Genomic DNA, 72,089 nt, shown 5'->3' on the forward strand with positions numbered 1-72,089 from the left:
ATGCTTTCTGTTTTCCCCTTCCCCACCTAGAACTCAGGTGCCAAAAGGGAGTCAGTTATCTGTACTGTTCAGTCATCTGTAAGGTAGACTCTGCCTTTTATTTTCCTCTTTATCCCCACCATCACTCCCATCTTGCTGCTAGCGAGCTGCTGTATGTCCTAGGAAATAGACACAACCCAGAGAGACAGGGCTGTGAGGTGGTTTTCTGGAAGAACCTGTTATTGGGTAGATCCCATTCCTTTCACTAACTAAAGTGGGATTGAGCTCCACAACATCTGAACCCAAGTTACATTCCCACCAGATGTGCGCAAGGACACCTGTTTTCTTCTGCCCCTCCCGAATTTCACTATTTAAACTTCCACGTTTGTCTCATTTGGTTCAGATTCTTGATGTTTGGGTGTCTTATCCCACATACTGGTTACCCCTCCAAGCGTCCGTCCCCTTTCAACCGTCTGTGTAGTGGATTCACTCATTTTTCATTGAGTATCCTCTTTTTCTCCATGAAACATTTCTCAACTGTAATGTCATAAATTTATTGTCCTTTAGTATCTTCTAGTATTCTTTAATTTTAGCTGCTAAATTTAGGACTTTAATTCATCTGGAAATTAGTTTTGTTTATATGTTCTGAGAATTTATTTTTCTCCATATAAGGAAATCCCATAAAGTTATCTACTAAATATGATTTTGTTGTTAATGATAACAGTAGAGATTGAGTCCATAAAACTTCCTAAACAAACAAGACTCTGGTGTCTATATTGCATTCCTTTCATCTTTTTGTTCCCATGCCAAAACCATACTATTTTATTTTGTTTTATTTTATTGCAATGGCATTATGAAATGTCTTCATACATCTTTGGGTGAGTTTCCCTCTTCCCTCCTCTTATTCATAATCTTTATTGTTTGTGGACTATTTTTTCATCCATATGATTTCTTAACCAGTTGGTTCTACTCTTCAAAAAATTCTTCCAAAATATTTCCAAGAAATACACTGAATTTATAACCTGGTTTGAAAAGAATGATATCTTTACCATGTTAAATTATGCACATCACAAACAGTGTTTATACCTATATTTATGACTTTTTGTCTTTTGATAGAACTTTTAACATGGATTTACTTACTTATTTGCTTATTATATGTAGTAACATACAACTGAGATGTGCACATCTTGTGTGAATAGCTCAGTAGATTATTACTACAAGATCATATCCATGTAATCACCATTTGAATAAAAAATAAGAATACTATCAGAACCCCAGAGGCTTCCCTCTTTCCCCATCCCCCCAAAAACTTCCCTCTCCCCAAAGTAGATGTCAATTTGATTTCTAAGATTCTACCTTAGCTTTGCTGTCTTTTAGACCTTATGACAATGGAATTGTATAAAACATAGTTTTTGTGTGTATTTTATCACTTACCATTTATGTCAATGAGATGCTTTCATACTGTTTTATGTAACAGTAATTAACTGCTTCATGGTATAACAGTTTGGGTGTGTGTATTTAGTCACTCAGTTGTGTCCAACTCTGAGAGCCCATGGACTGTAGCCCACCAGGCTCCTGTCCACAGGATTCTTCAGGTAAGAATACTGAAGTGGGTTACCATTCCCTTCTCCAGTGGATCATCCCAGCCCAGGGATTGAATCATCCCAGCCCAGGGATTGAATCCTGGTCTCCTGTATTGCAAGCAGATTCTTTACCAAATTAGCTACAGGGAAGTTTAAACCTGTGTACTTAGTCATTCAGTCATGTCCAACTCTTCACAAGCCCATGGACTGTAGCCCACCAGGCTCCTCATGGTATAACATAGTATAACTGCTTCATGGTATAACAATTTAATGTTGTTTAAATGTATTTATCAACTTGTTTATTTGGGTTATTTCCAGTTTGGGGCCATTATTAAGATATCTACTATGTACTTATCTTTTGGCAGATATTTACTGAGAAGTGAAACTGCTAGGGTGTCAGTATTCCCATGTTCAACTTTAATTGAGAGCACATTGCAATTTTCCAAAACAGTCATTGTAACCATGTACTTTCATACCAACAGCAAAGAATTCCACCTGCTTTACATCTTCACCAACTCATGGTATGACCCGTTCTTCTTTTTACTGTCCTCCTTTGTGCCTCACAACAAAAGGAACATTGTGTTGTTTCGCCCTTTATTTGGACATGTTAACTCTGGTGAATGATGAGTGCAGTATCTGCCATGATCCATCACTTTAAATTCCGTAGTTTCCCTTCATAACTAACAAGTAATTTGAGGAGATAAGACTGTAAATATCCTGTTTCTTATCCACCTTTTCTGAGTATCTGATGATGATTTTATAGTTACATTTTTTATATATATTATCAATTTTATATGTGTATATATATATATATATATATATATATAGGCAGTATAGAGAAGGCATCAGTCCATTTAGAATATACTCCTAAGAGTTCAGATATTTGAAATGTGCTGCGAGTTGTTTCATGGTCCAGCCTATGCTATATCTTGATGAATACTCATGTGATTTTGAACTTGATACAGTGAATATTTGGGCTTCCTAGGTGGCACTAGTGGTAAAAAACCCACCTGCCAATGCAGGAGATATGAGACACAGGTTCAATCCCTGGGTCAAGAAGATCCTCTGGAGGAGCGCACAGCAACTCACTCCAGTATTCTTGTCTGGAGAATTCCAATAACAGAGGAACTTGGTGGGCTAGAGTTCATAGGGTTGCAAAGAGCTGGATATGAATGAAGTTACTTATCAGGCATGCTTAATGAATATTTACATTTCAACAGTGTATTTATCATAAAGGTTTCATTTATAATGTCTAAATATGAATAAAAAGTAGGTCTACCTTCAAATTTGAAATGTATTTTAGGTTCCTTGAGGGATATAGTTATCAGAAAGGCACTCCATTCTTTTTAATGAATTTAAAATAAAATGAGTCATGAAGACCTAAATGGGTAAAATATTTTTATTTCACTTTCTGCTGCATTCAAAGTTTCTACTAATGATAAACTCATGACACAGGAGCTGCAGGGTCCATTTTGTGATCCAGAAACCTCTACCATTTCAGGGCAGGACACAAAGGCCTGTCTACATTTCTGGGCTTTCTCATTGATTGTACCTTTGACCTGAGGGCGGTAGTCCTTCTTTCCTTTATGAGATTCCCACAGTGTGTTTGTTAAAATTATATATTCTTGGTACCTGTTTTCATATATTCTGATTCTTTGGATTCTGAATAAAGTCCAGGAATTTGCTTTAAAAATAAACAAAAACCAAGAAAAAAGTCTAATGCAGGTGGTTGGGGGACCACATTTGAGAAACATAAGTCCTCACTCACCCTGATTTTTATGCTGATACTGGTGTGTTTATCCTTCTTGGACTCTGGGTCCATTTGAACCAGAGGGTTAAGAAATGGGTGTACGTAGCAAAACCAATACAATATTGTAAAGTAATTAGCCTCCAATTAAAATAAATAAATTTATATTTTTAAAAAAAGAAATGGACTGGTGGACTAGAACTGCAGTGACTGATAGGAGCATTAACAACCACTTGACTGGACCCCAACCCTTAAAGCTTGAATATAAATGCACACAGGCATTTTCCTTGGCTTGGGCTTAATAATACTAAATGGTGGGGCCTCCCTGGTGGTCCAGGGGTTAAAGAGTCCACCTTCCAATGCAGGGTATGCAAGTTTAATCCCTGGTCAGAGAACTAAGATCCCACATGCCTCAGAGCAGCTAAGCCATTCTCCGCAACTACTGAGTGCTTGCTCCGCAACTAGAGAGAAGACCACATGTCTCAATGAACAATTCACAAGCCGTAACAAAAGATCCTGCATGCAGCAACTAAGGCCTGATGCAGCCAAAAATAAATAAATAAACTTTTTAAAAATGCAGAGTGTTAAAAGAAATGCCAAATGGTTAGATTCTCTAACAATCAGAAATTCCAAAGCATTTTGTTGACAAGGCAATAAATTATTTAATTGAAAGGAACATTTATCAGATCGTAAAATAAAGAATATTCTAAATCTAGACACCCTATGACATGGCCAGCTGTATGTATGTGGTATAATAACCAACAGCCCAGGGTGAACTCAGGCCACTCTGTGCTAAGCCGTCTTCCCTGCGGTGGAAAGTTGCTGGGGCCAGTATGAAGGCATCTGCTCCCCTCTGCCAGGGATGTTAATATTCTCCCCATGCCAACTAAAAAGAGCTGAAGTGTCTGTTTTCTAGTTCTTCATAAAACTTCTAATTTTTCACCCCACTCTTTCAGTTGCTGTGAAAATTTGTTTCTGTGATAAACGGCAGAGGCTTCTGAAGCTCAGGCTTTTCCTTTCCAGACCAGCAGAGTATTAATAGCTCTTTTTTAATTGGATAGAACTTTCATTTTCATTTTTTCTTTTGAGAAAACCAATCTGTGCTGGTTGTGGAAACAATTATTCAACATGCAGCTTAAAAAATCTATTAGAGCAATCTCTTGGGAAAGTCAAAAGCCAGGCAGGATTAGTTTCCAAGAGGGGGGACAGTTGTTTACACTCAAGGTTGTGCAATCCAGCAAAGCTGTGAGGTTTATTTTTAGCATAAACTCAGTTATTTCATTTTCCCCTACAACTGAGCGAGAACATTAAAATGATTAAAGTGGCCCTAAATCACTGTGCAACCTCATGTTAGAGAGACAGGAATTAGACTATGTACATAACGGAAGAGAGAAAGGCAGTGAAATTCTAATTTTCACCTCATTTTTCTTAGAGTACTTTTCCAAACACAGTTTTTTTCTCTAATACTTGATGTGATCCAATAGTGGAAAGCAGAGCCAACAGTCTCAGAGGTGATTAAAATCAATGCTGCCTTTGGCAAAATCAATCCGCAGGCCTTATGGTCTCTTTAAATTCTTTATTATAAAATAAAATTATGTCCTCCATCCTCTCCATTTTGGTAACTGTAAGTTTGTTCTCTAAATCTGTGGGTCTATTTCTATTTTGTAAATAAGTTCATTTGTAACATTTCTTTAGATTTCACATACAAGTGATATCATATGATATTTGTCTTTCTCTGTCTGACTTACTTCACTTAGTATGATAGTCCCTAGGTCCATGCATGTTGCTGCAAAAGGCATTATTTTTTTTCATGGCTGAGTAATATACTATACTCAATATTTTATAATAACCTATAAGGGAAAAGAATCTGAAAAAGAATAGATATAACTGAATTACTGTACTGTACGCCTGAATCTAACACAATGTTGTAAAGCAACTGCACTTCAGTTAAAAAATAAATTTTAAAAAATAAGATTAAATTACAAATGAAAATAATAATTTTAGTAATGAACACCTGCTTAAGTTCCGAGATCATCGAAACACAAAGGACAAGGTAATGAAAGAGACTATTCCCTGATGGCTCAGATGGTAAAGAATCTGCCTGCAATGCTGGGTGACCGGAGTTCAATCCCTGGGCCCAGAAGATCCCCTGGAGAAGGAAACAGCAATCCACTCTGGTATTCTTGCCTAGAGAATTCCATGGACAGAGGAGCCTGGCGGGCTACAGTTCATGGGGTCACAAAGAGTCGGACATGACTGAGCAACTAACATTTGAAAAATATTCTGAATATTTCTCCATGGATAACTGACTTGTAGAAGATCAATTAACCCCTGGGGATACAGTATCCTTTACTGCAAAGGTGATTGAATTTAATGTTATAAATTTATTCATTGATTAAAAAAAATAAGCAAATGTAATATCCAAACATATTCTTTAAATAAGAAAACACAATCTATTAGAGTAAGGAAATGGTTGTTCTGTTAATAACATGATTCCTAGGCTTTAAACCTGAATAAGACACTTAACCTGGGTAGGAAGCTCCAACTGTGTTCAGGACACAGGCTTAAATAACTAGAATTCTAAATAAGTCAGTGTGCTTCAATGAGCTTCAGTTTCTTTGTCACAGACAGCTAGTGAGAAGCTGCTGCACAGCACAGGAAGCTCAGTTTGAAGTGCTGTGATGATGTAGAAGGGTGGAAGTGAGGCTCAAGAGAGAGGGGGTATATGTATACACATGTCTGATTCACACTGTTGTACAGCAGAAACTAACACAACATTGTAAAGCAATTATACTCCAATTTTTTAATTTAAAAAAATTTAAATAAAGACTTGGACTAAAGCAAATGTTCTTTACCTATGATTTGTGACCTCAGAGGACACAAGAGCTGTGGACACAGAATGGAGAGTTCTGGAGGCATGTGCATGTGCTGGGAAGAGGGTCCATGTGTTCCTTTTAGAATCCTCAAGGCTGGGAGAACGCCAGACCTTCCCAAAGTCCCTGTCGCTCTGAAAACCTACAGGTTACATGACTTCCAGCTCCACTTGAGAGTTCCAATGAAGGAAGAAACTTCCTTTTTTGTTGAACTTACAGTCCCAGTGATTATATATCAAAAAATCGAAACTGTCTATTGTCCATCAGAACTATTTCCTTATAAACAAACTTATTATCCTTTTATAACAAGGATATTCCATAAATCAATTGTCATGAAGTTCTTGAAACTTCTTTTTTTATGTGTCTAAAATGATGACCCAATTGGATTACAAATTCCATTTGCACAGAAACATAGTGTCCATAAAAAGAAAAAAAAAAACTGTTTTTACATGCAACAGGGTTTGTCTCAAAGAACAGATGGACAATAACCCAAAGCAGGTGGGTTGTGTATGCGTGTGCTATGTACGAAGAGGCAAAAACTCGGGCTTAATGAGAAAGGCATCTTCAGTCAAAGGCGTGGGAGGACATTTTCCATCTAAATGAAGGCTTAATGATGAAATACTAAAGCTGTCAAAATAAAAGTTGCTTTAGTAACTATGTTGAGTTTTGTCTTGGTGTCTAAAGAAGGGAAGAGTGGGAAGATGGAGCGGATACAAACTAAGGGGACCCGGAGCTGGGGACTGAGAGATGGAATAATGTGATGACATCTGGGGGAAGTCTTCTGGCTTCATCAATTTTATTTTTTAAAATTTCTCTTCTCCTTGTGAAATGTCTCATGTGACGAGATGCAGACCTTAGGTGTATCATAAATTCAACCACTGATGTGTAATTCCCAGAGTATAAAGAGTTTCATTGAGACATCCTGCGGCTAATCTTTTGTGAGTTTCTTAGGAAATCACTCCATTTCTTTAGACTCTTGAAGAAAAACATTACTTCTATGGAATTTTTCCTTAGCCTTTCAGTGTTTTTGACCTTGGAACAGTGTGCACGGTAAAGGTGAGGTGGTGTAGGAGAAAAAGAAGGAAAGGGAGGCTATTTCTTCTGGCTGGATCCAGGTGAATTATAATGAAGTAGAGATGTGTTGGTTTAAGTGGATCACATCAAACCAGAAAAAAGAGTCTACTGGCTATTGATATGCGTTCTTATAGCTTGACAAAATGCAAGTGCTTTCCAGAAAAGGAGGCTGAATGACCCCAGAGTGAGGTTGGAAAAAGATGCTGAGGCAGGAAGGGGCAGATGTTGATTGAGAGCTTTGAGAAGTACATTCATTCATTTGCTCCCTGGGCTGCACATTGGAACTCATAGATGATAAAGCAAAATCACTGCCAAGCAGCTTTGCAATGCAGAAAAGAAGGAAGAAGAATGGAAATAAAACACAAGACAGAAGATATTCAGGATGGAAGGACTGAGTTAGAAATATTTTACAAACCGGACTGATTAGAATCTCATTCTTAAAGCAGAGAGAAGACTAACAGCACAGTTGCCAATGCCACACTCTAGAGGGTTCTATCCTCCAACACTATTCAGGTGACCAGAGAAACTTCACTTTGACCTCAAGGGCTGCCCTTGGGTTTCAAGCCCCTCTGAGAGAACTTAGTTCTTCCAGGGACTTAAAGGGACCAAAAAAGAAACCTGAGTCTTGTGCAACAGGGTGAAAGGACTGATTAACTAGCAAGAAAATAAAGTCAAGGAACCAACCATGCAGGAGGAGAAAAGTAAGCCTAGAAAAGATTCTCTGATGCATGTAAACCCTCTAAGCTGAGTGGGTGACCACAGGCTGTGTGCTAGCACTCATGTTTCATGAAAATTGTGTCCCAAGACCCCTCTGCTGCTGCTGCTAAGTCACTTCAGTCATGTCCAACTCTATGCGACCCCTCTGTCTGAGGTTAAAATGGTCCTGTATGTGAGGAATGACACCATCAGGGAAGGAAAGAGACCACCAACATCTGGGCCACAACACCTCAAGAGACAGGTATAAGCTTGACATTTTAGCCTCAATGAATGACTATCACAGTGGTGGAATAAGGGAAGATAGACAGATGTCTGACTTTCAAAGGAAAAATATTAAGAAGCTACATTGGGGGCTTCCCTAATGGCCCAGTAGTTAAGACTCCAAGCTCCCATGCACAGGGAGCAGGTTTGATCCATGTTTGAAGAACTAAGATCCCACACACTGCACAGTGAGACCTAAAAGAAAAAAGAAAGAAGAAAAAAAAAAAAGCTGTGTTATAAGAACTCAGCTAGGAAATTTCTTGAGAAATTTCTTTGGGGACAGGGATCAGAGACAATTGAGGCTCAACGTGGTTTGGCTCCAATCTGCAGGAAATAGAAACATTAAAGTGTAATTGAAAAAAAAAATAGAGTGTAATTGATTTTCTACATGAGAGAGCAGGTGTTGAGGATGTCACAAATCACCTTTAGAAAGATTTAAGGCTTTCTGTTCCTCATTTCTCCCTTCAGTGCTTCTTGGGAGCCTCTTTCCTTTCAGAGGTAGCACCCTTGCTTATTCCTGAATTCTCAGGGGAAAATTAACAGCATCAGCAGATCATGAGGAGGGAGACACGGCCCCTTGATTGCCAAACCATGACACTGTGATCTTGTTGTAACTTCTTTTCTTGCTTATCTAGGCTGATCCCTTACCTCTCAGTTCCATGCCTTCATCCCCTTATGATCTTATCCTCGTTATAAATTTATCCTGTTCATACTTAACCACATAGCCAGATGGTCAGCATGTGACAGGAATTTATACTATGTGATCTAAGATGCAGAATTAGAATCATTCTGTAGAGGTTTCCAGGAAACAGTTAGAGACAAACATAAGGATAAAGTCTCTAGGATGTCTTAGAGTTTCACGAAGCGATAGTTTGGCTGGTGAAACAGAGATTTTCAGGTCCCCAGAATTATGCTCAGAGGAGCTGGATGGCCCTGTAGCAGGAAGTGACAGAGACATTTCTTGTGTTGGGTTGAAAGCTGCTGATGACACCTAAGGCGTTGACCCTTCCAGCTTCCTAGCTGAGGGGCTAGATGCCAGGGCCAGAGTAGGATGAAGGGAAGATGCATGACTCGATGCCGTGGCACAGCCTGGTTACTCACACCAGCCAAGTAAACAAACCCACACAGTGTTTATAAGCAAAGAAGTTCAGAATTCAAGAAAACTGTCCAAATTCTATGAACCAGACACTTCAGCTAAGGAGCTCAATGTACAAAGCCAAGAGAGATTTTAAAATCAAGGCAAGTGCAAATATAGGAAGAAAACAAGCTAGGTTGTCATTTTCAGAATTCTGTGGAAGAAGAGGCCACAAGAACTCCAAAAATTGTTAAAGCAGCTATCTGGCTTACTTCTGAATCATGTGAGAAAGGAAGACCAGCAATGAGAGGCAGGAACCCACAGTGGGCAGAGAAGGCAAGAGTTGGGGTCTGGATGTTGAGAAGAGGCAACCATGCAGAAATCAAAAAATCAAGTATTTCCAAAAGACATGTGAATGTAGAATCCTAAAATTGAGAACAAGCTAAGTCTGTTCCCGCAGCAGAAGAGGTCAGAGTGGCTGGCAGATAGTGAATAAGGGGAAGGATGGAGGGAGACAGGTTGAAGAGAAAAGAGAGACTCTCACATAGGGTTTGTAGAGTTTGCTAAGAAATTTGGGTTTTATTTTGTTTCTAAAGGAAGCTACAGATTTTGGGGCCTAAGCAACTAGCAGTGAGGAGAAGACAGTGCAGATGGTATAAGACACATACTTTTCTCCTCAAATCATCATGAAACAGAGAGAGAGACACAGAAAGTTGAAACAAGATCTTCAGTCATATTTCTAGGAATAAATGCCATTAAGATTTTGAATTAATGATCTGCATTCATCTTGGTGTGGGAACAGGGCTCTGGACTTCATGAAGGCTAGGAACACAGCAGGACTTTTATTCACAGAGAAGTCAAAGAACCTCAGATCCAGAGGCGTGCATGGGAAGTTGTAAGATTTTAGGAATTAAAATAAACTAAATAAACATGTAATCCCACAAGGAACTAAAATAATGTGTAATCCCATGAATAAGTCAACATTTGGGAGCAAAGAAAAAACCATAAACGTAGACAGTTATGATCATTGGTGGTTAACTCTGAAATCCAGGATCCTGGGTCAGATTCACTCTGAAAGACAAAAGATGAAGAGAAGAAGGTTAAAATAACCAATGGAATTTTGAAGCAGTTTCTGCATACAGCTTTCACAGTTTCTGATGCTGACCATTCTTATGTACCTGGGACAGAATGGAGGCCACAAGTAGGAAAGTCTTCGAGGCATGGGGACATGTAATCAGACTTTAAAATAGAGCAGACCAAAAAGCTACACTGTAAAGTACTTTTTAAAGGAAATGAAATGGACTCAACTACGATATTTGTAAATTGTACAACCAAATGAATATTTCTTCAAAAGAATTATCTTAGGAGCCAGACACTAATTCCAAAAATGCTTCCATTTTTCATAGCAACTTCAGAGCTCTTTTAGAAGACACACCCATGCACATACCTACATGAGCTGACCTGTCTGATTTCCTGAGTAAGAAACATTTCTGTCTTTGATAATGACTGAAGGCTAGTTCTAGAGCCAAACCTACTCAAAAGAATAAATATTTTGATACCACTTAAGATTTTTTCAAAGAATTTTCTTTTTGTTCCTCCTTGCAATTAGAAGATTTTATCTTTTTCCAGGTTTTTTTAATTAATTTTTAATTTATTGAAGTCTAATGGATTTACAATGTTGTATTAGTCTTTGCATTAAAGTGAATCAGCTATATATCTATCCATTCTTTTTCTAGATTCTATTTCCATATAGATCATTCAGTATAGAGTATTGAATAGAGTTCCCCGTATCATACAATACGTTCTTATTAGTTATCAGTTTTACGTATAATATTGTGTATGTGTCAATCCTAATCTCCCAATTTATCCTTCACTCTCCTTTCCCCCCTGTTAACCATGTTTACTTTTCATATCTGTGACTCCATTTCTGTTTTGTAAATAGGTTCATTTATGCCATTTTTTTTAGATTCCACATATCATATAATATTTGTTTATCTGCTTTACTTCATTCAGTATGACAGTTTCTAGGTCTATTCATGTTGCTTCAAATGTAATTATTTTATTCTTTTTCTGGCTGAGTAATATTTCATTGTATATATATAACACATCTTCTTTATCCATTCATCTTTCAGGGGGCATTTAGGTTGCTTCCATGTCCTGGCTATTGCAAATAGTGCTGCAATGAACACTGGGAGAATCCATATCTTTTCCAATTATGATTTTTCTCTGGATATATGCCCAAGAGTGGGATTGCTGGGTCATATTGTAGCGCTATTTTTAGTATTTTAAGGAGCCTCCATACCATTCTCCATGGTGGCTGCACCAATTTACTTCCCCATCAACAGTGTAGGAGAGTTCCCTTTTCTTTACATCCTCTCTAGCGTTTATTCTTTGCAGATTTTTTTATGTTGGCCATTCTGACCAGTAAAAGGTGATACTTCATTGTAGTTTAGATTTGCTTTTCTCTAGTGATTAGTGATGCTGAGCATCTTTTCATGTACCTCATGGCCATCTGTATATTTTCTTTGGATACATGTCTATTTAGATCTTCTGCCCATTTTTCTTGAGATAGGAAAATGAAGCTGGGGGAATCAGGCTCACTGACTTCAGACTATACTAAAAGCTTCAGTCATCAAAAGAGTATGTTACTGAAACAAAAACAGAAATATAGATCAATGAAACAGGATAGAAAGTTCAAAGATTAGCCCATACATCTATGGTTACCTAATCTATGACAAAGGAAGCAAGAATACACAAGGGAGAAAAGATGGTCTCTTCAAGAAGTGGTGCTGGGAAAAACTAGACAGCTACCTTTAAAAGAATGAAATTTGAACATTCTCTAACACCATACACAAAAATAAACTCAAAATGAATTAAAGACCTAAACTATAACACTCTTACAGGAAAACATAGGCAGAACACTCTCTCACATAAGATCTTTTTCAATCCACTTCTTAGAATAAAGAACAAAACACAAAAATAAACAAATGGGACCTAATTAAACTTAAATACTTTTGCACAACAAAGGAAACCATAAGCAAGTTGAAAAGACAGCCCTCAGAATGGGAGAAAATATTTGCAGATGAAGCAACTGGCAAGGGCTTAGTGTCCAAAATATTCAAACAGTCCATGCAGCTCAATATCAAAAAAACAAACAACCCAATCAAAAAATGGTCAGGCGATCTAAATAGACAGTTCTCCATAGAAGACACACAGATGGTCAACAAACACACGAAAAAATGCTCAATGCTCAACATCATTAACATTAGAGAAATGCAAATCAAAACTATAATGGAGTATCACCTCACACCACTCAGAATGGCCATCATCAAAAAGTATACAAATAATAAATGCTGGAGAGTGTGTGGGGAAAGGGGAAACTTGTCTACACTGTTGGTGGGAAAGTAAATTGGTGCAGCCACTATGGAGAAGAGTATGGAGGTTCCTTAAAAAAACTAAAAACAGGGACTTCCCAGGTGACACTAGTAGTAAAGAACCTTCTTGCTAATGCAGGAGATGCAAAAAAACTAACAACAGAGCTATCATGTGATCCTGTAATGCCACTCCTGGTCATATATCCTGAGAAAACCATAATTTGAAAAGATGCATGCACCCCATGTTCATTGTAGCACTATTTGCAATATTCAGGACATGGAAACAACCTAAATGTCCACTGAAAGATGAATAGATAAAGAAGATATGGGACATATATTCAATGGAATATTACTCAGCCACAAAAAAAGAATGAAATAATGCCACTTGAAGCAACAGGATGAACCTAGATAGCAATTGTCATATTGAGTGATATCAGACAGAGAAAGACAAATATGTCACTTCTATATGGAATCCATTTTTAAAAAAAGGAGTATAAATGAACTTATCCAGAAAACAGAAGTCGTGTTACAGATGTGAAAAATAAACTTACAGTTACCAGGGAAAGGTGGTCAAGGAGAGAGATAACTTGGAAGATTTAGATTAACATATACATACTACTATATATAAAATAGATAACTAAAACAGGGAACTCTACTCAATACTCTGCAATGGCCTATATGGGAAAAGAATCTAAAAAAGAGTGAAAATATATGTGTGTGTGTAACTGATTCACTTTGCTGTATACCTGCAACTAGCAAAACATTGTAAATCAACTATACTCCAATATTTTGTAAAAGATGGTATATCTCATGTTAATTACTCTTAATCCAATCAAAAATTTTCAAAATTCATACATTAATATTTGTATGAACTTAGATTAATTTCCAATCATTATGTTTTATTTCCAAAGAACCAATTACCTATAGATATGTAAGAACAAATTACCTGTAGATAGTAAGTCCTATAGATATTACCATAGGACTTACTATGCACTGAAGGTACCTTCAGAAGTCACACTTCCAATAGTCTTTTTCCAAATAGGCAGCCATAGTAACAATATGATAACAGAAAAACATCAAGAGAGATATTAAGGCAACCATAAAAGAATAAAATAATCTTCTTTTTAAAGCTAATAAAAATTCAACAAAACAAAATACACACATGTGAAGGTATAGGTACACTTTCTAAACATGAAAAATGCTTTTTGCTAAGAACTATACAAACAATGACCTTGTAAAGGAATTTTTATCTAAAACTTTAGCTGTCTGAAACCTGGCTCTAGATTTCTATTCCTTAGTTTTCCTTGTAATTTGGGTTTTCAGGCTCCTTATACATAATCAAATCTAGCTTAATTTGTATTTTGAGTTGAGTATTGAATTGTGTTTTCAGCTGACTTTTAATGCCAACATGAACTGAAAATGTTGAAGTATATCTGGCAAGTAAATGCAATTAGTGAAACTTGCATAGGAAAATCATTCAATCAAAATTATTTGCATAAAATGCAACAATAATGCATGTTAAGGTGTCATTAGAAAAGAACTGGTATGCTTACTGTCTCAAGAATTTTGCTCTGATCATAAGAAGGGCCCTGAAGAGGAGCAAAAATAAAATTATAACCACAAATTATACCTATCAGCAATAAATTGCATTTCTAATAATCAAAAATCATGATGAAATAAAATAATAGAAGAGAAATATGATTTGAATGATCACCTAAATAATATTCTCTTTAAATTTTTAACTGTGTTCTTGGGCAAGTTCTTGAACTTTTTTATTTCCTTGTCCATAAAGTGGGAAAATATGAGCCTAACTGATGGGACCATCAAAAGGACTAAGTTAAGCCACTAAAAGAACCCAAAGCAAGAAAAGACTCATGGTAAGTGCTTAATAAATGTTGCTGCTGCTGCTGCTGCTAAGTGGCTTCAGTCATGTCCGACTCTGTGCGACCCCATGGACTGCAGCCTACCAGGCTCCTCCATCCATGGGATTTTCCAGGCAAGAGTACTGGAGTGGGTTGCCATTGTTAGCTATTATTATTTTTATTTAAGACAGCTGGTGCTTTTTGATAAATGTGATCATACTGAATTTATATATAATGTATATTTTAATCTTATTTTTCAAAGCACTTTTCCTGACTCTGCAAAAACTGCCTCACAGTAATTCTTTATTCAACTACATCTTGCTAAAAGTAGATTTCTCATAAGAATCCTTCATGACCCCAGATAACCACAATGGTGTGATCACTCATCTAGAGCCAGACATATTGGAATGGGAAATCAAGTGGGCTTTCGGAAGCATCACTAAGAACAAAGTTAGTGGAGGTATGGATTTCCAGTTGAGCTATTTCAAATCCTAAAAGATGATGCCATGAAAGTTCTGCCCTCAATATGCCAGAAAATTTGGAAAACTCAACAGTGGCCATAGGACTGGAAAAGGTCAGTTTTCATTCCAATCCCAAAGAAAGAAAGTGAAGTCGCTCAGCCATATTCAACTCTTTGCAACCCCATGAACCATAACCTACCAGTCTTCCCCATCCATGGGATTTTCCAGGCAAGAGTACTGGAATGGGTTGCCATTTCCTTCTCCAGGGAATCTTCCAGACCCAGAGATAGAACCCAGGTCTCTTGCATTGTAGGCAGACACTTTTACTGTCTGAATCCCAAAGAAAGGCAATGCCAAAGAAGGCTCAAACTACCTCACAATTGCTCTCATCTCACATGCTAATATAGTAATGCTCAAAATTCTCCAAGCCAGGCTTCAGCAATATGTGAACCATGAACTTCCAGATGTTCAAGCTGGATTTAGAAAAGGCAGAGGAACCAGAGATCAAATTGCCAACATCTGCTGGATCATCGAAAAAGCAAGAGAGTTTTAGAAAACATCTATTTCTGCTTTATTGACTGCACCAAAGCATTTGACTGTGTGGACCACAACTATGGAAAATTCTGAAAAAGATGGGGATACCAGACCACCTTACCTGCCTCCTGAGAAATCTGTATGCAGGTCAAGAAGCAACAGTTAAAACTGGACCCGGAACAAGACTGGCTCCAAATCAGGAAAGGAGTACATCAAGGCTGTATATTGTCACCCTGCTTCTTTAACTTATATGCAGAGTACATCATGTGAAATGCTGGACTGTATGAAGCACAAACTGGAATCAAGATTGCCAGGAGAAATATCAATAACCTCAGATATGCAGATGACACCACCCTTATGGCAGAAAGGGAAGAAGAGCTAAAGAGCCTCTTGATGAAAGTGAAAGAGGAGAGTGAAAAAGTTAGCTTAAAACTCAACATTCAGAAAACTAAGATCATGGCATCTGGTCCCATCACTTCATGCCAAATAGATGGAGAGACAGTGGAAACAGGGAGAGACTTTATTTTGGGGGGCTCCAAAATCACTGCAGATGGTGATTGCAGCCATGAAATTAAACGACGCTTACTCCTTGGAAGGAAAGTTATGACCATCCTAGACAGCATATTAAAAAGCAGAGACAGTACTTTGGCAACAAAGGTCTGTCTAGTCAAGGCTATGGTTTTTCCAGTAGTCACGTATGGATGTGAGAGCTGGACTATAAAGAAAGTTGAGCGCCAAAGAATTAATGTTTTTGAACTGTGTTGTTGGAGAAGACTCTTGAGAGTCCCTTGGACTGCAAGGAAAGAAAATCAGTCCTGAATATTCATTGGAAGGACTGATGCTGAATCTGAAGCTCCAATACTTTGGCCACCTGATGTGAAAAACTGACTCATTGGAAAAGACCCTGGTTCTGGGAAAGATTGAAGGCAGGAGGAGAAGGGGACAACAGAGGATGGGATGGTTGGATGGCATAACCAACTTTATGGACATGAGTTTGAGTAAGCTCCAGGAGTTGGTGATAGACAGGGAAGCCTGGCATGGTGCAATCCATGGAGTCACAAAGAGTTGGACATGACTGAGTGACTGAACTGAACTGAACCTCTTCCTAAAAGTAGATTTCTCATAAGAATCCAGCTTTCTTAATGACAACTATCCTTAATATATAAATAAGACCTTTCTGCACTAGGTCATTTTCAACAGGTGTGTGTGTGTGTGTGTGTGTGTGTGTGTGTTTGTGAATGGTGGGCCACAGGACACAAGAGTTCTGGTGAGGAAAGAGCTGAAACAGAATAAAACAAAAGATGCTGATGGGAATCCCCTACTAGCACTGCAAGTTTTATTCACAGAGAGTGTGGAGTAAAAACCTAGGTTAAATGAGGAAAACACACTAATTATTTCTTTATTCTATTAGCCTTTTCTGTGGTAGTTTATCACTCTATTTATTATATGTGTTGTGCTAATACATAAATTTCATCTGCTATGTTGAAGTCAAAGCTCTTCATTTTTTATTAATACAGTAAATATTAAATATTTAATAAGAGCATAATCTATAGACTCAGACAGACTAAATTCAAATCTTTCTTGATCACCTACTAGCTGTTTAACTCTGGGTAAAATATTTAGATTTTGGGGTCTGTTTCATCTTCTATAAAATGATTTTACCTATACCCCAAAGTTGTAGTGAGGATTAAGTGAGTTAATATATGTTGAACACAGAATAGCACTCAGACCTGGTAACGTTCAACAAATGTCAGTCATTACTACTGTCTGTGCCATAGCTTTCTCTGCTTAACAAAATCTATATAAAATAGCATGAGGAGGGAGGTGGGATGGGGGGTTCAGGAGTGGGAACTTATGTACACCCGTGGTGGATTTATGTTGATGTATGGCAAAACCAATACAGTATTGTAAAGTAAAAAAGTAAATAAATAAATTATTATTACAGATTTAAAAAAATAGCACTCTAATTTTGGTGAGTGCTATTTACTTCTATTTCAAACCAAATTTACTTCTATTTCAAACCAAATTTACTTCTATTTCAAACCAAAACTTTGTTGCTATTGTTTTCAGAGCACTTCAATCCAGCCTTAACAAGAGCAACCAGAAACTCAGAAATTTCTTAACAGTAAAGAAGCTACTGTTAGATTCTAGAATGTTATAACTCTGCCCCTGCCAACCTGAGGGGAGATGAAAAGACCTGACCTCCCTCCCCAAGCTCCCTTTCCATTCAGGATCCACAATAAAAGAGAGAATGCAGAAGACAGGCTCTAATGGTAGGCTGTACTAGACAGGAAGCAATTGCACTCGATTTTGATTCTAACTTTATCCCCACAGATAAGTCCTGTTCAGTGTATCTGTTGAATTGTGATCATTATCTTCCTCCAGAGGCAGCAGGCAAGTTCCTTCTATGAGGGCTGCCAGGACACTTACTCTGAGTTTCTCATTTGCACATTTAACTCTCAATCGGTCATCTATAAGTGTCCAACAAACAGTTCACTTTCAATGTGTCTCATCGTCTCATCATCTTCTCTCTGAAAAGATCTCATCTCTGAGAGAACAAGGAGAGGAGTAGGTGGATGTGGAGTACATCTCTCTCCACAGAAACATCAGGAATACACCTTCAGACACAGAAGTGCATGCAGAACACCAGCTGAGAGAAGACAGGACTATCTGACCACTGGAAAAGAATATATAGAACTATGCAAAACTTGGTAGGATGAAGGAACTAGGGGGAAAAACAGGAGTGTTAGTAGGACCAGACCTGTCCTCAGCGGGTGAAGAAACCAAAGCAGGGGTAAAAACCCACAGCGGGCCAATTGTCTGAGTCAGAAAAGAAACATTTAAGGCTGAGAGTGAAATAGCTGATCTGTGGCAGCCTAAATGGAATGAGAATCAGACAGTCCTTGCCACAATCATACATGCCCCAGACAGAAATGCTGGTCTCCTGGAAGGGGCAGCAGCTGGGAGCTGGAGTTTAGGGATTGTAGCACAATCACAGGGCAAGGGCTGCTGCTAACTGCAGAGAGACTGATCGAGGGGATGTGAGGGAGGAGATCCTAGTGGGAAATGCTGGTGGAGGAAAGCCAGGCAGCCATGGAAGCAAGGCGATACTGCTGAGTCACACATAGGGGGTGGAGCCATCACCATAGCCTCTCTCCCTACATGCCAGCATTGGCAGCTGAACAATAGAGAGGCTGGCCCATCAATTGCCTAATACACTGAACTACAGAGAAGGACCCCAGCCAGGGGGGCACTCCTCTATGTGCCTGACACGTGGAACAACAAAGAAGGACCCCAGACAAGGGAGCCCTCTAAGTGCCTGAACAGGCTGAGCTACAGAGAAAGACTGGCCAAAGAGGCCTTCTGATTGCCAGCTACAAGAGTCTGGAAAAAAGACTCTGATAGGGCCATAACTCCTACAGTGGAGGCAGTCCATGTGCCTGCACACTTGACGCCACCAAGATACCTGCAAGCCAAGCAGCTGCACAACTTTCATGCTCAACTCTCCCTGGGGCAGAGCTGCAACAGGCAAAAAGTCTTGCATCTATATGCACAGGGTCACTTCAGTCATGTCCAGCTCTTGGTGACCCTGTAGACTGTGGCTTGCCAGGCTTCTCTGTCAGAGATGGGGTTCTCCAGGCAAGAATACTGGAGCATATTGGCCAATACTGGTTGCCATAACCCTTCCAGAGAACTATATTTTCTGCTGCCCTAGCCGCCAAGCCCCCTGAGTCCGCTGGTGCTGCCAGAACCCCTGTGACCCAAGGAGCTGCACCACCTCCATACCTGGCCCTCTCAGGGCCAAACCCAAGCCCTCCAGGGCAGCCTCAGGAGCTGAACTCCAGTGGACAACTCACATGTAGAGGTGGAAATAAAACCATAATTGAAACCCAGGGGCAGTGTGACTAAAGAAGAAGACCCAAAACCTTCTCACCAGCTGTACAGCTGCAGATTAAATCCACATGATCAACTAAGCCAACTCTGTGTCTATGGAATATATAACAGGCATTTGAGAGCTCCCACAAAAGAAAACACACTAGCTTTGATAGCTGTGGACATTGGAGGCAAGAGCACAGAGGAGTAGGACCAGATTGGAATCTGAGCTGCCCCCACAGCAGGTCCAGAGATCAGCAGAGTGTTGAAGGGCATCCTAGGGAGGTGAGGTGGTCTGTGACTCCCAGCTAGGGAAAGGACTCTGACAGCAGTTACTCAAGAAAAGCATTTATTATTTTTGTTTTCTTACTTATTCTGTAGATTCTTTCAAATTTTTTTCTCCCCCCCCCTTCCTCTATTGCAGTTGTCAATTTTATTGGCACTAAGAAGTCCAATTAAGTTTTTGAACTTTTTTTTTCTCAGTCACACTTTTTATTGTTGTCATAAACCTCTGCCTCTGCACTGGGCTTTTGCAGTTCTGTGGAGTTTTCCTCTTTTGTTTCTTTTGTCTTTTTTTAATTTTAATTTTTTAAACCTATTATTATTTTTTCTACACGTATTCCTTTGTTTGCTTTTTCTACTGTTCTTTTCCCCTTGCAGTTAATCTTTAATGTACATAAATCTTCTTTATCTACCTCTGTTTAACTTGGCATGCCTATTCTTTCTTTTTTTTCTTTCTCCCCTTTCCTCTCAACATATTTGTTAGTTTTATTTTCATTGCTTTATTCTCCAATTGACATCTTACTTTAGTTTTGTCTTCCAGTTTGTGCTTTAATTAGCTTTATTCTGGTAGATATAATTTCTGGTTTCCTTTGTTCACTGGGTCAATCTATTGTACTTTATTTTTGTTTTGGTTTTGAATTTGCCTATGGATGTATATGTATATGTGTATATTCAGTCACACTTTCTATTGTTGTTATAAATCTCTGCCTCTACATTGAGCTTTTGCAGTTCTGTGGAGGTTTCCTTTTTTTTTTTTTTTTTTTTTTTTGCTTTTTTCTTCTTCCATTTTTTCTTTTCTCTTTTTTATAATTTTAATTTTTAATTTTTTAAACCTATTATATTTTTCTACATTTATTCCTTTGTTTGCCTTTCCTACTGTTCTTTTCCCCTTGCAGTTAATCTTTAATGTATATAAATCTTCTTCATCTACTTCTATTTAACTTTGCATATCTATTCTTTCTTTTCTTTCTTTCCTTCCACTTAACATATTTGTTAGTTTTGCTTTCATGGCTTTAGTCCCCACTTGGCATCTTGCTTTAGTTTTGTTTTCCAGTTTGTGCTTAAGTTAGTTTTGTTCTTAACTGGTAAATATAATTCTTGATTTCCTTTGTTCACCTGATCAATCTACTGTACTTTATTTTTGTTCGACTGTTTTCACTTTGCTCATGGGTGTATATGTATAGTGTATATTACATTATTTTAATTATTATTTGCCTGATTTTGTAACTGTCATTTGTCTGGAGTTCCTCTTTGGTTTCTCGTTCTTGGATATTTGTTTTAATCTCACTTAATGCCATAACAAACCACTTGTGGAATCTTGGTTCCTGACCAGAGATCAATCCCTGAGCCTTTAGAGTGGGACCACTGACTCCAAGACCCTAGACTACCAGAGAACTAACCCTAGGGAGTATCAAAGAGTGAGAACTCACACTAAGGAAACCACTTGAATACAGGACCAGGCATCACCCAACCACAAGTAGCATGCTGTGCAGGACACTTCATCTAAACAACAAACAAAACAAAAATACAAACCCAGTCATCAGCACACAGGAGTACCACCTCACTCAGCCTTGCCCATCAGAGGAAAAACAAACAAACAGAGCTCAGCACAAATCTCACCCTATACTGCTGCTGCTGCTGCTAAGTCGCTTCAGTCATGTCTGACTCTGTGCAATCCCACAGACCGCAGCCTATAAGGCTCCTCCATCCCTGGGATTCTCCAGGCAAGAACACTGGAGTGGGTTGCCATTTCCTTCTCCAATGCATGGAAGTGAAAAGTGAAAGTGAAGTAGCTCAGTCGTGTCTGACCCTTAGCGACCCCATAGACTGCAGCCTTCCAGGCTCCTCCATCCACGGGATTTTCCAGGCAAGAGTACTGGAGTAGGGTGCCATTGCCTTCTCCTCACCCTATACTCAGTTCAGTTCAGTTCAGTTCAGTCACTCAGTCGTGTCCGACTCTTTGCGACCCCATGAATCACAGCATGCCAGGCCTCCCTGTCCATCACCAACTCCCGGAGTTCACTCAGACTCACGTCCATCAAGTCAGTGATGCCATCCAGCTATGCTCACACAAACCACTGGACCAAGCTTAGAAGGGCAGAAACAAAAAGCAACAAAGAATTCAACCTTCTTCAAGGAAAGAATTCAACTTTCCTTGAAGCCTGGGAAAAGGAGGCCTCAAACACAATAACTTAAAAAAAAAATAATGAAAAGGCAGAGAAGTACTGCACAAATGAAGGAACACAGAAGAAACACAGAAATCCAAATAAATGAAGAGGAAATAGGCAAATTATCTAAAAAATGATTCAGAATAATGATAGTAAAGATGACCAAAAACCTTGAAAACAAGATGGAGAAAATGCAAGAATCAATTAACAAACACCTAGAAGAATTAAAGAATAAACATACAAACAACACAATTACTGAAATTAAAAACACTCTAGGAGGAATCAATAGCAGAATATCTGAAGCAGAACAAATCAGTGAGCTGGAAGATAAAATGGTGGAAATAACTTCTGAAGAACAGAATAAAGTAAAAACAATGAAAAGAGTTGAGGATAGTCTGAGACCTCTGGGACCATACCAAACACACCAATATTTGAAATATAGGGGTACCAGAAGAAGAATAGAAAAAGAAAAGGTATGAGAAAATTTTTGAAGACATTATAGTTGAAAATTTCCCCAGCATGGAAAAGGAAATAGTCAATCAAGTACAAGAGGCACCCAAGGAGAAACATACCAAGACACATACTAATCAAACTAACAAAGCCTAAACACAATGAAAGAATATTAAAGGCAGCAAAGGAGAAGCAACAAGTAACATACAAGGGAAACCCCATATGCTTAACAGCTACCTTTCAGCAGAAACTCCACAGGCCAGAAGGGAATGGCAAGATATATTTAAAGGACTGAAAGGGAAAAGTCTACAACCAAGATTACTCTACTCAGCAAGGACCTCATTCAAAACTGATGGAGAAACAAAAAGCTTTTCAGACAGGTAAAAGTTAAAAGAAGTCAGTACCATCACACCAGCTTTACAACAACTATTAAAGGGACTTACACAGTCAAGAAATACAAAAGAAGAAGAAAGATCTACAAAATCAGCCCCAAACAATTAGAAAATGGCAATAGGAATATATATATATATGTATGCATACATACATATATATCTCAATAATTACTTTAAATGTAAATGGATTAAATGCTCCAACCAAAAGACACAGACTGACTGAATGGATACAAAAACAAGAACCCACATTTATTTTGTCTACAAGAAACCTACTTCATACCTCAAGACATGTATAGACTGAAAGTGAGAGGATGGAAAAATATATTCCATGCAAATGGGAAGTGAAAGAAAGCTGGAGTAGCAATCCTCATATCAGACAAAATAGACCTTCAAATAAAGATTACAAGAGATAAGAAAGGCCACTACATAATGATCAAGCAATCAATCCAAGAGGAAGCCATAACAATTGTAAATATCTATGCACCCAACAGAGGAGCATCTCAATACATAAAAAAAAACATTAACAGATATAAAAGGAGAAATTGACAGTAACACCATAATAGTAGGACATTTTAACACCCCACTGACACCAATGGATAGATCATCAAAACAGAAAATTAATAAGGAAACACAAGTCTTAAATGATACATTAGAAGAGATGAGTCTCATTGCTATCTTCAGGACATTCCATCCAAATGCAGAAGAATACACCTACTTCTCAAGTGCAGATGGAACATTCTCCAGGATAGACCTCATCTTGGGTCAAAAATCAAACTTCAGCAAATTTAAGAAAATTGAAATCATATCAAGCATCTTCTCCAACCACAATGCTATGAAACTAGATATCAATTACAAGAAAAAAAAGTGTCAGAAACATAAACACATGGAATCTAAAAAACACATTTCTAAATAACGAACAGGTTACTGAAGAAATAAAAAGGGAAATTAAAAAATTTCTAGAAACAAATGACAATGAAGACATGACAACTCAAAACCTATGGGATGCAGCAAAAGCAATTTGAACAGGGAAGTTTATAGCAATACAATCCTACCTCAGGAAACAAGAAAAACATCAGACAACATAACTTTACACCTAAAACAACTGGAAAAAGAAGAACAAAAAAACTCCAAAATTAATAGAAGGAAAGAAATCATAAAGATCCCAGCAGAAATGAAGAAGAAATGAAAAAACAATAGTAAAGAGTAATAAAACTAAAAGCTGGTTTTTTGAGAATATAAACAAAATTGACAAGCCTTTAGCCAGACCCATCAAGAAAAAAAGAGAGAATCAAATCAACAAAATTAGAAGTGAAAAAGGAAGGGTTACAACAGACAATGCAGAAATACAAAGGATTATAAGAGACTATTATGAACAACTATATGGCAATAAAACAGGTAACCTGGAAGAAATGGACAGATTCTTAGAAAAGTTCAATCTTCCAAGACTGAACCAGGAACAAATAGAAATCATGAACACCCCAATTATAAGCACTGAAATTGAAGCTGTGATAAAATATCTCCCCAAAACAAAAGCCCAGAACCAGACAGCTTCACGGGAGAATTCTACCAAACATTTAGAGAAGAGTTAATGTCTATCCTTCTGAAACTCAAAAATTGCAGAGGAAGGAATACTTCCAAATTCATTGTATCAGGCCACCCTGATACTAAAACCTGACAAAGACAACACACAAAACAGAAAACTGCAGGCCAATATCACTGATGAACATAGATGCAAAAATCCTCAATAAAATTTTAGCAAACAGAATTCAGCAACACATCAAAGAATTCATACACCATAATCAAGCTGGGCTTATTCCAGGAATGCAAGGATTCTTCAATATATGGAAATCAATCAATGTGATACACCATATTAACAAACTGAAAGATAAAAACCATATGATAATCTCAATAGGTGCAGAAAAAGCCTTTGACAAAATTCAGCACTCATTTATGATTAAAACGCTTCAAAAAATGGGCATAGAAGGAATCTACCTCAACATAGTAAAGACCATATATGATAAGCCTACAGCAAACATTATTCTCAATGGTAAAAAAACTGATAGCATTCCCCCTAAGATCAGGAACAAGATAAGGGTGTCCACTTTTGCCACTATTATTCAGCATATTTCTGGAAGTCCTAGCTACAGCAATCATAGAAGAAAAAGAAATAAAAGGAATCTAGATTGGAAAAGAAGTAAAGCTCTCACTGTTTGCAAATGACATGATACTATATATAGAAAACCCTAAAGATAGTATCAGAAAATTACTAAAGCTAATCAGAAAATTTAGCAAAGTTGCAGGATACAAAATCAATACACAGAGATCACTTACACTTCTATATACTAGCAATGAAAACTCAGAAAGATAAATTAAGGAATCAATCCCATTCATCATTGCAACAAAAAGAATTAACTATCTAGGAATAAACCTACCTAAGGGAACAAAGTAACTGTATACATAAAATTATAAGACACTAATGAAAGAAATCAAAGATGACAGGAACAGATGTTCCCAGGTAGGAAGAATCAATATTGTAATATGACTATACTACTAAAGGGCTTCCCTGGTGGCTCAGAGGTTAAAGCGTCTGCCTGCAATGTGGGAGACCTGGGTTCAACCCCTGGGTCAGGAAGATCCCCTGGAGAAGGAAATGGCAACCCACTTCAGTATTCTTGCCTGGAGAATCCCATGGACGGAAGAGCCTGGTCCACGGGGTCGCAAAGAGTCGGACACTACTGAGCGACTTTACTTTCACTTTCATACTACTAAAAGCAATCTCTAGATTCAATGTGATCTCTATCAAAGTACCAATGGCATTTTTCACAGAACTAGAACAAAAATTTTCACAATTCATATGGAAACAAAAAAGACCCTGAATAGCCACAGCTTTCTTGAGAAAGAAGAATGGAGCTGGAGGAATCAATCTTCTTGACTTCAGATTATACTACACAGCTATAGTCATCAAGACAGTATGGTACTGGCACAAAAACAGAAATATAGACCAATGGAACAAGATAGAAAGTCCAGAAATAAACCCATGGTACCCATGCACCTATGGGTACCTTATTTTTGACAAAAGAGGCAATAATATACAATGGGGCAAAGACAGCCTCTTCAGTAAATGGTGCTGGGAAAACTGGACAGCTGCATGTTAAAAAAAAATGAAATTAGAAGACTTCCTAATTCCATACACAAAGATAAACTCAAAACTGATTAAAGACCTAAATGTAAAAACAGAAACTATAAAACTCTTAGAGGAAAACATAGGCAGAACACTTGATGACATAAATCAAAGCAACATCCTCCATGACCCATCTCCTAGAGGAATGGAAATAAAAACAAAAGTAAGCAAGTGGGACCTAATTAAACTAAAAAGTTTTTGCACAGCAAAGGAAACTATAAGCAAGGTGAAAAGACACCCCTCAGAATGGGAGAATATAATAGCAAATGAACAACTGACAAAGGATCTATTTCCAAAATATAGAAGTGGCTCATACAACTCAACACCAGAAAAACAACCCAATCAAAACATAAGAAAAAGACCTAAACAGACATTTCTCCGAAGAAAATATACAGATGGCTAACAAACACACGAAAAAATGCTCAACATCGCTCATTATTAGAGAAATGCAAATCAAAACCACAATGAGATATCACCTCACACCAGTCAGAATGGCCCTCATCAAAAAGTCTACAAACAATAAATGCTGGAGAGGGTGTGGAGAAAAGGAAACACTCTTGCACTATTGGTGGGAATGTAATTTGATACAGCCACTATCAGAGACGGTATGGAGATTGCTTAAAAATCTAAGAATAAAACCATCATATGACCCAGCATCCCACTCCTAGGCATATACCCCAAGGAAACCAAAATTGAAAAAAAATGCGTTTATCCCATTGTTCACTGCAGCATTATTTACAATAGCTAGAACATGGAAGCAACCTAGATATCCATTGACAGATGAATGGATAAAGAAGTTGTGATACAGAAAACTATAAAACACTGATGAAAGAAATCAAAGAGGACACTAATAGATGGAGAAATATACCATGTTCATGGATCGGAAGAATCAATATAGTGAAAATGAGTATACTACCCAAAGCAATTTACAAATTCAATGCAATCCCTATCAAGCTACCAGCCACATTTTTCACAGAACTAGAACAAATAATTTCAAGATTTGTATGGAAATACAAAAAACCTCGAATAGCCAAAGCAATCTTGAGAAAGAAGAATGGAACTGGAGGAATCAACTTGCCTGACTTCAGGCTCTACTACAAAGCCACAGTCATCAAGACAGTATGGTACTGGCACAAAGACAGACATATAGATCAATGGAACAAAATAGAAAGCCCAGAGATAAATCCACACACATATGGACACCTTATCTTTGACAAAGGAGGCAAGAATATACAATGGAGTAAAGACAATCTCTTTAACAAGTGGTGCTGGGAAAACTGGTCAACCACTTGTAAAAGAATGAAACTAGATCACTTTCTAACACCGCACACAAAAATAAACTCAAAATGGATTAAAGATCTAAATGTAAGATCAGAAACTATAAAACTCCTAGAGGAGAACATAGGCAAAACACTCTCAGACATAAATCACAGCAGGATCCTCTATGATCCACCTCCCAGAATTCTGGAAATAAAAGCAAAAATAAACAAATGGGATCTAATTAAAATTAAAAGCTTCTGCACAACAAAGGAAACTATAAGCAAGGTGAAAAGACAGCCTTCTGAATGGGAGAAAATAATAGCAAATGAAGCAACTGACAAACAACTAATCTCAAAAATATACAAGCAACTTATGCAGCTCAATTCCAGAAAAATAAACGACCCAATCAAAAAATGGGCCAAAGAACTAAATAGACATTTCTCCAAAGAAGACATACGGATGGCTAACAAACACATGAAAAGATGCTCAACATCACTCATTATTAGAGAAATGCAAATCAAAACCACAATGAGGTACCACTTCACACCAGTCAGAATGGCTGCGATCCAAAAATCTGCAAGCAATAAATGCTGGAGAGGGTGTGGAGAAAAGGGAACCCTCCTACACTGTTGGTGGGAATGCAAACTAGTACAGCCACTATGGAGAACAGTGTGGAGAGTCCTTAAAAAATTGCAAATAGAACTACCTTATGACCCAGCAATCCCACTTCTGGGCATACACACCGAGGAAACCAGAATTGAAAGAGACACATGTACCCCAATGTTCATTGCAGCACTGTTTATAATAGCCAGGACATGGAAACAACCTAGATGTCCATCAGCAGATGAATGGATAAGAAAGCTGTGGTACATATACACAATGGAGTATTACTCAGCCATTAAAAAGAATTCATTTGAATCAGTTCTGATGAGATGGATGAAACTGGAACCGATTATACAGAGTGAAGTAAGCCAGAAAGAAAAACACCAATACAGTATACTAACACATATATATGGAATTTAGGAAGATGGCAATGACGACCCTGTATGCAAGACAGGGAAAGAGACACAGATGTGTATAATGGACTTTTGGACTCAGAGGGAGAGGGAGAGGGTGGGATGATTTGGGAGAATGACATTCTAACATGTATACTATCATGTGAATTGAATCGCCAGTCTATGTCTGACGCAGGATGCAGCATGCTTGGGGCTGGTGCATGGGGATGACCCAGAAAGTTGTTATGGGGAGGGAGGTGGGAGGGGGGTTCATGTTTCGGAATGCATGTAAGAATTAAAGATTTTAAAATTTAAAAAATAAAAAACTAAAATTGAGACTAAAAAAAAAAAAAAGAAGTTGTGATACATATACACAATGGAATATTACTCAGACATAAAAAGGAATGCATTTGAGTCAGTTCTAATGAGGTGGATGAACCAAGAACCTATTATACAGAGTGAAGTGAGTCAGAAAGAGAAAGATAAATATGATATTCTAACACACATATATGGAATCTAGAAAAGTGGTACTGAAGAATTTATTTGCATGGCAACAGTGGAGAAACAGACATAGAGAATAGACTTATGGACAGGAGAAGAGGGTGAGATGTATGGAAAGAGTTACAAGGAAACTTACATTACCATATGTCAAATAAATAGCCAACGGGAATTTGCCGTATGACTCAGGAAACTCAAACAGGGGCTCTGTATCAACCTAGACGGGTGGAATAGGGTGGGAGATGGGAGGAAGTTTCAAAAGGGAAGGAATATGTATATACCTATGGATGATTTATGTTGAGGTTTAACAAAAGACAGCAAAATTCTGTAAAGCAATTATCCTGAAATAGAAAATAAATTAATTTAAAAAAAAAATCTCATCTCTGGCAACCTGACTCAACATAGAATACTTGACAGCTGTCACATCTTCACACTGTACACTGAACTTTGACCTTCTTCCTAGATATTCTAGGAGAGTGCAGATTTCAAATGTTCTGCCCAGTCATCATATCTGATAAGTAGTTCAAATGCTCAGCTGAGTTTGAAAACTATGAATTTGCAACAACCCATTTTGTAGAGCTGTGGAATTTAGTCTAATGTTGTTCTGTTCAGAGGACACAAATTCTATATTTGACCATGGAGTCTTATGTATTTTGGGATATAATATGAAATCAATTAATTCATGATCAGAAACAGTGTGAAACCTAAGTGCTAAAGAACCCAGCACCCAGAAACCAATGATTCATAGTTAAAATGAAATCAAATGTCAGTGACATCTAGTAAATTTTTTATTAGCTTTCTGTTCAATAAGAAAGGTCGTATGAAAATGACATTTGCTATGATACTGAGTTTATCCAGATTAAAACAGCTTCTCATAGTCTTTTGCTTTCCCTTTATTTTCTTCTTCATTCTTAATGCTGCAAAATACCAAGATGGGGAAAAGTTTATATTACATTCGATAAGTTCAATTAATGTCAAAAATTAAAAATTACCACATGAAGACCAAAAAGCCTGACATTTTCTAGCAATGCATGGCTATATAATCCAAAAAAGAAACATAGCAGAAAAAAAAAATGGTAATGCCCTGCCCCAAATCCCTATTGTAGATAAGAAATTTGGACCCAAAAATGGTTTTTCATTGCCCCAGATCAAGACAGAACATAGTGTAATGGTTAATTTTAAGGGCTACCTTGACTGGGCTAAGCGGTGCCCAGCGAGCTGGTGAAACATCGTTCCTGGGTGTGGCTATGAGGGAGTTTCCAGACAAGATTAGCATTTCAAAGGTAGATTAGGAAGATGGCTCTTACCCTTGCATGCAGGCACCATCCAATACACTGAGGGCTTGAATAGAGGGAATATGTGGGGGAAGGACAGATCCTATCTCTGCTTGAGCTCAGATATCCACCTTTTCCTGCCCTTGGATGTGGATTCCCTATATTCATGCCTTTGCACTTGGACTGAACAGCTTTCCTGGTCCTCCAGCTTGCAGACTGCAGATCTTGGGACTTTGTTGCCTCCATAATCTCGTGAGCAAATTTCTATCACAAATCTGTTGTATGAATATCTCTGTATAACCTTTTGATTCTGCTTCTCTGGGCCTGACTAGCACATATCATAAACCAGATTTTCTATTTTTGAATGTTACCTATTTATAACAACAGACAAGCAATATTTTAGCATACTCATTTTTTCATCTGTGCCATTTCAAAGCCTATAAGTGAACTTCATCACATATTTAAGTTCAGAATGGTGATAAACCAAGACTTCCTGCTTTTTAAAGTGTTATCAGAAGGTGTGGCATGAAGCTCTGATGATCACACGTGCTCCCGATGGACTTACCTTATCCTGAAGGATGCCAGGAAACTCAAACCCTCCACATTCCTTCTCACATTCCATTCACAAATTCCATTCCAAGTCACCGCAGATGGTGACTGCAGCCATGAAATTAAAAGACGCTTACTCCTTGGAAGAAAAGTTATGACCAACCTAGATAGCATATTCAAAAGCAGAGACATTACTTTGCCAACTAAAGTCCATCTAGTCAAGGCTATGGTTTTTCCAGTAGTCATATATGGACCTGAGAGTTGGACTGTGAAGAAAGCTGAGTGCCAAAGAATTGATGATTTTGAACTGTGGTGTTGGAGACGACTCTTGAGAGTTCCTTGGACTGCAAGGAGATACAACCAGTCCATTCTGAAGGAGATCAGCCCTGGGTGTTCTTTGGAAGGAATGATGCTGAAGCTGAAACTCCAGTACTTTGGCCACCTCATGCGAAGAGTTGACTCATTGGAAAAGACTCTGATGCTGGGAGGGATTGGGGGCAGGGGGAGAAGGGGGCGACAGAGGATGAGGTGGCTGGATGGCATCGTTGACTCGATGGACGCGAGTCTGAGTGAACTCTGGGAGATGGTGATGGACAGGGAGGCCTGGCGTGCTGCAATTCCTGGGGTTACAAAGAATCAGACACGACTGAGCGACTGAACTGAACTGAATATAAATAAAAGAAAATAAAAGTGATTTTTAAATGAATGTAGATGTGCCTAGTGGCAAGCAGAAGTGTGTGTACATGTATCTGTGGTGTGTGTTGTGTGTTTGCTATTCCTACCTAATGAGAGCTGGATGGTCAAACCAGCTATCTGTGCCATTAATTTCTATTTTTTTCTGAATTAATTTTATAAGATTTTTTATGTGGACCACTCTTTTTTTGGGGGGGCTATGATGTGTCTTCATCACAGCACTCAAACTTTCTCTAGTTGCTGAGCATGGGGGCTACTCTGCATCGTCATGTGCAGGCTTCTCATTGCAGTGGCTTCTCTTGACACAAAGCACAGGCAGTAGGGCACAGGGGCTTCAGTAGTTGTGTTAGGGGAAGCACACTGATTGAAACCGCCCACCCTGGCCAGGCACCATAGTAACCATTTGCATGAGTTGTTTTATGACAGGAGATCCTGATAAGGAATACAGAACTAATAAGCCACCACCAACCGGAAGAGTTCGGGAAAGGTCTAAAGGAGACACCATCCGTCTGTCCACTTCCCAGAATCCCTCTTGCTAGCATCCATCTTGGCTGAGTGATGCACGCGCCACCAGGAAAGACTCTGAATTAGAATGATTGGCCAAAGACCACCTGGAAACTAATCCCATCACCATAAAACCCGAGACTGTGAGCCAGGCAGCAGAGCAGTTCTCCTGGGATCTCTTACCCTACTGCTCTCCACCCGGGTGCCCTTTCCCAATAAAATCTCTTGCTTTGTCTGCACATGTGTCTCCTCGGACAATTCATTTCTGAGTGTTAGACAAGAGCCCAGTTTCAGGCCCTGGAAGGGGTCCACCTTCCTGCAACAGTTGCAGGGCATGGGCTCAGTAGTTGCTCTGAGGCATGTAGAATCTTCCTGGACCAGGATAAAACGGATGTCCCTTGCATTGTAAGGCGGATTCTTAACCACTGCACCACCAGGCAAGTTCCACTTTTAAAGTCTTTACTGAATTTGTTACAATACTGCTCCTGTTTCATGTTTGGGTTTTTTGGCCCCGAGTCATGTGGGATCTTAGCTCCCTAACCCAAGGATCTAACCTGAGGCCCCTGTATCAGAAGGGGAAGTCTTAACCACTGAACCACCAGAGAAGTCTCTATGCCATTTATTTCTGCAGATTGAAAAAAAAAAAAAAAACAAACAAAACTCAATTTAATATTAGAGAAAGTAGCATTATTTTTTAGAGTGAGACAGAACTCTCAAAGTTCTCAACAGCATTGTTTTCTCCATGATCCCTTGTATGAGGCAATCAAATCATCATTAAAGAAATGTCTCTGAGGAGGAAACCAGATCAAAGAGGTCAAATAATTCCCCTTGAATGACACAACTCAGAGGCAGAGCACTGGACCAAAGATCAGAAAACCCGACACTCAGTCTTCCCACATCTTCCACCCAAGAGTTTTGTGTTTTGGAAGAAACAGTGTTTGACCTCGTGTGAATCATCATCCAAGTCCTTAAAACCTGAAAGAAGATAAGGGCTAACAAAATGTAAATAAATCATAGCCTAGAAATATAACCACAAATAGTTGGCAGCTTTTCCTTTCCTTTTAGGGATTTTCTTGCTGGAGTTCACTTTCAGGTTAAGAGTAAAGCTTCCGAAGAGGTTACACTCATACAGCTTTGTTCCCACCCAGAACTACTGCCAGTAGAATCTTCCAGAAATGCCTGTGAAGTACAATTCTTGGTGAGAATAGAACAGGCACAGTATCTAAGGAATAACAACTGGCTTCTCAAAAGCAGGACTAAAGACCTGAAGTAACCCTGAGCCCAGCTCCACCAAAAGATAACCCATGACTAGTCATGCCCCCCACCACCATCTTGTCCTCAAAGCCAAATGCAATTCCTGGCATGATCATGTTAAGTGGATGCTCTACTTGACTGTGCCAAGCCTGGACTGCTCTCAAAATAATGATCCCTATTTTGCATATGACATGATCATGAGATCAAGCCTTATGAAGAAGATGAGTCCATTTGAAGATCCTCTTGAGTGTTCAGATCTATATCCAACCAGCCTGGTTGTATGGGCTATTTAATTCTGTAGTAATGCTGCATAACAATGGACCAGAAAGCCTCACCAGCCTGAGTTGCAACAAATATTTACTTCAGGTCATGTATATACAAGTTGCCTGGGTGCTGCTAGAGATCCCAACTCGATTCAACAAACCTTGTTCAGGTGTCCATGGTCAGCAGCAGGTTTTCACATCTCAGATGGACATTCTTTCACATACAGGCTCTGGGATATCTGACCAGTGTGCCTCCTCCAGCAGGCTCATCTGAGGATATTTTCTTGGCAGGGACAGAGGAAAGAGAAGAGTGCGGGAGAGACGGGGAGATGGAGGGAGGGGGAGATGGCTTCAAGCTCAGCCTCAAAACTGGCACATGCGCATTTCTACCACATGCCCTTGGCCAAAGCAAGTCATAAACTCACGCCAGTTTCAGAGTATTAAAAATAGATTCTACTTCATGATTGAAAAAGCAGAAAAATCATATTGCAAAGAGTATAGATGTAGCAGAGAGTGGGGGTGGAGTGGGAGGAAGGATATTTTCACAGTCAGTATAGCCCACCTGGGACCTGCAGCCCAGCATGTAATGCTCACTCCTCCTGAACGGTGAGTCACTGGGCGCAAGCTGGGTTTTGGGGCAATTCCCAGTGGACTGAGAGCTGTGATACCCTCTCTAATTCCTCTCCATCCTCCATGGTACCCACCACACTCTCTCATCTTTGGCCTTTCTCCCTAACCTCCTTCATCCAAAGATGTTTCCCTTATAAAGGGGCAAAATTAACACACCTCAAAACAGAAAGGCAAGGCACTGTAAGAATCAGACTCTATCAGAACAGATGCCCTGCAATCAAAACAGACACTGATGGTGAACAGCCCACCCTGCCCCACGTTTGCTCATCAGCCGTCCATCTTCCCCCAGGGAAGCTGGTTAAACCTTTTGTCCTAGACCCAGGCTCTCCAGGACTCCAAAATATTTGAGGCATCATTTCTTTCAAGTCTCTTTGCCATACTCTAAATAGTCCATTGATAATGTGAAATTCAGAACAATATCATGTATGAGCGTGTGAGTATTTTTCTGAAGAAAAGGTCTATAATTTCCACTGTATTCTTTAAAAAGGAGTCCATGGCTCAGAAAAGTTAAGAACCGCTGCTTATTTGGGTTAAGCTGATTAAAAAAAAATCATCCTGCGACAGCACACATAGAAGAGCTGAGAGGAGCTACCCAACGTCCGAGGTCAGGGGCAGAAGCCAGGAAGACCCCATGCCGAGGGGCGGCAGCCAAGAGGAGTTACCCCACGTCTGAGGTCAGGGGGAGTGGCCGAGAGTGTCAGACTGTGACAGCACAGGAATGGCGGAGAGGAGTTACCCCATGTCCGAGGTCAGGGGTGGCATCTGAGATTGCCAGGCTGCAACAGTGCAGGAGCAGCTGAGAGGAGCTACCCCTCGCCGGAGGCCAAGGAGTGGTGGCTGCGAGGGCACAGGAGGGCCTAGAGGAGCTATTCCACGTTCAAGGTCAGGAGGGGCAGCGGTGAGGAGATACCCCTCATCCAAGGTAAGGAGCAGGGGCTGCGCTTTGCTGGAGCAGCCGTGAAGAGATACCACACGTCCAAGGTAAGAGAAACCGGAGTAAGAGGGTAGGTGTTGCAAGAGGGCATCAGAGGGCAATACACTGAAACCATACCCACAGAAAACTAGTCAATCTAATCACACTAGGACCACAGCCTTGTCTAACTCAATGAAACTAAGCCATGCCCATGGGGCCACCCAAGACGGGCAGGTCATGGTAGAGAGGTCTGACAGAATGTGGTCCACTGGAGAAGGGAATGGCAAACCACTTTAGTAGTATTGCCTTCAGAACCCCATGAACAGTATGAAAAGCCAAAATGATAGGATGCTGAAAGAGGAACCCCCCAGGTCAGCAGGTGCCCAATATGCTTCTGGAGATCAGTGGAGAAATAACTCCAGAAAGAATGAAGGGATGGAGCCAAAGCAAAGACAATATCCAGCTGTGGATGTGACTGGTGATAGAAGAAAAGTCCAATGCTGTAAAGAGCAATATTGCCTAGGAACCTGGAATGTCAGGTCCATGAATCAAGGCAAACTGGAAGTGGTCAAACAGGAGATGGCAAGAGTGAACACTGATGTTCTAGGAATCAACGAACTAAAATGGACTGGAATGGGTGAATTTAACTCAGATGACCATTATATCTACTACTGCGGACAGGAATCCTTTAGGAGAAATGGAGTAGCCATCATAATCGGCAAAAGAGTCCAAAATGCAGTACTTGGATGCAATCTCAAAAATGACAGAATGATCTCTATTCATTTCCAAGGCAAACCATTCAATATCACAGTAATCCAAGCCTATGCCCCGAACAGTAATGCTGAAGAAGCTGAAGTTGAATGGTTCTATGAAGACATACAAGACCTTTTAGAACTAACACCCCAAAACGATGTCCTTTTCATTATAGGGGACTGGAATGCAAAAGTAGGAAGTCAAGAAACACCTGGAATAACAGGCAAATTTGGCCTTGGAGTACAGAATGAAGCAGGGCAAAGGCTAAGAGAGTTTTGCCAAGAAAATGCGCTGGTCATAGCAAGAACGCTCTTCCAACAGCACAAGAGAAGACTTTACACATGTACATCACCAGATGGTCAACACCGAAATCAGATTGATTATAGTCTTTGCAGCCAAATATGGAGGGGCTCTATATAGTCAGCAAAAACAAGACCGGGAGTTGACTGTGGCTCAGATCATGAACTCCTTATTGCCAAATTCAGACTTAAATTGAAGAAAGTAGGGAAAACCACTAGACCATTCAGGTACAACCTAAATCAATTCCCTTATGATTATACAGTGGAAGTGAGAAATAGATTTAAGTGACTAGATCTGATAGACAGAGTACCTGAAGAACTATGGACAGAGGTTCGTGACATTGTACAGGAGACAGGGATCAAGACCATTCCCATGGAAAAGAAATGCAAAAAAGCAAAATGGCTGTCTGAGGAGGCCTTACAAATAGCTGTGAAAAGAAGAGAAGCCAAAAGCAAAGGAGAAAAGGAAAGATATAAGCATCTGAATGCAGAGTTCCAAGGAATAGCAAGGAGAGATAAGAAACCCTTCCTCAATGATCAACGCAAAGAAATAGAGGAAAACAACAGAATGGGAAAGACTGGAGATCTCTTCAAGAAAGTTAGAGATACCGAGGGAATGTTTCACGCAAAGATGGGCTCGATAAACGACAGAAAAGGTATGGACCTAACAGAAGCAGAAGATATTAAGAAGAGGTGGCAAGAATACACAGAAGAACTGTACAAAAAAGATCTTCATGACCAAGATAATCACGATGGTGTGATCACTCACCTAGAGCCAGACATCCTGGAATGTGAAGTCAAATGTGCCTTAGAAAGCATCACTACGAACAAAGCTAGTGGAGGTGATGGAATTCCAGTTGAGCTGTTTCAAATCCTAAAAGATGATGCTGTGAAAGTGCTGCACTCAACATGCCAGCCAATTTGGAAAACTCAGCAGTGGCCACAGGACTGGAAAAGGTCAGTTTTCATTCCAATCCCAAAGAAAGGCAATGCCAAAGAATGATCAAACGACTGCACAATTGCACTCATCTCACATGCTAGTAAGTAGTGCTCAAAATTCTCCAAGCCAGGCTTCAGCAACACATGAAGCGTGAACTTCCAGATATTCAAGTTGGTTTTAGAAAAGGCAGAGGAACCAGAGATCAAATTGCCAACATCTGCTGGATCATGGAGAAAGCAAGAGAGTTCCAGAAAAACATCTATGTCTGTTTTATTGACTATGCCAAAGCCTTTGACTGTGTGGATCACAATAAAATGTGGAAAATTCTGAAAGAGATGGGAATACCAGATCACCTGACCTGCGTCTTGAGAAACCTATATGCAGGTCAGGAAGCAACAGTTAGAACTGGACATGGAACAACAGACTGGTTGCAAACAGGAAAGGGAGTACATTAAGGCTGTATATTGTCACCCTGCTTATTTAACTTATATTCAGAGTACATCATGAGAAAAGCTGGGCTGGAAGAAGCACAAGCTGGAATCAAGATTGCCGGGAGAAATATCAATAACCTCAGATATGCAGATGACACCACCCTTATGGCAGAGAGTGAAGAGGAACTAAAAAGCCTCTTGATGAAAGTGAAAGTGGAGAGTGAAAAAGTTAACTTAAAGCTCAACATTCAGAAAACGAAGATCATGGCATCTGGTCCCATGACTTCATGGGAAGTAGATGGGGAAACAGTGGTTGACTTTATTTTTCTGGGCTCCAAAATCACTGCAGATGGTGATTGCAGCCATGAAATTAAAAGACGCTTACTCCTTGGAAGGAAGGTTATGACCAACCTAGTTAGCATATTCAAAAGCAGAGACATTCTTTACCAACAAAGGTCCATCTAGTCAAGACTATGGTTTTTCCACTAGTCATGTATGGATGTGAGAGTTGCACTGTGAAGAAAGCTGAGCACCGAAGAATTGATGGTTTTGAACTGTGGTGTTGGAGAAGACTCTTGAGAGATTCTTGGACTGCAAGGAGATCCAACCAGTCCATTCTGAAGGAGATCAGCCCTGGGATTCCTTCGGAGGGAATGATGCTGAAGCTGAAACTCCAGTACTTTGGCCACCTCATGCAAAGAGTTGACTCATTGGAAAAGACTCTGATGCTGGGAGGGATTGGGGGCAGGAGGAGAAGGGGACAATAGAGGATGAGATGGCTGGATGGCATCACTGACTCGATGGACATGAGTCTGAGTGAACTCTGGGAGTTGGTGATGGACAGGGAGACCTGGCATACTGTGATTCATGGGGTTGCAAAGAGTTGGACATAACTGAGCGACTGAACTGAACTGAAATATTAGTGAGCAGAGTAAACTTCACTCAGAGTAAACAGAGCCCTTGCAAGTTCTTTTACAGTTTGCAGTATTGACGTAGCTGAGGGGCATTTCAGGATCAAGAGGAGCAGGTAAATTTGTGGGACTGACCCTGACATTCCTGGAGCACTTCTTTTCCACTACTTTCCTTAGTGAGAGGCAGATCCATGTTTAACCTAAAAAATATGCCCTCCTGTTAATGCTTCACAATGAGTTAAATTTAACAGACATTTGGTGATATATAAATGCAAATCTCTTCCCCACACCAGTGCTTTATTATCCATTGAAAATGAATTTGTCAAGTTGGTCCTGAGAGGTTTGTACTGGAGCAGGGTGACCAGAGCAATGGACACTGAAGACCATCACTAGAAGTAAAAGGATGCAAAAGGGCCGGAATCCACTAATTGTATAACTATTGTCGTTTCTGTTCCATAGAGAATATGAACAGTGATTAAGATCATACTGATTTCAATCATGTGCAAGCATTAGTCCTTCCGTGTCTTTTATTAATCATATCTTGACAAAGGAAAACCTTGAAATTCTTTAAAGAATTTCATTTACTTCTATTTAAAATATTTTTATTTTTACTTTTTATTGAATTATAGTTGATTTGCAGTGTTGTGCCAATCACTGCTGTACAACAGAATGACTCAATTATATATGTGTGGTGGTTTAGTCACTAAGTCATATCCGACTCTTGCAACCCCATGGACTGTAGCCTGCCAGGCTCTTCTGTCCATGGGGTTTTCCATGCAAGAATACTGGAGTAGATTGCCATTTCTTTCTCCAGGGGATCTTCTCAAAGCAGGAATCGAACCCATGTCTCCTGCATTGCAGGCAGATTCTTTACCTAGAGCCCCAGGGAAGCCCCAGTTATATACATACATACATTCTTTTTTAAATATTCTGTTCCACTATGGTTTATCTCAGGAAATTGAATATAGTTTCTAGTGCCAAACAGTAGGATTTGCTGTTTATCCATTCTCTGTACAATAGTTCGCAACTGCCAATCCCAGTCTCCTAAAACAGCCCTCTCCCTTCCTCCCGTCCCCCATTTAGGTTACTTCCATGTCCTGAAGCAACCTGGAAGCATTCCTGTTTCAATGAACATAAGGGTGTATGTATCTTTTCAAATTATGGTTTTCTTGAGATTATATACCCAGGAGTGGGATTGAAGGATCTCATGGTAGCTCTATTTTTAGTTTCTTAAGGAACCTCCATACTGTTCTCCATAGTGGCTGCTCCAAGGTATATTCCCACCAGCAGCATAGGAGGCTTCCCTTTTTTCCACAGCCTCTCCAGCAATTGTTATTTATAGACTTTTTATGTTATTCAGTCTGACCGGTGTGAGGTGGTACCTCATTGTAGTTTTGATTTGCATTTCTCTAGTAATTAGTGATGCTGAGCATCTTTTCATGTGCTTGTTGGCTATCTGTAGGTCTTCTTTAGAGAAATGTTTATTACGGTCTTCTGTACATTTTTCTATGGGGTTGGTTTTTTGGTTGTTGAGTTGTATGAGCTGTTTGTATGTTTTGGAGATTAACCCTTTGTTAGTTGCATCGTTTGCAAATATTTTCTCCCATTCTGTAAGCTGTCTTTTCATTTTTATGGTTTCCTTTCCTGTGCAAAAGTTTGTAAGTTTGATTAGGTCTCATTTGTTTATTTTTGTTTTTCTTTCTCTTGCTTTGGGAGACTGATCTAAGAAAACATTGCTATGATTTATGTCAGAGAATGTTTTGCCTATGCTTTCTTCTAGGAGTTTTATGGTGTCCTGTCTTATATTTAAGTCTTTAAGCCATCTGTGTTTATTTTTGTGCAGGTTGTGAGGCATGTAAAGAACTTCCTTTACTTCTTAGTCAAGGACAGAACCTTTCTTCTGGGAAACTAGATGGGGCAAGTGTGTACAGGTTGAGATCAGAGTATATACCATGCTGCCTGGTCTTGGTTTTGGAATATGGACAGAAAATATAGCAAGGGAAGAAGGAATTTTGGTGATGAAAAATATTAGAATAGTGTTATCTTAAAAATTAGTCTTAGAACTTACAGAGTTATAATTAAGTAGCTTTTACAGACTGTCACTTGTCACCAATGTGTCTAATTTTATCTTTAATTTATATCTCAAAACTCAGAAAGAAGTGAATTTTAGCATATTTTAAAACTTTTTTGTAGATACCTCACTGGGAAGGCAAATACTGGGTCCGCCTTTTCTGGACTTCAACCTAACAATAATAAAAACCCTGGTAGGCAGCTTTTCTCTCTCCCTTATTCCACTAAAAGGTATCAGACATCCATGGTCATTTCTATTTCCCAAGTAGAGTCACATCAATAAATATCCTCTATCATCAATGAACAGACATTGTCCTTGTTACTAACCCTATTGTTTTCCTCCTTCCAAAGAGAAGGTATTTTCCTTTTATCAAATATTCTATAACAGCGTCTAAATCATTTCGATGTAAGTAGACTTCTAGTTCTAGTCAGACAAAATGTTCTTTTCGTTTTCAAAGGGGGCAGATTAATTTTCTTCCTGTTATTGAGAAACAAAATTATGCAATAAAAACAATGATAACAAAACAAATAAAAGCATCTAAGAAATATGGACTGGAATACCAGAGCTACTTTAAACAGAATCTTCACTGATATTATAGTAAGCTTGTTAATATTCTATAACAAGCTCTCTTAAACAAAACTCTTATATTCATCTGTATGGGGGTAAAATAGATGAGTGTTGTAAGAATGCTTGAACCTAGAAGAAAAGGACAAAAATTTGCAAATGATTGCAATATACAAGACACTCCATCAGGTGACTTAGATGTGTTATGTTATTTTCTACTCACAGAAAAACCCATGTTACATGGAGGAAACTAAATTTCCAGAAGTAAATTTCACAACCTGCCCAATGTCTCCATTGCTGGGTTTTGAAGGAAGGATTTAAACACAAGAGATGCTTAAATATTAAAAAAAAAAAAAATGTGCCAAACCTCCGCTCTCACACAATCCCTTTTGAATTCTCAGATCAAAGCAAAGGAAGCTAAATCAAGACTACAGGTGAGATGCTTTAATTAATATGACTGAAGTGAGGACCATAAGGCATTTTAAAAATTCTGAAAGTGAGGTAGGAAAAGAAAAAAATCCTGCAACTTTCCCTAGAGTCTGCTTGAATCACAGAGGATTTTTTCCTGAACTTTTTCCCTATGAAGGACAAATTGTCTGCAGGCCAGTATTTGCATCTCATTTTGAATCTATCAACAACAGCTTGTCTTTTTATACTTCTGTCCTTGAAAACGTTCTTCAAGCCCCAGCATCTTTTTGAAAGCCTGTCTTAATTTGTAGTTCAAGTGCAGAAGCAGAAGTTACCCTTGAGAAAATATTCAGAGCCATCCCTTAATTTAGGGCATGAGTCAGGAGTCAGCAGAGCCATCCCATAGTTCTACAATGTACAACTGAGCTTTGAATATCAGACCAGTAAAATAAATTCATAAAAGTAATGGGAAAAAGTAATTCTTATAAAATCTCATGAAAAGACAAAACTTGAAAACTCACAAATTGTTATTTTATTTTTAGGCCTTGATGAATTCAATTACAACACTAGATAAGAAACTTTTAGTGTGTATCCAAACATTTTCAATAATTAAATCATGTTATTTCATGCTGCCTAATAGCTATTGGCACCAACTGTGCACTAATCTCCAAAGAGGACCAAGGAAATCAAGGGTAACCACCTCCTGCCACTAATCCACAGGGAGGTTTGCAATTTTTACTGTAATACATTGTAGGAAGTCAATTGTAGGTTCACCACCACTGAACAAACAGCTTGAGATGGTAGCTGAAACAAAGAAAATGAAATCAGGAAGAAATGCATGGATGAACACAGAACCCTACATTTAGGTCACAAAATCTTTTGGATAAATACAGAGTGAGGAAAAGTTATCTAAGAGTATAGCTTGTGACAAAGAATTAGAGACATTTTATTTTAGGCTTAAAATAAATTACTGTAATGAAGAAGCTCTCCAGAAAGCAAATGCTGTTTCAGGCTTTATTGATAAACATAGGCTGAGAGTAACTGACATTCCATCCATGTTGAAAGCACCACCTGCTCAAGAGGCTGTTTTCTGGATGGAAACAGTAACAGTTTGAAAATTTTCCGTATGGAGAATTGTCAAAGGAAATTGGGGTTACTGTAGTCTATAAGACTGTATATAACATAAAAATAGAAGCCCATTGCCCTCAAATATTTGAAGGATAGTAGTCTAGATGAAAGATTATAATCATTTTCCATGATTTTGGCAAAACCTAAGAGTGGAAATTATAACAAAGCTCGCTTTGACTTAAAATATAGAAATATCTCTAATATTAGTCATACAAAGGGACAAATTTGCCAGACTGCCCCTAGAGTATTGTCTTAGATTTCTGGTGCTGAAGGAGGAGATATGGTAAGAAAAGTTATTATATCTGAAAGGGATGTACTTCTACATGGCCTCTGCGTTCTAGACTATGGAAGGGCTGAGCCAGGTATCTTAGAGGCATAAACTAAAGGGAGAAGATGATACTAATTTACAAATGAAACTTAAAAACAAGAATCTAGGAAGAGTTCTTAACCATAATGCAAATATGACATAAATCTTCAAGGTATATTGAAATTTTTCTTTGGTTCCATATTTGTTCATTTATATTTTTAATGTACTTCTTGAATATAAAAGTTCTGAAACAACAAAGTGAAGCTTCTGCTCCTTTTGTTTTTGCTTGTTAAGTGTCTTCATTTTGAGGTTAGGGTTCATTGAACAACCATGATTTCTCTTTCAACCCACAAAAAGACACCAAACACTTTATAACTGAACAATCCCAAATCACTCAGGATTTTTACTCTTATAAAAAAAATTGTATGATATCTACAAGCCACCCTTCCCAAACCTCCATCAGCTTAGGTCACTGAGCTGACTTTCTAGGATTAGAGATTAAGGATGTCTTTCTCACCTCCAAAAGGCTAAATGATATCAATGTGATGTCATCAAAATGGCCTCTGGGGGGAGGAGGGGAGTTAAATGTACTTCTAAATTAAATCATGGAACTCTATAGTACCTAAAAGCTTATTGTGGGTATCCACTTTGTGAGCTTAAAATAATAAAAAATTTTTATTTTGAGCAGTGTCAGAATTGGAGTTAGAAGTGTATTAATGAAAAGCATGATTATAAACATCATCAGTTTAAAAACATGAATGCTACATTTATACATAAGAATGTAAGAGATTTTTAGAAAGTAGTCGTTTTTGGCAATTATAATTTCCTTAGGATTGAAGAATGTAACTATATGTCTACCCATTATTGAGACTTCCAAATTTCAGTTATTTCCCCAGGGCTAGGTCTTCCTTACATCACCTTTACCATATATTTGTAAATAGTTATAAATCTTTTCTTTCCTTCCTCACTTTTTTGCCTCTCTTTTGCTCCCTTCCTGTACTTCCTTTATCATCATTTCCCTCAAGGGCAATCAAGGGCAATTTCTTTGGTTTCTCTTTAGGCATTCTATGTAAAAAAGAAAAAAAAGAGAGAGAGAGAGAGAATTAGACCCATTCATCTCTAGAAAATGAGAGACATTTTATGGGGGTCAGAGCAGGCCACCCTAAATATGCCACTTTGACATATTGGTCATTTTGAATTAAAGTTACTGAAGAAACAGCCAATGACAGGAGGATGCTCTGACCTGCCTCCATCCTCCTGAGAGAAGGAAAATTCTCTCACGTGAAAGGTACTCTCCTCACACCAGAAATAGACACCGTTACTGCCAGAGATCAGAAGTTCAGGGCCAAGAAGACTACACGAACAAACTCTGCTCAGCTTTTATACTAACTAGTACTCAGGCCTGAACTTCTTCATCTTGTCAGTTCTTCAAAATTTAATTTCTACTTTGTCTAGAAGGTTACAGTAGTCTCTTGCCATTCCCATTGGAATTGGTTCCAGGAGTCACTGTGTGTACCAAAATCCATGAGTGCTCAAGTCTCTTATATAAAATGGGACAGCCTTCCATATCTATAGATTTCTCACCTATGAATTCTTCCAACCATGGCTTGAAATTTTGATCTGTGGTTGGTTGAATCTATGTATGCAAAACCCATGGATTTGAAAAAAGAGGGCCAACAAAAAATTTGTTTCAAATTTTCATTGAAACAAATTGGTATGTAAGTGGACCCATATAGTTAAAACATGTGTGTTGTTCAAGGGTCAACTGTATGCAAGCTGCTTGCTTTGATCATTTCTGAGTCCCATATTTCTATAAACAACTGAGAGTACAAAATTAACATTTGATTTTCCTCTGTAATCTGTCTCATATGAATTTAATTGTTAGACCAGCCAGAAGAACACAGAACTATAGAGAAAAAATTTTCTTCCCCAACAGCTGGATAAACAGTCAGCAGAACAAACTTCACTAGCTCAAAGCTGTTTGCCCTGAGGCTACTGCAGCTGAGAAACCTGGGACTTCTGAAGGTAAGGATTCACACCTGTTAGTCTCCTAAATCTCTGCCTGCAGGGCCCCATGGAAATGAGAATAGTGAGAACTCTTTTCTTTCCTTTTGCTAAATTTAGATTAGCAGGAGAAAATATTTGTCCTAGCTTATTTGGCTTCCGGTAAAAAATTGAGAAATTTTGTTTTCTATTGACCATTTTCTATGTGTTTTGTTGTCTGTTGTGTCATTTGTCATAAGGAGGAAAACTATAAGATGAAGTTTTTCTTTTGCCTTGTTCTTTGTCTTAAGAGTTTGGCTTTGTGACCTGTGAGAACATCAGGTCCCTAAGAGACCTTTATAGTCTCAACCTTCGTTTCCTGAGGCTAGAAAAATCCCCATTCCAGTAGCATCTGCCCCAGTTAGAGATTAGCAGGCCTGTAACTGGAGGCTTTACAACTTCCCGTGTGGGGCTGAAGACACTCTTTTCTCTACAGCATCCTTACCACCTGTATGACAAAGCCTTTGATTTCTTAGGCTATCTTTGGGAGTGAAGTGAATGGATCTTGTGAGGGGCACAGCTCTTGCAGTTTATTTTAGAGCCCTCTTGGGTGGTGGTGGTTTAGTCGCTAAGTTGTGTCTGACCCTTGTGAGGCCCATGGACTGTAACCCAACAGGCTCCTCTGTCCATGGGGTTTCCCAGGCAAGAATATTGGAGTGGGTGCCATTTCCTTCTCCAGAGGATCTTCCTGACCCAGAGATCGAACCTGTGTCTCCTGCAGTGCAGGCAGATTCTTTACCACTGAGCCACCTGGGAAGCCCAGACTCCTCTTAAGCCCTTAGTTAAGCCATAAAAAATCTTATCAGTTTGAGTCACTATTGAGATTTAAAGATCTGACTTGTCAATGGCCAGATGATAGATTCTTTGAATTGATTATATTTAAGAAAGAAAGAAAACATTTTTAGAAAGCTCTCATCCAGAGGAGCCTGGCGAGCTGTCATCAATGGGGTCGCAAACGTTGGATACGACTGAATGACACACACACACACACACACACACACACACACACACTTGGGACTTCCCTGGTGGTCCAGTGGCTAAGACTCCACATTCCCAACGCAAGGGGACCCGGGTTCCATTCCTAGTCAGAGAGCAAGATCCCACATGCCACAACTAAGAGTTCTCATGCCACAACTAAACACCCTGCATGCTGACACTAAGATTGGTGTAGCCAAATAAATAAATATTTTTTTGAAAAGGAAAGCTCTTGTTCTCAAAAATTGTCTTATTGGTACAAATGGGATGGCCAAATTAAAAAGAGGACACAAAGAAATGTAACAGCTAGCCTTAGGAACTCTCTTAACAACGTGGAAAAAAAAGAAAATAAAACTTGGAACAAAATTAAAGTCCCCATTCAATATAAATTCCTTTTGTTGAAATCTGAACACATCTCATTAGCAAATTCCCTTAACTCCCAAAACTCCTCCATTTTCCCTAGAAAAAAAAACAATAAACGCCCAGCTGCTATTTTAACTTCGCTTCACTACAAGATTTACAGAGAACACAACAGCTTAATGTCTAGACCTAGGATATACAGGTCACTCATGTAAATATTACAAGTCAGGAAATAAATTTAACAGAAACATTCAAAACAAGCAATAAGTCTCAAACATAAGATCTGTTTTCCTAGGTTCTATAATCAGGTCCTGCCAGCTTCAGACTTTCCTATGCAATATCTTTTGTGAATAAGTCTTAGACCCCCAAATAATTTACATCCCCGGACAGCAGCAGGCCCTTTAAATTATAAAACCCTTTTACCTTCACTTCAGGGGATTTTTACCAGATTTAGGGAGCTCAGAAAAATTCATTCTTTCACTCTCCCTTAAAATTGTAACTTGTACCATGTTTTTAAATATAAACACTCCTTCTCACAGTTGCCTGCAACTGAATCTGGCTAGCTCAGTCAGTAAAGTCTGAAGGGAAAAAAAGAAAAGAAGAAGAGGAAATCTAGCTTTTTAAAATACAAACTGCTGGAAAGGTCTTTTTTCAAAATCCAGTTCACAGCCTCCTTAATATTACCAATATGACTGGTAATTACCAATATGATTGATATCAAAGACAAATATGATTCTTCCTCCACAAATAGAGGAAAGCTTCAATCAGATGAATAGATAAACAACTTATTTCAACTCTTATTTAATCAGACTCATGAGTTTTATATTGTTATACTTGGTTCACGGCTAAAATTTTACAACAAAAGCTGTAAGAGCTTTGTGTTTGTATGTACATCTATGTTTGCACATTAGAGTTACCGTACTCCTCTACCTCTGGATGGTATTACCAACATTAATTTGAGAAAGGGCTCTACTTGGCTTAAAAATAAATGCTTATGAATTATTTCTAAATTTCAGAGATATAATAGGAATCAACTCAAATGTCTCCAAAGTTCATGTTTTATAGAATAATTTTCAGTAAATAGAAAGTAGTTTGTTGGTTTAAGTAATACAGACATGGCTTTAGAGTAATCAACATGAAGAATAATACTTTTATCCTACCACAGGTTCGCTAAAAGTCAAATAAGCTCATGCTAATTCTGTTATAAAATTTGTCAGCAAGAAAAATAATATAAAAGGATGGCTAACTGCTTTAATATCTTATAAAATGTTCATGAACATAATTGTTAAACACAGATGAATTAAATGGATATAAGCAAGATAAGAGTTTTAAGGTAGATTTTTAGCAATGATTGTTTTATGATATATCTCCTTACATAGTTTCCCAAATCTCTTTGGTCGCTTCTGACCTTAGAACTTTGCTAAGTTAATTAAATGATGGAGATTCATTGAAAGTCCAGATTATTTTAAGTAAGATAAGATAATGAAATTTTAAATGCTAAACACATCTAAGTTTAACAACTTTTGACCTCTTATTACAGAGGCTAAACATGCTTGGGTCTCTTAGGAAACATAACTTATGCCACACTGAAAAATTCTACTTAAAGGAAGCACATAAATACATAAATCTGCCAATATAAAGACTGCTCGTATAGAAAAAATTGACAGTTCACATTTGCTTACTTCTTAGATATCACTGGAAGTTCATGTATTTAAGATTAAAAAATTCTAATGAGTTATCTGATTATAATTACTAGAACTAATGAGGGAAACAAATGTATGTTTGGAAAAAAAAAGTAGACTATATGTTTTTTGTTAAGAAAGGGTATGAAGAATGGAGATACATTTTTCTGAGGAAAGAGAAAGTAATTTTTCCTAAAGTAAAGCTTATTTCTGAAGAGGTTGAAAAATCAAGGACAAACCAAAGTGGGGATGAAAATTTATAGGTTTGTGAAAAAGAAATATTGGGAAAGTAATTTTATGCATGTTCAAAGTGAATACAATTGAATAAATTTATTATAAGGCTTTTGAAAATAAGCTTTAATGTCAATCATATTTTTACATAAAACTGTACCTTAATTTTTTTTATCTGCTTGAAAAAAATAAATTTTATTTGGACTATTGGTCTGCTCTTTTTCAACTTTTATCTAAGCAGTTGATAAATTTATATCAAGTACAAACTGAAAGTTGAATCTCTTGTCCCTTAAGATTATTTTTGCTGCAATTTTGGCTCATGAGGCCCTCAAACATGGCAGTGAGATTGGGTTATTGGTATTATATAATACTGTCTTAAAATGTGCCCCATGTTATGAATCACAACTGTTTAACTGAACTAACCTATTCTCAGGACTAAATTTTTGGTTTAAAGCATGGAACCATGGAACAATCCATGGAAAAAAGAAGTATGGAACAATCAATAACTCAGCTACTAGCTTAATTCTTGCTTCACAGCTACCAGCTCAACTTCTAAGTATGAAACTTTCAGAAAAGTTTCAGAAGAGGAAACTGATGAGGTTCAGAAGAGGCTAGCTCAAACTTATTTGCAGGGCAGCAATAGAGAAAGACTTGTGGACAAAGGCAGGGAAGGAGAGGGTGGGATGAACTGAAAAAGCAGCATTGAAACATATACATTGTTTATTGCTTTTTGCTGGCTAAGTCATGTCCAAACTCTTTGCAATCCTATGGACTGCAACACACCAGGTTTCCCTGTCCTCCACCATTTCCCAGAATTTGCTCAAATTCTTATCCCAATATTGAGTCAGTGATGCTCTCTAACCATCTCATCCTCTGCTGTCCCCTTCTCTTTTTGCCTTCAATCTTTCCCAGCATCAGAATCTTTTCTAATAAGTCAGCTCTTTGCATCAGGTGGCCAAAGTATTGGAGCTTCAGCTTCAGCATCAGTCTTTCCAATAATATTCAGGATTGATTTCCTTTAGGATTGACTGGTTTGATCTCCTTGCAGTCCAAAGGGCTCCCAAGAGTCTTCTCTGGCACAATCCAAAAGTGTCAATTCCTTGGCACTCAGCCTTCTCTGTGGTCTAACTCTCACATTCATACATGACTACTAGAAAAATCATAGCTTTGATTATACAGACCTTTGAAAGCAAAGTGATATCTCTGCTTTTTAATATACTATCTAGGCTAGTCATAGCTTTCCTTCCAAGGAGCAAGTATCTTAATTTCATGGCTACATTCACCATCCACAGTGATTTTGGAGATTAAGAAATCTGCCACTGCTTCCACTTTTTCCCCTTCTATTTTCCATGAAGTGAAGGGACCAGATACCATGATCTTAGTTTTTTGAATGTTGAGTTTTAAGCCAGCTTTTTCACTCTCCTCTTCACCCTCGTCAAAAGGCTCTTTAGTTCCTCTTCACTTTCTGCCATTAAAATGGTATCATCTGTATATCTGAGGTTGTTGATACATCTCCCAACAACATTGATACCAGCTTGTGATTCATCCAGCCTGACATTTCACATGATGTAGTTTGCATATAAGTTAAATAAGCAGAGTGACAATATACAGCCTTGTCATACTCCTTTCCTAATTTGGAGCCAATCAGTTGTTTCATGTCTGATTCTAGCTGTTGCTTCTTGACCTGCATATAGGTTTCTCAGGGGGCAGGCAAGGTGGTCTGATATTCCCATCTCTTTCAGAATTTTCCACAGTTTGTTGTGATCCGCACAGTCAAAGGCTTTACATAGTCAACGAAGTGGAAGTAGATGTTTTTCTGGAATTCCTTTGCTTTCTCTATGATCCAGCTAATGTTGGCAATTTGATCTCTGGTTCCTCTGCCTTTTCTAAACCCAGTTCATACATCTGGGAGTTCTCGGTTCACTTGCTGCTAGCTTGAAGCCTAGCTTGAAGGATTTTGAGCATTACCTTGCTAGTATGTGAAGTGAGTGCAACAGTATAGTAGTTGAACATTTTTTGGCATTGCCCTTCTTTGGGATTGGGATGAATACTGGACTCTTTCCAGTCCAGTGGCCATTGCTGAGTTTTTCAAATTTGCTGACATATTGAATGCAACACTTTAATTGCATCAGCTTTTAGGGTTTCAAATAGCTCAGCTGGAGCTCTGTCACCTCCACTGTTCACAGTAATACTTCCTAAGGCCTACTTGACTTCACACTCCAGGATGTCTGGCTCTAGGTGAGTGATCACACCATCGTGGTTGTCTGGGTCATTAAGAAATTTTTTGCATAGTTCTTCTGTGTATTCTTGCTACTTTTCCTTAATATCTTTACTTCTGCTAGGTCCTTACCATTTCTGTTCTTTATCATGTCCATTCTACATGAACTGTTCCCTTGGTATCTCTAGTTTTCTTGAAAAAAATCTCTAGTCTTTCCTATTCTATTGTTTTCCCCTATTTCTTCTCATTGTTCCCTTAGGAAGACCTTCTTATCTCTCCTTGCTATTCTCTGAAACTCTACACTTAGTCAAGTATATCTTTCCCTTTCTACCTTGACTTTTGCTTCTCTTCTTTCCTAGGCTATTTGTAAAGACTTCTCAGACAACTACTTTGCCTTCTTGCATTTCTTTTTCTTTGGGATGCTTTGGTCACTTCCTTCTGTACAATGTTACATATTTAATGTATATTTCCCAGTAGGAATTTGCTGTATGACACAGGGAGCTCAACTCAGCACTCTGTGACAACCTAGAGGGATCGGATGGGGTGGGAGGGAGGTTCAAGAGGGAGAGGGCATATATATACCTATGGCTGATTCATGTTGATGTATGGCAGAAACCAACACTACATTGTAAAGCAATCATCCTCCAATTAAAAATAAATTTTAAAAAAGAAAATGAAAAGCCCAGCTCAAAATGTGCCTCTTGGCAGATTCATTATTTTGAATAAAATTATTCAAGCAAAAGCAAGAAGGATATTCTGACCATCTTGTCTGTTCCCCCTGGAAGCATGAAATACATCTTCCAGTGAAAGATATCCTCCTCCCACCAGGAGGTAAACAGGCAGCCTTATTGCTGGAGATCGGGAATTCAGGGCCAAGAAGGCTACATAAACAAACTCTGCTTAGTTCTTCACTAATTAATACCCAAGCTTAAGTTTGTCTGTCTTCTCAAATTTATTGTTCCTTTATCTAAAAGGTCTAAAAGCTGTGTGCTTTGGTCACTCCTTTGAGTCTCATATTTCTGTAAACTCTTGTACTTATGAAATTAAAATTCTATTTTCTCCCATTAATCTGTTTCATGTCAATTTAATAACCATCCAGAAGGACCTAGAAGAGTAGAGGAAATTTTTTCTCCCCGATACACTCAAAAGTCCTGGAGAAGATGAAAAATTAGGCATGTGTGTGTGTGTGTTGTGTGTATATACATATATATGTGTATGTATGCATGTATATATATATATATATATATATATATATATATAAACCTTTGTATAATTCTACGTGACTATATTTTTAAGCTGTAAGCTAATGGTTTGACACACTTTATAACTGAAAGTGGAATGAAAATTAGTTAGGGAATATTGTGTGTGCAAAAAATTTTTGCTTTCACCAGGGGAACATTGTTTATTTTTTCATCAGTGGAAAAAAAAAAAAAACCCAGTGGCAGTTTCCAGCTCTTAGCATCCCCTGGTTATAGAGGGCCACTACACGGATCATCACAATGCCAGATAGAAACACTAGATCAGGGAGCATCACACTTCTCCCTATCAATTTGAGTATTAGAACAGGCTCTGAAAATGTTGGTTTTCCAAAGTGAAGTCTGTGATAAAGAAGAGGAGCTGCTCTCAGAAAGTTGCCATCTAAAATACTAAATTCTCCTGGGAACAAGTTAGAGAAACCTTCTCTTTCAAAAAAAATAAAGAGGTAACTAACAAACTAGATTTTCAAGGCAACTGACATTTACTCATACTTACAGGTTGCACAAATACTAGGCTGAGAATGAAAGCTTATAATTTTGGTACCAGCTCCCCACACGAGAGACTAAACACAGACAATTACAAATGATAAAAAATATATACACAGAATCCATCTCTTTGTTTAAAGATATGTGTACTCAAAGCAATAGTAAAGCTAGCAAGAGAAACAGTCTGTCCAGAAAGGCTTCCAAAAGAATGTAAATACTGTAGAAAAAGGGCTTCAAATTTAGAACCTGAAGGTATCTTTAAATTCTTCAGTGAACTCTTCTATTTTTCAGATATGGAATGAAATAAGTGATGTGAAGAAACACAGTCACAAATTCAAAATTTCATGCTGAAACTTGGATCTCTTGAGGACTTATTCAGAGTTCTTCCCACACAGCATTCTATTCTGTAATCCCTTATTGACTGCCTAAAACGTGGGTGGCACGTTGATGGCTAGGGCTCTAAAGATGAATCTTCATCCATCAGTTCAGTCTCTCAGTCGTGTCCGACTCTTTGCGACCCCATGAGCCACAGCACGCCAGGCCTCCCTATCCATCACCAACTCCTGGAGTTCACCCAAACCCATGTCCATTGAGTCGGTGATGCCATCCAACCATCTCATCCTCTGTTGTCCCCTTCTCCTCCTGCCCTCAATCTTTCCCAGCATCAAGGTCTTTTCAAATGACCTTCGCATCAGGTGACCAAAGGTTTGGAGTGTCAGCTTCAAAATCAGTCCTACCAATGAACACCCAGGATTGATCTCCTTTAGGATGGACTGGTTGGATCTCCTTGCAGTCCAAGGGACTCTCAAGACCCTCCAACACCACAGTTCAAAACCATCAATTCTTCAGCACTCAGCTTCTTTTATAGTCTAACTCTCACATCTATACATGACCACTGGAAAAACTATAGCCTTGACTAGATGGACCTTTGTCGACAAAGTAATGTCTCTGCTTTTTAATATTCTGTCTAGGTTGGTCAAAGACATATATTATAGGAAGAGGAAGCCATATGAAGAGATTTTCCAATGCATATGAAGCAGTGTGTGTCATAAAGGAAGAATAATATAAATTCTACCACATTAGACACAGCATTTAAGAACTGGCAAATACTGAGCAGGTCTATAAACATGGTCCATGACCTGATAGTTTTGTTGTTGATGATGATGATGTTTTAAAATTTTTAAAAAGTAAGTGTTCTGTGGTTCTGGACACTTTTGACTACAAATTATTCATCCGCATTGTTTCCTTTATCTTTCATAATTATTTGTTTCTCTTTTATCTTATTTATTAACCTATGATAGATTAATACTCTGATTATGAATTAATTTATAGAATGATTTTACATTTCTTGGTATTGCTCTGATATATTCTCATTGAAAAGTAAGCCTAGTAGAACTATTATGAGAGACTTTTAAAATGAAGTACTGTAAATGTCATTTATAATAAGAAATATATTGTCTTTTTGATTCTGAAACAGAACGCCTAAAACCATTGGAATTTTTCCTAAGTGGTGAAGTTGACAAAAGTGTCTTGCTATGTTAATGGGGTGGTCTGGACCTCACCTATGGATGGGGGCTGGTTACCAAGAACACCAACCATATGATCAGAGAATTGAAACTTTCAGTCCCATCCCCTGACTTCAGGGCTGGGAGAGGAGCTACAGATCGAATTAATTGCCAATGGACAATAACTTAATCAATTTCCCTTTGTAATAAAGTCTTCATTAAAACCCAAAAAGTGTGAGGCAGGTGAGCACATGCTGATTTGGCAAGGGTAGTGTGCTAGGAGAGGGGGCACACCTTTCCCCCATACCTGCCCTGTGCATCTCTTCCACCCAGGTGTTCCTGAGTCAAAAAATTTTTTTTTTTAAAGGAAATCAGTCATTTTGGAAGTAAAATGTTTCTCTGAGTTCTGTGGGCTGTTTTAGTAAATCAAATCTCCAATCTATAGCCAGCTGGTCAGAAGCACAGGTGACCACCTGGGCTTGTGATTGGCATCTGAAGAGGGATGGGGGGGACTCCTGTGGGACCGGAGTCAGAGGATTGCTTGGTGATGTGGGAAAAACTCTCCCCACTGGGTGCAGAACTTCAGATACTACTACCTAAATATAAGTACAATGCAGTACATTGTTTCTAACTGAAAATTAGTTGTCGATAACATGGTATACTCTAGATTTATTCACTAGATTACCAAAATTAAATGAGACTTGAAAGAGGAATATATTCAAGTACATGATTCCTTTTGAAATGAATGTTCCTTACATTTTGCACATAAGCTCCACTATAATTTGACTTTTACACTGTTCATAAAACTCTCTTCTAAAATACAAGCCAGGGAGGAGACTAGAAATTTACTTGTTAGCCACAGTGAAGGAAATTAAAATGTGTCCCAAGACATTTAGGGATTATTAGGAAAATGTCATTTATGTTCAATTTTTCCTTTGTTATCTTAAAGAAATAATGTAGACAGGAAAGCTCCATAGTTTCATTAAAATGTAAACTTCTAACACAATAAACCCCAGAATTAATTTAAAAGAAAATTTCACAGAATATAAGAGCAAATAATTTCTTCGTTTCTTTTTTCTTACCAACATATCCCTTAGTTTTTTTTTCTTCCCAGTCATCATGAATTATTCTCATTGATTTCATAAGAGCTCACAGCTTTAGAAAATTCTGGGAACTGTTTATTTTAAAGCATTTTTCTAAAATATGCTCTTTTCACATGTAAGTAGGATAGATAAAAATGATCTTGTTTAAATTAGCAGAAAACAACCTATTATGTATGCTGTTACATGCTAAATGGAGAAGGAAATGGCAACCCACTCCAGTATTCTTGCCTGGAGAATACCATGAACAGAGGAGCCTGGCAGGCTACAGTCCATGGGGTTGCAAAGAGTCGGACATGACTGAGTGACTATCACCGCATGCTAAAATTCAGCAAAACTAATAAACAGAATACAGTATATCTGTATAATGAATGTGCTGTGCTGTGCTTACTCACTTAGTCGTGTCCAGCTCTTTGTGATCCCATGGACTGTAGCTCTCCAGGCTCCTCTGTCCATGGGGATTCTCCAGGCAAGAATACTGGAATGGGTTACCATGTCCTCCTCCAGGGGATCTTCCCAATCCAGGGATCCAACCCATGTCTCCTGCATTGCAGGTGGATTCTTTACTGTCTGACCCACCAGGGAAGCCCATATAATGAGTACTATGTATCAATAAAAAAGAATGAAGTCATGTACATGAATAAATCTTGGAAATATTATGCTAAATGAAAGAAGCCAGTGATAAAGGGCCATGTAGTCTATGATTTCAATTATATGAAGTAATCAGAATAGGTGAATCCACAGAGATAGAAAGAATTCGGTGATTCCTTGGGCTCTGGCCTTGGGGAGGGATGTTGGGGACCCGGGGAAAGACAGTTAATGTGTACAGGATGTTTTAGGTGAGTGCTGGAAATGTTTTAAAATTAGACCATGGTGATGGATGAACAACTGTGTAAATATACCAAAACGCACAGAACTGTAAACTTTAAATAAGTGGATTTATGGACTGAGCACACACGCATGGTACATGGACTGTTTATCAATAAAGCTATAAAATGAAAAAAATAAAACCCACCAATATACACATGGATACACAATTGTCTACGGTTCTATGAATTTTTAAAATAATGTAAAATAATTAAGGTAATAGATGCACCAGATTTTGAAATTTAACTATTCACAATGCACCAAAAAAACAGTATCCTTATACATAAATTCTATACATTGGTTGGCATATAACATTAGAATGAATTTCTAAAACTGAACTTGTTACATTGAAGAGTATGTAGATTTTAATATAGTTTTGGCAGATTGCTCCCAAAGTTACTGTTACCAGCAGAAGAGTCCTAGTTTCACCACACTCCAACCAATGGAGCTTTATATATCTTTCATTCTAATCTGTTTTACCAAATCTGGATTTGGTCACATTTTTTTAGTCCTTAATATATAAACACTTAAAACAAATACTGGCAGCCTCTGCCTTCTTGTACCATTTGAAAAACTGATTAGTGCCTCTCAACTGGTGGTCCAGTGATTAAGAATCCGCCTTGCAATGCAGGGGACACCTGTTACATCCCTGGTCTGGAAAGATCCCACGTACTGCAGGGCAACTAGGCCCACGCCACCACCACGGAGCCCACATGCCACAACTATGGAAGACTGTGCTCTGCAATAAGAGAAGCCACTGCAGTGGGAAGCCCATGCACAAACTGACAGCAAACGGTGCTGGGAAAGCCCACAGGCAGCAACGAAGACCCAGCACAGAAAAAAGACAACATATGTTATTTAATTTTTAAAATAAATAAAAAATAAAAAGCTTATTAATCCCCTTGATTCCATTGGTTCTTATTCTACAAAATATAAATTCACTATACTATCCATATAAGCCTTTTATCTTATCAATTTGTTAATATTTCATTCACAAATATGTTACTTATAATACTTAAAAGTTACATTTCTATTCTGTGCTTTATCATAATTTACATAATGATCCAAGTAAGGAATCTGACATTTGGGATTTCCAATTTTAATATATTATTTTGTATTTTGGCAAAACACTTAAATTATAGTTCCTTATTTGCACTTAAATATAACAAATCATATAGATTTTTTCATAGAATACATATTTTACCTCATTTAGCCCATTGATGGTAAAGAGCAAATTTATCTTTTGAATACCTTTCATTTATCCCTCTTATTTTTCTCTGACACACAGTCTTTTTTGTGCACACAGACACACATCTGCATACATATAAACATAAGTGCATGCTCACATGTACACTTTACAGTAGGTCAAGGATGCAAAATGAGCATTTTGTGGATCTAACTTTCCTTATTTGTAATTATTTTCCTAGGATAGATTTCCAGAAATGATATTGCTATGTCAAGTATGTCTTTTTTATTGCTCTTAATATTATAATGTTGATTTCTAAGCAGTGCTATAGCAACTACTTACCATTAAAGAAAATATAGCTATCACTAATGATTAGCATTGGCTATTTTTTTATTCTATATGCCTGGCTAATTTAATTGGTGAAAATGCTTCCACATTTATGCTTTAATTTGTATGTCTTTTTTGACTAGTATGGTACTAGCAAATAATGTTTTTTAATAGTTTTATGTATCATTAATGAATGTTCAAACATGATTGTTCATATTTAAATTTTTTCTTCTCCATTTTTATATTTTGAGTAAATTAACTATTGATTGTATGATTTTTATCTTTCTTTTGTTTTCTTTTTGCTTTAGGATATGTTTGACTACAGGATTTATGACAGACAAAATTTTTCAATTTTTAAAGAGTCCAATCTGTCCTTTTCTTTTGATATCACTGTCATTTCTAAGCTTAGACAGATATCACCTCCCCAAAGACTTGGCAATTAATTAGCTTTAGTATTTTCTAGGGTTTCCTGGTATGATGTTTGCATGCAAATCTAGTGTAGAAAATAGATTATAAAGGCAAACTGATTAATAGTAAAATTCTCTTTCTAAGTGACACATCTGTTCCTATTGAAAATAATTTAAAAAGCTATTTAAAATAGCTTAGCAACTTGTATGGAAGCAATAAGATGGACACTCTGATCCCTCTGTTCAGTTCAGTTCAGTTCAGTTCAGTTCATTCGCTCAGTCATGTCCAACTCTAGGCGACCCCTCGCAGCACACCAGGCTTCCCTGTCCATCACCAATTCCCAGAGTCCACCTAAACCCATGTCCATTGAGTCACTGATGCCATCCAACCAACTCATCCTCTGTTGTCCCCTTCTCCTCCTGCCCCCACCCCCTCCCAGCATCAAAGTCTTTTCAAATGAGTCAGACCTTCGCATCAGGTGGCCAAAGGATTGGAGTTTCAGCTTCAGCATCAGTCCTTCCAATGAACACCCAGGACTGATTTCCTTTAGGATGGACTGGTTGGATCTCCTTGCAGTCCAAGGGACCCTCAAGAGTCTTCTCCAACACCACAGTCCAAAACCATCAATTCTTTGGCGCTCAGCTTTCTTTATAGTCTAACTCTCACATCCATACATGTCCACTGGAAAAACCATAGCCTTCACTAGACGGACCTTTGTTGACAAAGTAATGTCTCTGCTTTTGAATATGCTGTCTAGGTTCGGTATAACTTTCCTTCCAAGGAGTAAGCATCTTTTAATTTCATGGCTGCAATCACTATCTGCAGTGATTTTGGAGCCCAGAAAAATAAAGTCTGACACTGTTTCCACTGTTTCCCCATATATTTCCCATGAAGTCATGGGACCAGATGCCATGATCTTCGTTTTCTGAATGTTGAGGTTTAAGCCAACTTTTTCACTCTCCTCTTTCACTTTCATCAAGAGGCTTTTTAGTTCCTCTTCACTTTCTGCCGTAAGGGTGGTGTCATCTGCATATCTGAGGTTATTGATATTTCTCCCGGCAATCTTGATTCCAGCTTGTGTTTCTTCCAGCCCAGCTTTTCTCATGATATACTCTGCATAGAAGTTAAATAAGCAGGGTGACAATATACACCTTGATGTACTGCTTTTCCTGTTTGCCACCAGTCTGTTGTTCCATGTACATATCTAACTGATGCTTCCTGACCTGCATACAGATTTCTCAAGAGGCAGGTCAGGTGGTCTGGTATTCCCATCGCTTTCAGAGTTTTCCACAGTTTATTGTGATCCACACAATCAAAGGCTTTGGCATAGTCAATAAAGCAGAAATAGATGTTTTTCTGGAACTCTCTTGCTTTTTTGATGATCCAGCAGATGCTGGCAATTTGATCTCTGGTTCCTCTGCCTTTTCTAAAACCAGCTTGAACATCTGGAAGTTCACGGTTCATGTATTACTGAAGCCTGGCTTGGAGAATTTTGAACGTCACTTCACTAGCGTGTGAGATGAGTGCAATTTTGTGGTAGTTTGATCATTCTTTGGCATTGCCTTTCTTTGGAATTGGAATGAAAACCGACCTTTTCCAGTCCTGTGGCCACTGCTGAGTTTTCCAAATTTGCTGGCATATTGAGTGCAGCACTTTCACAGCATCATCTTTCAGAATTTGAAGTAGCTCAACTGGAATTCCATCACCTCCATTAGCTTGACTTCACATTCCAGGATGTCTGGCTCTAGGTGAGTGATCACACCATTGTGATTATCTGGGTTGTAAAAAGATCTTTTTTGTACAGTTCTGTGTATTCTTGCCACCTCTCCTTATTATCTTCTTCTTTTGTTAGGTCCAGACCATTTCTGTCCTTTATCGAGCCCATCTTTGCATGAAATGTTCCCTTGGTATCTCTAATTTTCTTGAAGAGATCTCTAGTCTTTCTCATTCTGTTCTTTTCCTCTGTTTCTTTGCACTGATCGCTGAGGAAGGCTTTCTAATCTCTCCTTGCTATTCTTTGAAACTCTGCATTCAAATGGGTATATCTTTCCTTTTCTCCTTTGCTTTTGGCTTCTCTTCTTTTCACAGCTATTTGTAAGGCCTCCTCAGACAGCCATTTTGCTTTTTTGCATTTGTTTTTCTTGGGGATGATCTTGATCCCTGTCCCCTGTACAGTGTCAAGAACCTCCGTCCATAGTTCATCAGGTACTCTGTCTATCCAATCTAGTCCCTTGAATCTATTTCTCACTTCCACTGTATAACCATAAGGGATTTGATTTAGGTCATACCTGAATGGTCTAGTGGTTTTCCCTACTTTCTTCAAGTCTGAATTTGGCAATAAGGAGTTCATGATCTGAGCCACAGTCAGCTCCTGGTCTTGTTTTTGCTGACTGTATAGAGCTTCTCCATCTTTGGCTGCAAAGACTATAATCAATCTGATTTCGGTGTTGACCATCTGGTGATGTCCATGTGTAGTCTTCTCATGTGCTGTTGGAAGAGAGTGTTTGCTATGACCAATGCATTCCCTTGGCAAAACTCTATTAGCCTTTGCCCTGCTTCATTCTGTACTCCAAGGCCAAATTTGCCTGTTACTCCAGGTGTTTCTTGACTTCCTACTTTTGCATTCCATTCCCCTATAATGAAAAGGACATCTTTTGGGGGTGTTAGTTCTAAAAGGTCTTGTAGGTCTTCATAGAACCGTTCAACTTCAGCTTCTTCAGCATTACTGGTCAGGGCATAGACTTGGATTACCGTGATATTGAAAGGTTTGCCTTGGAAACAAACAGAGATCATTCTGTGGTTTTTGAGACTGCATCCAAGTACTGCATTTTGGACTCTTTTGCTGATTATGATGGCTACTCCATTTCTTCTAAGGAATTCTTGCCCACAATAGTAGATATAATGGTCATCAGAGTTAAATTCACCCATTCCAGTCCATTTTAGTTCGCTGATTCCTAAAATGTCAACATTCTTAAAATGTCACTCTTGCCATTTCCTGTTTGACCACTTCCAATTTGCCTTGATTGATGGGCCTAACATTCCAGGTTCCTAAAATCATGGAGAAACATCTAAATGAAGTGGAGATAGGCAATCTTCCAGAAAAAGAATTCAGAATAATAGCAGTGAAGATGATTCCGGATCTCAGGAAAACAATGGAGAAATGGAAAAAATGTTTACCAAGACCCTCAAGAACTAAAGAACAAACAAACAGAGAGGAATAATACACTGGAAGGAATCAGTAGCAGAATAACTGAGGTGGAGGAACAGATAAATAACCTGGAGGACAGAATGGTGGAAATCACTGCCTCAAAACAGAGTATAGAAAAAAGAATGAAAGGAAATGAAAACAGTCTAAGAGACTTCTGGGACAACATAAAATGCACCAACATTGACATTATAAGGGTGCCAGAAGGAAGTGAAGTGAAGTGAAGTTGCTCAGTCGTGTCCAACTCTTTGTGACCCATGGACTGTAGCCCACCAAGCTCCTCCGTCCATGGGATTCTCAAGGCAAGAATACTGGAGTGGGTTGCCATTTCCTTCTCCAGGGGATCTTCCCAACCCAGGGATCAAACCCAGGTCTCCCACATTGCAGGCAGACGCTTTAACTTCTGCACCACCAGGATGAGCAAGAAAAAGGACCTGAGAAAATGTTTGAAGAGATAATAGCTGAAAACTTCCCTAACATGGGGAGAGGGGGGAAATAGCTAACTAAGTCCAGGAAGCACAGAGGGTCCAGGGAGGATAAACCCTAGGAGGAACACACCAAGACACAAGATGCATAGGGATCAAAATTACAAAAATTAAAGACAAAGGTAAAACATTCAACAAAGACTTCCTACTAAGCACAATGCACTGTGCTACATGCTATGAACCTTGTCAAAATTAATGAGTTAACAGTTTCATTAAAGTTCATAACTATTTTTGCTCTTCAGTGTTATCCCTTGAGAAACCATGTCCTTATTGCCCTCTCCAAGCATGACAGCTTGTGTTATGTTTACCCATTGCAGCCCCCTAACCATCATCCTTTTGGAGCTGGAACAGGTGTTCTACTTGCTCCTGATGTGGCTTTCAGATCAAACCTCCTCCCTTCTGTGGACAACCCTGCGCTTTTTAATCTCATTCCTCACTGAGGCTGTCATCTGTAGAAATGGTTTCTCAAGCGCACGTATCTCAAATATTTGCTCCTGATTCTGTATCTCGTCTGAGTTCTTGGCTATCAGCTTACACATAGGTTCTTCCAAGTCCCTGGGCTCTCAATTCCTAAATTTCTCTCCTCTGTAGCTCTCCCCTTCCCATGTCTCAACCACCCTGGCCTTGTCAACACTAATAAACACAGCCCTCCTGTGATCTCAGTTCCCCTCACTCAACTCTTTTTACCACCATCTCCTTTCCTTTTCTTCCCGCACATTCTCAGTAATTCTCTGATTTAAAAACCTACTGCAATGTCTAATCCCATGATCCTACCTTTTTTCACTAACTTTCATCTTCTTCATTTCCTTTTTAAATCTCCTTATTCAGCTTAAATTCCACTGTCATTAATCACTCCCATGAAATCATCCTCAACTCTCTTTCTCTCATTTTGCAAATCACAACAGCAGTTAATCCAACTCTCCACCCATTACACACCTACAGCAAAGCATTTGAATGTGGTTGATGGAAAACAGGAAATCATGTGCCCGTGGACACCACAGGAGAGAAAGCTGGAGGTATTCCCTCTTGCTGCTCCCTTGAGGACCCTCCCTACTTCCTTTCTTCAAACTTCCCTTCTTTATCACTCCCAGTCGGGAACCTTCATTCTCTGTTACTGACAAAACCAAAGCCATCAGAAAAGAATCTCCAGATTCCTTTTTCATATCTTCCACTGACCAGCATTGTCCCATAAGCTTTGCCTTCACTGAACTCCCAGTGTTTTCAGCTAAGTTTCATTCCTCCATGTGTGTGCTAGGTTTATTCACCAGCAATCTTCCTGCTACTTTCTGTTTCCCCAAATTTTCTCCCTCTATTGAAGTACTTCCAACATCATACAAGCATGTGTTACTTCTCTCATCTTCAAAAGAAAAAGTAAAATCTTATTTTGATCCCACTTTCTCCACCAACCTCCACTCATTTTACTATTTCCTCCATTTGAGCTAAAACTTTCCAAAAGGTCATTTGTATTGTATGTCTACACCATTTGCCTCCTGAATTTTTCTTTTAAACAAACAACAACAACAAAAAAAGGTTTTCATTTTTAAAACAATTTGAAGTCATCTGTGTAAAGTTCAAAAGCATGATTAAATGTTGAAAAAACTATTGTAACATTGATAGCAATTTCTGAATTACCAGGCTGATTACACTGTGATCACTATATAGGTAGATTTTTAAAAAAACTATGAGTATTCTTTCTGTGATACTGCAAATGAAAATGAGAAGTTTGAAAGGGACTGATGTATTAAATGATAACTGTATTTATTTTTTATTTTGGACCTATACAGGTCTATTCTTGGCATCCATTGGATAGAAGTCTTTATACTTCCTTATACTTTAGGGAAATGATTTCATTAATGTAACAGTAAAGATTAACAATTAATTACATATAAAACTCTGATTCTTCTAATGGAGTTTAAACTTTTTCCACTTTAAACTGTTTCTAGATTTTAACTGAAAATAAGCAAATAATTTTTCTGAGACAAATATTTCAAAACCAGTTTCTAGCCTCAGGTTGTATGCTTTTAATTCAAAATGTTAAAAGGTCTATTTGTGAGAGCATGTTCTGCAATGTTTGATTTCATTTTGAGATAAATGAGAAGTGAAATCTGAAGCCACATTCTGAGAACTTCTAGCCTTTCCAGCTATCCTCAGTGATGCCAAGCTTGAATGTTTAGAATAAAGTCAATGCTCCCAGAGCCAACTCAGGGAAATGTTTACACAGCTCTGCTTTGGGGCATATCTACCTGAGCACCACTCTTATTTTAATCTTCATAAAGCATCATATTAAAAATTAGTTTAGAACAGAGAGCATTTCTAAGAGTAAAATTGCAAGTCACCTAATTTCCAGTCATAATACTTATCTCAGTTTACTTCCCTTAACTCTAAATCTGGAGCTGAACTTCAAGGAAAGATAAACTTCTAAAGAAGTGCATTCATATAAACAAAATATTAAATGCTAGATACAAGCTCTCAGAATTGTGCTGTCCTTTGTCTTTATGTTTATTAAACCAAGGATTTGCCAGTAAGAGGAATACATCATTTTTATTATTCCTATATTAAAAATAGTTAACTATATTGTGTTGAATTATTTAGTGTTTAATAAACTATGGTTCTGCTCTCAGGTGGCCAGTTCATGGTAGAAGAAAGTAATTATAGTAACATATTTGAATAGACCACTTGCCTTTGAAACTTTACCTTTACCTGTAGGAGGTGCATACAAAAGCTGATTAGAGCTTTGACTGAAGACTGTCAGTAAGCATGGCGAGAGAGAGAAGAGGAGAGTGATGACAGTGGTGTTTCTAAAGCTAATAAATCGTTGTTTGAAGGCAAAGAGGTGTGAACTTAAAAATATTCACAACCTTAAAGTTTAGGGTTACATTTTATTCAGTGGGAATGTTTGAGACTTCAAGTCCAGGAGACAGCACCTCAAGCAACCCTGAGAGAACTGCTCTGAGGAGGGGAGGGGAGAAGCCAGGTTATGTAGAAGTTTTGCAACAAAAGGCAGGTAGTCTGAATATCAAAATATTATTGTAAATTTAAAAAGAAAATAGATATCCCAACTTAAGGGATTTAGCATTTTTCTTTTTCTTTCCTTTTTTTTTTTTTTTCATTCTTAATTTTAGGCTTCCCTTGTGGCTCAGCTGGTAAAGAATCCACCTGCAACTCAGGAGACCTGGGTTCAATCTCTGGGTTGGGAAGATCCCCTGGAGAAGGGAGAGGCGACCCACTCCAGTATTCTGGCCTGAAGAATTCCACTGACTGTATAGTCCATAGGGTCGCAAAGGGGTGGACATGACTGAGCGACTTTCACTTATTTTTTTAATGTATTTTTAATTGGGGAAAATTGCTTTACAATGTTGTGTTGGTTTCTGATGTACCACAATGCAAATCAGCCATAATTAAACAGATATCACCTCCCTTTTGAGTCTCCCTTCCTTTCCCCACTCCCACCCCTCTAGAGCATCACAGAGTGTTAGGCTGGGCTCTCTGTTATACAGCAACTTCTCACAAGCTATCTGTTTTACATATGGCAGTGTATATATGTCAATGCTACTTTCTCCATTCATCCCACTCTCTCCTTCCCCACTGCATCCACAAGTCAATTCTGTACATCTGAGTCTCCATTCCTTCCCTGCAAATAGGTTCATCAATAACATTTTTCTAGGTTCTATACATATGCATTCATATACATTATTTTTTTTCTGACTTACTTCACTCTGTATAGGTTACTTCAGCCTGTATAGGCTCTAGGCTCATCCACCTCAGTAGAACTGACCCAGATTTGTTCTTTTTTACAGCAGAGTAATATTCCATTGTGGGTTTCCCAGGTGGCACAAGAAGTAAAGAATCTGCCTGCCAATGCAGGAGACATAAGAGCAGGTTCAAACCCTGAGTTGGGAAGATCCTGTAGAGGAGGGCATAGCAACCCACTCCATTATTCTTACCTGGAGAATCCATGGACAGAGGAGCATAGCAGGCTATAATCCATAAGGATGGCAAAGAGTCAAACACAACTGAAGCAACTTAGCACACACACAATATTCCATTGTATATATGTACCACATTTTCTTTATCCGTTCATCTATTGGTGGACATCTAAGTTGCTTCCACATCCTAGCTATTGTAAATAGTGCTGCTATGAACCTTGGGGTACATATGTCTTTTTCAATTACAGTTTTCTCAGGGTATATGCCCAGTAGTGGGATTGCTGGGTCATATGGTAGTTCTAGTCCAATTTTTTTTTTTAAGGAATGTCCTTTCTATTCTCCATAGCAGCTGTGTCAATATATATTCCCACCAACTGTGCAAGAAGGTTCCCATTTCTCCACATCTTCCCCAGCATTTATTGTTTGTAGATTTTTTTGATGATGGCCATCTGATTGGTGTGAGGTAATACCTCATTGTAGTTTTGATTTGTATTTCTTTAATAATGAGAAATGTTAAGCATCTTTTCATATCTTTACTTTAGATCTTCTACCTTTTTTTTTTTTTTGATTGGGCTGGTTTTTTTCCTGATATTGAAAAACAAATATAAGCTGCTTATACATTTTGGAGATTAATCCTTTGTCAGTTGTTTCATTTGCAATTATTTTCTCCCATTCTGAGGGTTGCCTTTTAACCTTATTTATTGCTTCTTTTGCTATGCAGAAGATTTAAAGTTTAATTAGGTCTCATTTGTTCATTTTTGTTTTTATTTCCATTACTCTAAGAGGTGGGCTAAAAAGGATCTTGTTGTGATTTATGTCAGAGAGTGTACTGCATATGTTTTCCTCTAAGAGCTTTACAGTTTCTGGCCTTACATTTAAGTCTTTAATCCATTCTGAGTTTATTTTTAATGTATGGTGTTAGGAAATGTTCTACTGTCATTCTTTTACATATAACTTTCCAATCTTCCCAGCACCACATATTGAAGAGGTTATCTCTCCTCCACTGTATATACTTGCCTCCTTTGTCAAAGATAATGTGCCCATGTGTGTGCTAAGTCACTTCAGTCACGTCTGACTCTTTGTAACCCTATGGACTGTAGCCCATCAGGCTCCTATACTCATGGGATTCTCCAGGCAAGAATACTTAAATGGATTGCCATGCCCTCTTCAGAGGGATCTTCCCAACCCAGGGATCAAACCCACATCTCCTGCATTGGCAGGTGGGCTTTCTACCTCTAGCACCAGCTGGGAAGCCCTAAGGTGACCAAAGGTGTGTGTTTATCTCTGGTCTTTCTATCTTGTTCTATTGGTCTATATTAATGGTTTTGTGCCAATACAATACTGTCTCAATGACTGTAGCTTTGTAGATTTGTAGCATAGTCTGAGGTCAGGAAGGTTGATTCCTCCAGCTCTGTTTTTCTTTCTCAGGATTGCTTTGGCTATTCGGGGTCTTTTGTGTTTCCATACAAATTATGAAGTTTTTTGCTCTTATTCTTTGGAAAAAACCATTGGTAATTTGATAGGGATTGTATTGAATCTGCAGATTGCTTTGGGTAATATAGTCATTTTCACAATATTGATCTTCCAATCCAAGAACATAGTATATCTGTCCATCTGTTTGTATCATCTTTGACTTCTTTCATCAGTGTCTTATAGTTTTCTGCATACAGGTTTTTATCATTTTTGATAGGTTTATTCCTAAGTATTTTATTCTTTGTGTTGAAACGGTGAATGGGATTTTTTTTTTTTTTTTGCTCAATTTCTCCTTCTGATTTTTCATTGTTAGTGTGTAGAAATGCAAGGGATTTCTATGTATTAATTTTATATCCTGAGACCTTACTATATTCACTGATTAGCTCTAATAATTTTTTGATGGCCTCTTTAGGGTTTTCTATGTATAATATGTCATCTGCAAAGAGTGAGAGTTTTACTTCTTTTCCAATCTGGATTCTTTTTATTTCTTTTTCTTCTCTGTCATTGCTAGTACTTTCAAAACTACATTGAATAATAGTGGTGAGAGTGGGAAGCCATGTCTAGTTCCTGGTCTTAGAGGAAATGCTTTCAGACTTTCACCATTGAGAATAATGTATGCTGCAGATTTCCTGTATATGGCCTTTATTATGCTGAAGTATGTTCTTTCTATGCCTACTTTCTGGAGTAGGTGTTGAACATCATAACATCATAAATCAGTGCTGAATTTTGTTAAAAGCTTTCTCTGCATCTATTGAGATGATCATATGATCATCTCATGGTTTTTATCCTTCAATTTGCTATATCACATTGATTGATTTGCATTATTGAACAATCCTTGCATCCCCATAAATTTCACTTTATCATGATGCATGATCCTTTTAATATGCTGTTGGTTTCTGTTTGCTAGAATTTTGTTGAGGATTTTTGCAACTGTGTTCATCAGTGATATTGATCTGTAATTTTCTTTTTGTGGTATCTTTGTCTGGTTTTGGTATCAGCGTGATGGTGGTCTCGTAGAATGAGTTTAAGAGTTTTCCTTCTTCTGCAATTTTCTGGAAGACTTTGAGCAGAACCGGTGCTAGCTTTTCTCTAAACTTTTGGTAGAATTTACCTGTGAAGCCATCTGGCCCTGGGCTTTTGTTTGTTGTAAGATTTTTTATTACAGTTTTGATTTCCATGCTTATGATTGGTCTATTCAGATTTTCTATTTCTTTCTTATTCAGTTTTGAAATGTTACATTTTTCTAAGAATTTTTCTACTTCTTCCAGTTTGTCCATTTTATTGGCATATAGTTGCTCATAGTAATCTCTTATGATCCTTTGTATTTCTGTGTTCTGTTGTAACTTCTCTTTTTTCATTTCTAATTTTATTGATTTGAGTCTTCTCCCTTTTTCCATGATGTGTCTGGCTAATGGTTTGTCAATTTTGTTTATCTTGTCAAAGAACCAGCTTTTAGTTTTATTGATCATTGCTATTGTTTCCTTTTCATTTATTTCTGCTCTGATCTTTATGATTTTTTTCCTTCTACTAATTTTGGAGGGGGGGTTGTTCTTCTTTTTCTCAGTGTATGATGTTTCTCTTGTTTCTTGAGGTAGACTTGTATTGATATAAAATTCCCTCATAGCACTGCTTTTATTGCATCTCCCAAATTTTAGTTGTCATGTTTTCATTGTCATTTGTTTCTGGTATTTTTTTCTTATTTTTTTCAGTGACCTCTTTGTTATTCAGAAGTATATTGTTCAGCCTCCACGTGTTTGTGCTTTTAACAGGTATGTTTTCCCTATAGTTTACATCTAATCTTATAGCATTGTGATCAGAAAAGATGCTTGAAATGTTTTCAGTTTTTTTAATTTAGCAGTGCTTGACTTGTGACCCAAGATGTGGTCTATCCTAGAGACTGCTTCATGTGCACTTGAGAAAAAATTGAAATCTGCTGTTTTTTAACGAACTGCCCTGTAGATATTAATTAGGTCCAACTGTCCAATGTATCATTTAAAGCTTGTGTTTCCTTATTAATTTTCTGTCTAGATGATCTGCTCTTTGGTGTGAGTGGGGGTGCTAAAATCCCCCAGTATTACTGTGCAACTGTCAATTTCTCCTTTAATAGTTGTTGGCATTTATGTCTTATGTGTTGAGGTGCTCCTATATTGGGTGCATACATATTTATAATTGCTCTATCTTCTTGGATTGATCCCTTGATCATTATGTAGTGTCCTTCCTTGTTTCTTGGAACAGTCTTTAAAATCTATTTTTATCTGATATGAGTACAGTGATTCTCACTTTCTTTAGATTTCCATTTGCATGGTTACTTACACCATTCTATCTTCCAGCTCGCTTATCTGTTATTCTGTTATTGGTTCCCTCTAGTGTATTTTCATCTCAATTATTGTGCTGGTCATTGTTGATTGTCTACTTTTTATTTCTTCTAGGTCCTCATTAAACTTTTCTTGTATTTTCTCAGTGCATGGCTCCATTCTTTTTATCTGTGCCTCCATTTCATTTCTAAGCTTTTGGGTCATGTTTGCTGTCATTACTCTTAATTCTTTTTCAGGCAGACTTCTTATTTCCTCTTCATTTGTTTGGTTTTGTGGGGTTTTAGCATGTTCCTTCATCTGCTGCGTATATCTCTGTCTTTTCATTTTTTTAATTCACTGTGTTTCAGGTCTCTTTTCTGCAGGCAGGAAGGTTGTAGTTCCTCTTGTTTATGGAATCTTCTCCCATGGGTGGGGTTGGACCAGTGCCTTGTGAAGGTTTCCTGGTTAGGGGGGCTTGTGCCTGTGCTCTGGTGGATGGGGCTGGATCTTGTCCTTCTGAAGGGCAGTGCTGTGTCCAGTAGTGTTTTGGTGTATCTCACACACTTGCAAAGAGAAAAGGAAAAAAAGGATAAAAATAGGAATCATAAAAGAAGAGAGTAATCAAGCCAATAAACAAATCCACAAGTGAAAATGAGTACTAAAAACTAGACTAACAACAATACAAAATCAGAAACATGGGGGAAATGCAATATAACTAAAGAGTACTGTAAAATATGAAAAAATAAGTCAGGCTGGGGAGAGGGAGGGGTATGGCAGCCACAAGTGGGGTGTTTGGGGAGTGCCTGCTGCAGTTGAGGCCTGCAAGGAACTGCTACAGTCTGAAGTGGGTAGTGCACTTTCCCAGAGGGATTGGCCCTGGGCATTGTGTCCCTCGCAGAGCCAAACTGCATAAGCTCCCAGGAATGTATGGGTCGTAACTTGTGCCTGCTCATGGCTTGGTGGGAGCTATTACCTCTGGGATCAAGACCACAGGGACAATCATTTGTCCCTTGCCTCAGGCACTCACCCTGGCTTTGGCAGTGGCCAGTCGGTTTGTGTTCCCCCTCTCTGTGATAGTAAACTTCGGTCATGTCTAGTTCTGCCTCCGAACTAGACTCTGAACTGGACAACTTTGGCTGGGGCTTTGGCCAGGCATATCTACCTCTAGGGTAGGGTAGTTCATTACTGTTGCTCGTCCCATCTATGGCATTCACAAAGGAGGGTTCCTATGTTCTGCAAGTGTGGGAAGTTAAAGGGTCCCCATTGCAATGATCTCTCACCTCTCTGGGAGGCCTAGGCTTTTCCCTAGACTCTGTCAGCTGGGTTATACTAGCCCCTTCAGAGTATCTTCAAGGCAGTCAAGCCTGTACTCTTCCAGGCATCTGACCCCTAAAGCCTGAACCTCAACACCCAGCCCCCATGGAGGGCATGCAAGCTGCTTCTTGGCTGGGAAGTGCTGTTCGGCAATTATCTCTGTGGTGAATTCTTTCTGTTTTGCCTTCTAAGCACTTGTTTCTGCATTCCCCTCTGAGGTTCAGAAGGGGAACCCTCCATCCCCACTCATGAGGGGGTTTTCAAGTGTACGGAAATGTCTCCTCCTTGATGACTTCCTCCCTTGGGCACTGGTCCCCACCCTAAAATTCTTTGTCTCTATTTTTTATCTTTACTATTTGTTCTGCCTCATTCTGACTAGCTTGGCTTGCCTTTTTAGAAGTCTGGGATCTTCTGCCAGTGTTCAGAAAGTATTCCGTAGGAGTTGTTCCACATACAGATACATTTTTTATGTTGTTGTGAGGACAAAGGTGATCTCCCTATCTTACTCCTCCACCATTTTCAACAATTCCCCTCATCTTCAACAATTCCCCTCATCTTCAACAATTCCCCTAGCACTTTTCTATGTATGGTAAGATGCAAGAGTCCGGACTCACTAAAATCATACCTTTGAGATGCACCTCAGTTGTCTGGGGCCAGTGTTTTCACATCCTGAGTTTCCTCCGGGCTCATTGTGGGGAGTGGCTACAGCCTGATGCTTGCTAGATGGCAGATATTCTCTTCCTTCCTGAGTTCCCTCAGGGCTTACCAGCTCACCATCTGTGGTGGCTGCAGTTGCTAATGACTGTGACATCCTTGGTTCACTTATATGGCAGGAAATATTCCATATCCCAGGGGTGTCAGTGAAAAAAGAAGAGAATCCAAGACAATAGGATAGATTTTGCTTGGGTGTCTTGGAAATAGATAAGAAAGAAGTGGAAGCTAGTTTGGGGGGGAAAGCAATGAATTTACCTTTAATGTGAAATGCCTAAAAAATACAGTTCAAGATTAATATCTTTTAAGAAAGAGATGAAAATGTAAATTATGGCGTCATAAGAATAGAGTCAGTATGTGAGGCCCTGGGGTAATACCTATAGGAAGTACAGGGAATCTGTCTGAGGATAGGATCCTAGAACCAAGCAGAAGAAAACTGCCAGGGAAGGGGACCATGAAGATCAGAGAGGAGGTAGATCTGTATCAGAAAACAAGGGTTTAGGGAGAAATTCTTCAGGTGGGATTTGGAAGTGAGGCTTGTGTGGATTCTCCTCCACAGCATTCCTCCAAATGGCCTTCCCTCCTCTTGCTGCTAAGGAGCCTCAGCTCTCCTGCACTGCAAGCTCCTTCCCTGAAGCTCACAGCAGCCTCACCCAGCAGCCGATCACACACCTAAAAGCTCTCCACCCTTCTCTTGGCAGTTTAACATTCTTAATTATTGTTTAAAATTTCAACCTTAAAGTATCTTTATATTTATATTATATATATTATAATATACATTTATTTATTGGGCTTCCCTAGTGGGCTAGATGGTAAAGAATCCACCTGCAATGCAGGAGATCCAGGTTCAATCCCTGGGTTGGGAAGATCCCCTGGAGGAGGACATGGCAACCTTCTATAGTATTCTTGCCTGGAAAATTCCATGGACTGAGGAGCCTGGTGTCCATATATTATATATTTTATACATATTTGTGTGTGTATATATATACATACATATATATATATATATAATGTCACCCTCTACTCATGTTCCTAACTCGCCTTATTCTGTGCTACTTTTCCCAATGATATTTAATATGTTCTAGGGGCCATATAATTTTTTGTTGTTTCTGTTTACTATTTATTAAGTGTTAGGTAGGTAGAACAGGGAAAAGGAGTCCAAAATGGCAGTGGCTACAAGACAAGGAAGGGAAAAGCCCCACAAAAATGGAACAAAAGAAGGTCCAAAGACCGGAGTGAGGACCGCAGGTAAAACAAACAACACTCCTGGCTGGCCCAATTTACACAGGACAGGCCCAGGGAGAGATAAACATATAAATAGAGGAGCCAAAGCCAGCTCTCTCTCTCTCTCTCCCACGCACTGGGGCACTCTTCTCCTCGTGTCTTTAGATCGACATGCCCTCACGCCTCGAAGATGGATTTTCCTCCTATCTTCTAAATAAAATAGAGCTGTAACACTGAGCTGTAACACTGATTTGTCTAAGAGCTATAACATGGTCCATTCGA

The sequence above is a fragment of the Ovis canadensis genome, chromosome 17, assembly GCF_042477335.2.
Source record: "Ovis canadensis isolate MfBH-ARS-UI-01 breed Bighorn chromosome 17, ARS-UI_OviCan_v2, whole genome shotgun sequence".
Taxonomy (NCBI): Eukaryota; Metazoa; Chordata; class Mammalia; order Artiodactyla; family Bovidae; genus Ovis; species Ovis canadensis.